This window comes from Melitaea cinxia, chromosome 10 (genome assembly GCF_905220565.1).
Source record: "Melitaea cinxia chromosome 10, ilMelCinx1.1, whole genome shotgun sequence".
NCBI lineage: Eukaryota > Metazoa > Arthropoda > Insecta > Lepidoptera > Nymphalidae > Melitaea > Melitaea cinxia.
Window position 1 is genome coordinate 5,768,179 of NC_059403.1, and position 72,089 is coordinate 5,840,267.

Here is a 72,089-nt window from a genome sequence, read left to right on the forward strand (position 1 = left end):
TAGATGTATATTTAAAAAGAAACTACGGATGGTGGATAAGCTTCTCTCTACCATAAGTAACGGTTTCTATCAGGTATTTGTGGTAACAACTAGGACTGACAAATCTACTTGATCTCCAACAAGCTTAGGAAGGACTACATCTTAGTTTTTACATATACCACTGACTATTACTATATTTTAAAATAATAAGAATGTAAGCAAAACATACATACCAAGAAATCTAAATAAAACACCAACAATTGTTCCTCGACTCATTATTTTTAGATAATTAATAATCGGACCTTCATATGATTAATTGTATATAATCCCTAGTCATCTAAGTCTGTGTATTACATTAAATGTTTTTAACCCTTGAATAAATGCTGGAGTCCAGCACAAATGTTGTCGGGGACACCTGTCGTTGATTTATCAGAAACATAGAATTTGCTTCCAAAGGGAAAAAGAGGGTCAATCGAGCATCCACATATAAAAGGACTTGGAATGCGATTACGTATAATGCCAACACATGTTATATTGTGTTGGAACATTCATGTAATATGTAATATAAATAAAATGTTGTCTTACTTTTTTGTATTTTTTTTAGATTGTTGAATTTTTTTACTTGGTATATAAAAATACGTTATATCCTAAACAATATTCTTTATTATTATGTTATAATTTACAAAATAAATGGGTTGGTCCAGTGGTCAAATCTTTGTTTAGTAATAGCGATCTTAAGTTTAATACCCGCTAAATATGGATGTTCGCCTAGTATCAGATCTACGAGTCCGTATTTTGTGTATTTTTTAACCGACTTCCCAAAAAGGAGGAGGTTCTCAATTCGACTGTATTTTTTTAACCGACTTCCAAAAAAGGAGGAGGTTCTCAATTCGACTGTATTTTTTTTTTTTTTTTTTTTTTTTTTATGTATGTTACATCAGAACTTTTGACCAGGTAGACCGATTTCGACAAATTTTGTTTTAATCGAAAGGTGGTGTGTGCCGATTGGTCCCATTTAAATTTATTTGAGATCTAACAACTACTTTTCGAATTATATCTAATAATGCGTTTTTACTTGACGCTTTTTTCGTCGACCTACGTTGTATTATACCACATAACTTTCTACTGGGTGTACCGATTTTGATAATTCTTTTTTTGTTGGAAAGGGGATATCCCTAGTTTGGTACCATGATAAGAAAACCAGGATCTGATGATGGGATCCCACAGAAATCGAGGGAAACTCTTGAAAATCCGCAATAACTTTTAACTGGGTGTATCGATTTTGATAATTTTTACTTTAATCGAAAGCTGATGTTTATCATGTGGTCACATATAAATTTTATCGAGATCTGATAACTACTTTTTGATTAATCTTTGATAACGCGTATTTACTTGCCATTATTTTCGTCACCTTACGTTGTATTATACCTCATAACTTTTTACTGGGTGCACCGATTTTGACGTTTCTTATATAAATTAAAAGCTACTAATCGTCACGTGGTCCCATTCAAATTTAATTGAGATTTGATTAGTAATTTGTGAGTTATATCTAATATTGCGTATTTACTTGACGGTTTTTTCGTCACCCTACGTTGTATTATACGTTATATCTTTTTACTGGGTGCACTGATTTTGATCTTTTTTGTATAAATCAAAAGCTAATACTTGTCATGTCGTCCGTTTTAAATATGATTGAGATATAATGAGCAATTTTTGAGTAATCTTTAATGACACGTATTTACATGACGATGTTAAGACGACTGCGGTTATGTTCAATACTGTGCCACAACGCCATCTATCAAAATTTTATGAAATTACGTCGTTCACTATCGATCAAATTACAATATTCCACTAGAGTAGAGAGTAGCAGTTTATTCGTTATAAATATATTTGAGCTTTTAATGTTTGAGTTATCGCTAATACTGGGTATTTACTTGGCTATTTTACGTCGACCAACGTTATATTAACCTCATTACTATTTTACTGGGTGGACCGATATCGATGATTCTTTTTTTAATCGATAGGTGGTGCTTGTCATGTGGTCCCATTTAAATATAATTGAGATTTGACTCGAACTTTTTGAGCTATATCTGATATGGCGTATTTACTTGACTGTTTTTGGAGTTTTCTCCTTAAGAATCGATTTTCATTTAAGGCCCCGGAATGAAAAAATTGAACAGTAAAATCTACTGAACGAATGACCTTGTTAGAGATGGCGTTCAGACGTTTTCTAATAACGCAATTAGGTTCCGATAGATGGCGTTATAGATTCATTTATTTACAATTTGATATAGTAATAATATATTTCTTAGACTAGTAAGCCTTTTTGTGCCTATTTAGACAGTTGATCTGAAGGGGTAAACTCCAGTCGTGCATCGGAGCTGTGTGAAAACATGAACAGTACATATTTTTAATAAAAAAGACATAAACCGTAATTCAATATAAATCCGCTTCAACTAAAAAACCCGCCGTAATAAGCGATGTCAGCGCTTCTGCCTACAATCGCTAACAAAATGTTAGAAATAACAGTAGAACATTATATAATTGTACAATTTTATAATGTCGCGTTATATGGAATACGAACAAAGTATTACTATTTTTTCGTCGATCTACGTTGTATTACTCTTCGATGTAATTGAAGTCGGTTTTTTTTTCGTTTGCGAGCAAACACAATTATTTAATGTATGTTACATCATAACTTTTGACCGTGTGGACCGATTTCGACAAAAAAATTTTTAATCGAAAGGTGGTGTGTGTCAACTGGTCCCATTTAAATTGATTTGAGATCTAACAACTACTTTTCGATTTATATCTAATAATGCGATTTTACTTGACGCTTTTTTCGTCGACCTACGTTGTATTATACCGCATAACTTTCTACTGGATGTACTGATTTTAATAATTTTTAATTTAATCGAAAGCTGATGTTTGTCATGTGGTCACATATAAATTTTATTGAGATCTAATAACTACTTTTTGAGTAATCTTTGATAACGCGTAGTTACTTTTTTTTTTTTTTTTTTTTTTTTTTATGTCACTAGGTCGGCAAACAAGCGTACGGCTCACCTGATGGTAAGCGATTACCGTAGCTTATAGACGCCTGCAACACCAGAAGCATCGCAAGCGCGTTGCCGACCTAATCCCCAACCCCCCAGGAGCTCTGGTCACCTTACTCACCAACAGGAACACAATACTGCTTGAAAACAGTATTATTTAGCTGTGATCTTCTGTAAGGTCGAGGTACTACCCCAGTCGGGCTGCTCCATATTTTGAGCAGGAAATTCCTGCTGTGCCCTACCTCAGTTTAAACTATTATACTAAGTTACTTGACTATTTTTTCGCGGATCTACGTTGTATTACTCGTCGATGTAATTGAGGACGGTTTTTTTTTTCGTTTGCGAACAAACACAATTATTATTAAGGTAAACGGAGGGTCGGCCCACGTGATGGTAGGCGGTCGCCATAGCCTATGGACGCTTGCGTTACTGCTGCGCCTTACGTCAGGTATATTTAATTTTAATATATCTTTAACTTAAAACTTTCATTTTACTGAGGGATGACTTTCTTCTGTTTACATTTTTGTATAATATATGTATGAAGTAAGAAAAAATAGTATATATATATATACTACTTCCTTTCATATATGTATGTATAATATGTATATATAGTATACTTACTTTTTATGTCATATAGCTTGCAATTTCTATGCCAATTCTTTATCAATTTTTTGTACACTTCCCTACGGCTTCACATTTTCTACGCCCTGTTCTATACTTTAAGGTTGTATAGAACAAATCAGCCTTAGCGATGAGACCGACTTTGTACATCTTTCTTTGTATGTATTATTTTTTGGTAAGTTTCTTTATGGTTAACAATAAAGAGTATTTATTATTAATAAATTATGTTTCGACCCTGAAAGATCTGCTCTCATTTGTGTAAGACTTCTATATTCAAATTCAATATATATTTTTTTATGAATAAATAAATTCATGTTTAAATTAATATGGCACTACACTTATATATCGTGCGATATATCGTACTCATTAAAACAGTAAAATAACCCTTTTGAAAAACATGTTGAGTTGTGTCGTGTCAAAGAGAATAAACATAAGTACAAGCTAAACAAAATGGATATAAAATATGTAGTTACGCATGGTTAAACTTTAAACGGAATATTTAGTACTTTCTGACAACTGATTTAACTGAGGTAGGGCACAGCAGCAATTTCCTGCTCAAAATATGGAGCAGCCCGACTGGGGTAGTACCTCGACCTTACAGAAGACCTCAGTTAAATAATACTGTTTTCAAGCAGTATTGTGTATTGTGTTGGTGAGTAAGGTGACCCGAGCTCCTGGGAGGGGATTGGGGATTGTGTCGGCAACGCGCTTGCGATGCTTCTGGCGTTGCAGGCGTCTATAAGCTACGGTAATCTCTTACCATCAGGTGAGCCGTACGATTGTTTGCCGACCAGGTGATATAAAAAAAAAAAAAAAACGGAATAAACGTAACACAGTAGCATATTTTTTAAGTCATATATTTTTAACCGAGAGCTAAAAAATCGATAAAAACTCGTTTCTTGTTTGATAAATTATTTTTTATACTTATTTATTTTATTTTATCTTAAAGCGGCCACTATACTTTAACATTTTCTGTAAAAAGCTTAAATGTCACCTGTAAAATGCGATCACTTAACTAACATATGCAAACATATATAAACGAATATGTATTTTTGTACCATGCTTAACATGGTATTGAAAATTTAAAAAGAATCATAGGTAGCGATCAAAAGGGGGAACGGTAAACCTCCATAAACACCAGTGGCAATCCTCCCGTTTTTATGTTTAATTTATAACTAATAGGCATCTGTTACATAGGCAGGCAATATGTCTTAGGTAACACCTGTCCTATGTACTCATGTATTAATGTTTTACGCATTTTAATAAAACTCAGATATTAATACTACTACATCCTTAAGCCAAAAACTATGTCAGTGTCAACTGCGTGAACGGCTCGTCAAATCATTAGACTATCACTAGCAAATACAGTCACTATCTTGTTTAGTGCTTAATGTAACACGGCTTAAGAATTTGATCTGAAAGCTAGGCACGATAATCTCATGACTTTGATACGGGCTTAGTGTAGGTTTATACATACAAGCGATGTATAAATCTATAACGCTACGATGATGTTATTCGATGTTGAGAGAATGGTTATTAGCTAACTACAAAAATAGTGTACCAAACTAGACTGCATAGAGAGTCAAGTTGAATCATTCATCACCAAATTTTAGCTTTGAACCCAATCTAAGCATGAAACAATTGTGAAGTTCTGTGTATTTACATCATAAATTCCTCATAAATAATCGCGATTAGTATCTGTATAAACAAAGACATTTAAGTGAATAATACTGAACTAAGTTATCTTTCAAAGATGTCGTTTATAAAAGAAAACAGTATGAGCTACATCTTTTAGGTTCTAACTTACATTTTCCATGTCTGAAAGCAGCAAGCGAATCCCTATTTAAACATAATCCTGAGAGATATTCAAGACGCCCCTTTGAATATTTACTTAAAATCTCTCCTAAGAGATCTAGTGAGGTCAAGTTGAGCTTAAGATGCTATGTAGGACTTTATAAGTCCTTATAACCTACTATGTTAAATTGAGAATATAGTGATTACACGTCTTCATAGACGATGAAATAAAGTAATTTAATCGGATTCCTTTTTTTTAAACAATCCGTAATATTGGAAGGTCAATTATTCTCAATTGCCAAAGAAGTTTCGCTTCTGACATGTGTACTTTGTACGCACGCGATTTTTTTAATTACTTTTCGTAAAAATAAACCTCAGCTTACCCGAAATAACAAATGTAATCATAGACAAAAAATAAATCATGAAATTAGAAATAACTAGAAACATAAGCTAAATAAATTACCAATTATTTCATATTTCACGGAAGCTGATAGTACAAAATTCAGATTTCCATTCTTCATTAGTTCTATTAGTTCCATCAAGCTGTTAATTAGTTACTAAGCTGAGTCATCAACTTGACTTGAGTTTAATATAAAATCGGACACCTGCAACTCATACTAGTTGTGGTGTTTCGGATAACAAGATTATGGAAACTAGGAGCCTTGATTGACATATACGATAGGTCATGAAACTAGAGATTTTCGTTAAGAATACAATGAATTTGTAAACAGAAAAATTTTCAGACGTGAAAGTTTTTGTTATGGTTTTGTTTAATTGTTTTTGTTTGTTTGTTTTTTACGATAATAAAAGTAATTAAAATTTTAATATGTAAAATGACAAAGAAGGTGCTTTGAAGCTTATTTAAAATATATATATATATATATATATATATATATATATATATATATATAACTAGATCGGCAAACAAGCGTACGGCTCACCTTATGATAAATTATTACCGTAGCTTATAGACGCCTGCAACACCTGAAGCATCGCAAGCGCATTGCTGACCCTATCCCCAATCCCTCCGAGGAACTCTGGTCACCTACTTACCAACAAGAATACAACACTACTTGAAAATTGTTATTTAGCTGTGATATTCTGGAAGGTCGAAGAAGGCTGCTCCATATTTTGAGCAAGAAATTTTCTGCTGTGCCCTAACTCAGTTATTCAAGATATTTTCGATTTGTATTACGAATAATGTTTTTATTTTTTATAACAGTATTATTAAAATAGTAGTAGTAGTTGTTTTTGTAATATGTTTATGTTACTTAACTTAGAATAAGAATTGAATTTAATGAATATTAACTTAGCTTCATTACCAATATATGGATATTTCCTGACTATGGTTTACTTACCAGAACCTAGCGTTGCAGAAAGTCCTATATCTACTTTTAATGACACGAGTTTTATTGCCTCTAGAGTTGTAAATGTATAAAAATAAGCATCTACTGCTCTAGTCATCACGATAGGAGATCACGTGAATTAAATGATCAGACTTACTACTGATTTCTTGATTGATTGGTTTATTCATCGTAGAAATTATTGTCATTCAACGTACATTGAACTCAAACCTTTTTCTTTCCTAAAATAAATATCTAAGAAACAAGAAAATAAGAACATTTAATTAAAGGAAGTATGTATGCCTGGCTGTGAGAGACTTACAGATTGTTACAATAAGATGCTAGGGTTTAGTGGCTCCACTTTCGAACTATATCTAGGTATTGATGAAGCCTGATTGCGCATTACAATGTCAAGCACACGCTCACCGCATCCATGACTGATACGCTGATCTTATCTCTGACATACAAAGTGAATTGTTGCCTTATCTGCTTTATATACGTCATATGGTTTATTATTTATTATCAATACGTCTGAATCCTATTTGGATTCTGTTACTATAAATATAGGTTATAGTACTATTTCGATCTTATGTTTTTTATATCCCTTATGGATTCACCACGTCCCGAGGGAGCCGAGGGTTTTATCTGACTCGCATCGACCAAAGCCCCTGGGGTATTGCTACGATACACCTGGGCGGAATCACGGTGACGCTATTGCGTTTCCGCAACCCCGCCAGCGTTTGGCCTTGTAGGCCCATTGCGATTAGCAATACTCTTGAGAAGCTGCCTCAAAAACTAAGTTCACCACCTGCCTCGGGACCAAGCAATGCGGATGATAGATCCACGAACCATCGTCTTCCGGTTCTAGCAAGTTGAAAGAAAATCTTCCCTCCAGTAACACCGCGCCTTCACGCTGCCTTAATGCCTCAAATGTGGACACCCACTGGGTACACTACCCCTGGTTGAAGGCCTGACCGACAGCAGTATCAAAAGTACCTCCGACCATGTAACTACTCAAGGTCGCCACATCCAGCGGCAGCTAAAGAACTGTCGCCCGGGGCACTTATGGCCAACAAACGTCAACCAAAACTGGCGTGGCTATAGCCTTTACACCACGGTCGATGGCCTCAGCGCCCCGATGCGCTTTTGCGACCCCCTAACACATTTCTCTACGGTATACGCTCGAGCGGTCCACTCTGCTATAAGCCAGAGAAGTACCCGGAGCGCATTCTCCCCAGTTGGTCGTTAGCCAGTTCATTCCTTACAGTCTTTTATACAATTTTTATTCTACTTCTTTTATTATGCTCTTTCCAAGACAGATATAGTAATAATGTAAATATATTGCTATTAGGTATGTCAAACAAACAATAATAATTAACATAACACATACAATACTAACATCCGCTCTAATAACAACTGCTCTGGTGTAGTGGTGCGTGTAGTCGCCTAAAACACCGACAGTTTTTTTTTTTTTTTTTTTATGTCACTAGTTTGGCAAACAAGCGTACGGCTCACCTGATGGTAAGAGATTACCGTAGCTTATAGACGCCTGCAACACCAGAAGCATCGCAAGCGCGTTGCCGACCCTATACCCAATCCCCCCCCAGGAGCTCTGGTCACCTTACTCACCAACAGGAACACAATACTGCTTGAAAACAGTATTATTTCGGTGTGGTCTTCTGTAAGGTCGAGGTACTACCCCAGTCGGGCTGCTCCATATTTTGAGCAGGAAATTCCTGCTGTGCCCTACCTCAGTTGAATTTCAGTTGAGTTTGCGGATTCGATTCACGATCGGAATGAATATTTGTATTTGTACCAATATTTCTTTCCAGTTTGGATGTCTGTCCTTGTGGGTCTCCCCACCGTGCCTCGGAGAGCACTTTAAGCCGTCGGTCCCGGTTGTTATAATAAATAACTGATAGCGATCGTTACTAATAGTAGAGAACATATCCGCCAATCCGAAGTGAAGCAGCTGGATTAAGCTCCAATCCTTCTCTTACATGGAGATAGAGATCGATAGATAGCAGCGGAATGTTAAAGGCTGAATCGTATACAACAGTAAATTTCTATAATAAAACATTTATGTAAAAACAAGTCGAATACAAAGGAGTCCATAACACAAAGATAAAATTGATTTATATTATATCACCCAGCCAATAATTAAATTTTTTTTTGTAGATAATCCAAATTAATTGAAAAAAATCGTTGGCAACAAAACGGGTGGACTTGGGCGGCTCCAACGACTCGCCGCGTCCGCGCCTTTGCTACCGTATCGCCGCAGCGCTGCGGCCTATAAATAGCATCTTAACCTTTCAATTATTATATAAAATGATTACAATTTCTTACAAAATTGACTATTTCAATATAAATAAAGAAATGAAAAGAAGCTTAAACATTTAAACCTACTCGTTATATCTTTTGTAATATTCGATTTGGACGTGAATTAAAACTTTTTTAAACAGAAATATGACACGATTATGGGTAACATATTTTTATGTTACCCATAAATTAAGGAATTCTAAACCTTTTTTAATTTCGTATCAAAAATCGACTTCGGATATGATGATTTTATGTTCGGTTCTAAGTAAATATAAAATCAACATATCAAAAATTTCGATCTAACGGGTACATCTTTCCATAGCTTAATTGGCTAAACCACCGACACAGTCAGTCGGAACCCCGCTGGAACGGTCGATTTTTGATATGAAATTAAAAAATGTTTTGAAATATGACAGTATCCATGTATGCAATTTACTTTAAAAAGTTATAATATTAATTAATTTACTACAAATATTTTAATAAAATAGAACTTAGTATTATATCAACTTATAATAAATATAAGTTTGGGGCATTTGACGTTGACAATGTTTTCTGTTCCAGGCTTAAGGTTCGGAGTCTAATTATTATTGAAAATTTGAAAATTTTATTATCCTTTTTTTCAGAATAGGTCGAGCTTGTATGCTAAGCTATTTATTTATAATAACACATTTTGATTACATATGTATGTATTTACTTTTCATATGTTGTATTATTTCATTTTCTTTTTTGTTTCTGGATTACTTGCGTGTACATAACATATATAACAGATCCAAATATGGTAGAGCATATTAGCAATAAACAGTATAAGCAACGCAATATATAAACAACTTTTATTGAAATAAATTATTCTTTATTATTATTATCAACTGAAATAAATATATAATAATATTCCTGAAAGCAATATTCGAGCTGATCAAATATTTGTTTTTCCCGCATATAGAACCGAATATATTCTACATTTGGTTCTATATGGTCTAACGTTTTGCGGTCGATTGCCAAAATTTCATATTGGCCATTTATTTTTAACCGACTTCAAAATAAGCGTGTTTGCTCCCAAACGAAAAAAAAATAACTTCAATCACATGATAAGGTTTTATAAATTAATTAATTTACTCGCCAAAGAAAAAAACCAACTTCAATTTATATCAAAGAGAAATACAACATACGTAAAACAATCAGTTAAATACGTATTATTAGAGTAACTATGAGTGGTTGCTGGCAAAAGAAATAAAACAGACCAACATTGAAATATTTTCCTTCAAATAAACGGTTAATCCTACAGGTACTTAATATTTAATAGAGAAAATAATAACATTATTTTATATTTTGTGTTTAATTTTTAAATAAACAATAAGCAATATACACCGCTATGATATTAGAATAAAGATTTTAATTAACTTTGAGACAATGTAAGACAGCGTTATGCTTATTATTAAATTTTAACAAATATTCATAACATTTATCCGGGCACCTGTCTTTACGCTTTTGCGGTTTTAATTTCCGTTAGAATAAATTGTGTTATTTAACATTAAATTTTGTAGATACGGTATTATGTACATTTATATTAATATAATTCTTGATAGAAATTATGTAATACTAGCTGTGCCCGCGACTTCATCCGCGTGGAAGTTAACAAAAAAAAGTTCAGGTCGCAGTTATAAAATAAATAAATTTCTAATAAAAATAGCCTAAGGTACTCCTTACTACATCAACTATCTGCGAAAGTTCCGTAAAATCGGTTCAGCTGTTTCAGAGATTAGCCGAAACAAACAGACAGACAGAGAGACAGACAACATTTAAAAAATGTTATTTTGGTATATGTACTGTGTATACATTCATATGCATTTAGTAAAAAGTGGTTATTTCAATATCACAAGCAGACAATCCAATTTTATTTATTTGTATATATATAGACTTGTTACTTAGTTTCGTGATAGAATATATTAAAATTTTAATTTGAATTTCTTCTACGAGCGGAATATATAAATAGGAAATCATAAAGTAATACTTCAAAGTGAAAAATTAATTACTAGTTTTATTAATTATAGAAATGGAATTGAACTGAATAAAAACTTTCCACGGATGAGATAGATACGGATGATATGGATGAGATGAGATAAGGCCTTTTTTTCACCGACTTCCAAAAAAGGAGGAGGTTCTCAATTCGACTGTATTTTTTTTTTTGTTTTTTATGTATGTTACATCAGAACTTTTGACCGGGTAGACCGATTTCGACAAATTTTGTTTTAATCGAAAGGTGGTGTGTGTCAATTGGTCCCATTTAAATTTATTTAAGATCTAACAACTACTTTTCGAGTTATATCTAATAATGCGTTTTTACTTGACGCTTTTTTCGTCGACCTACGTTGTAGGTACTATACCGCATAACTTTCTACTGAATGTACTGATTTTGATAATTCTTTTTTTGATGGAAAGAAGATATTCCTAGTTTGGTACCATGGTAAGGAAACCAGGATCTGATGATAGGATCCTAGAGAAATCGAGGGAAACTCTCGAAAATCTGCAATAACTTTTTACTAGGTGTACCGATTTTGATAAATTTTAATTTTATCGAAAGCTGATGTTTATCATGTGGTCACATTGAAATTTTATCGAGATCTGATAACTACTTTTTGTGTAATCTTTGATAACGCGTAGTTACTTAACTATTATTTCGTCGATCTACGCTGTATTACTCGTCGATGTAATTGAAGTCGGTTTTTTTTTCGTTTGCAAGCAAACACAATTATTCTATAAACTAGTAAAGTTGGAGCTTTATCCATTTCGCTACTCCACTAAAGTTGGTGCATGCCTCTATACTAAAAATAAACGCCCAATCAAGTATTTATGATAAACAACGCAGTAATTTTGTTATCCGAGGTATCGCAGATAGTTCCACAAGTAAAACACCAGCAAAAGAAACAAAAAAAATTACAACCACAAATATCCTCCCCGAGCAAGGATTGCACTCATGACTCTCTATGTTAACTTTCTGTATACCATGTATAATTTCTTTATAAAACGTTGTGGTTTCTGCGAGTAGTCACAGGCCATAAAATATCACTATCTGACTGATAGAAGCAGAACAAAAGTTTCAAGAATTAATGCGAACAAAGCCACATGATAGACGTATACTTACCCTACTAACTTAGAGATAAAGAGTTCAATTCAAACTATTGACTTTACCCCAGCTGAACATTCAAGGTTTACTTCAACTGTTTTACAATACAAAAACAACAATCCCAAATAAACTAAACAAAATAAACTGTCCTTCCCTTGTTAATGTTGATTAGGTACATGACTATCGTACAAAGGGGTGGTTATAAATTAAACTGAATCAGACTGATCCTATTTACTTTGCTGAAATTGTTGTCTGTTTCGAATATTTAATGGTATGACCAACTTTATACAATTGAAAATTTAAAAGCTTTCCCAATTCAACCGGATGTTTTTACTATCACTAGGTATATATTTTGTTATTTTCACATTCTAATTATTACATTTATTTTTACAATTAATTAATTGAAATAAAAGTATACCTTGATGATTCTCTCATTTAATAATTATAATATTGTCTAAAACAGTTAATGTTTGTTAACTGTTGTTTGACACATAAATATTTTATTATTTTTTTTCGGAACTATAATAATGTTTGTATCAAATGATGTGTTATTATGAACCTAACATATATTCAAATAATAAAATCTTCCGTCTTCTATCTAGCGTTTTCGGTGCGACAAAGCCTGCCTTGCAGTCACCAACCCGCCTGCCCAGTGTGCTGACTACATGCAACGGGCAACACACATGAGTTCACGACATTTTTGGCGCGAACTTGTGGAAGCCTATCTCCAGCAGTGGACTGCGATAGGCTGAAGTGATGAAGTCGTACGTTTTTTTTTTGACCTAGTTGTATAAAAAAATAATAAAGCCTAATTCCATATACTTATAGTCTATTTCGTAAGTAAATTAAAAACATTTGCGTTTGCAGTTTTGTATTTGTTGATGTTAAACATAGGCACATGTAAAAGGGAATCAAACTAATAACGCTGCAGTAATGTAAATAAAGACGCGTATTGAAAGCCATTTGAAGCCAATATATTATCAACAGCAAGGAATCGCTACTAAAACATTCGATTAATTTTGCATATATTGAAAATTTAATTCGAATTCAAAACACAAAAAAATGTATTAAACAAATATATACATACATATGTTGTTTTGATAAAAACCTATAAATAATGCCCTATATATAAATAAAAACATACATATATAACATCCAGACTCGAGAAGGAAGCTGAACTCACAATCCTAGGGCAGTAAGCACTACACATAACGCCAATGGGCAGGTAAAAAATTTAATTTAAAAACATACATTTTATGATATATTTAAAAAAATTAATACTTGTTAACAAATTCTAGAGACCACAACCGTACTATATTTTTACAGCTATTTAATTATTTATCTTCTCTCTTTTTTTCTATCTCTTTGCTCTACCGATCTCAGCATTATCGGTTGAGGAAAGACCGTAGGATTGATTTGACCAAGAAATTATTCTTGCTAGTAATTGAATAAAGTGAATTTGCAGCCTTGGTACAAAAAATTTAGCAGTAGTAGGGATAATTTAGCATTAATTATTCTTTCGTGGCATATATATATGATTTAAATAGTGTTAGACAAACATACCTTTGAGTAAAAGTCCTAGTCCTAAAGTCCTAGAATTAGTTTTAGAATGAATGTTTTTAGCATAGAAATATTTATTAAGACTAAAAAAACGGATATTTGTCTTATAGCTTTAAAAAATTAAATTAAAAATAAAATAAAAAACTCCGACGCAACAACCCGAGTTGCCTTTAATAAGTAAAAAATAATTAAAGAAACTCAATTTTAAAGTACCTAAATATGTACGAGTATTAATAATTAAAAAAAATATATATCGCCTTGGGGACCTCTTTTTGCTTCGGGGGTTAATAAGAAAAAAGATACTCTGTTTTGTGTCATTTATAAATAAATTTTATATTTTAAAAAAATTGATATATATATATCAAAACATATTTACCATTATATGTATAATTATATAAAAGTTAAGGATTATTTATTTAAAAAAAAAAAAAAAAAACAAAGCTTATCCAGGAATTAATTTTTGTGAACTCAATTAAATTTGAATTAGGAACGAACAATTATATACCTATCATAAAGGTGTCTAGACAAGTTAAACAATATACAAAACAATTTTTTAAGGTCATTTTTAAATTTTATATAATATTTTATTCAGATATCACAAATGTCACTTACAATTCTAATAAATATAATATTATAAATTATAAAAATAAATAGTTAAGCTATATTTAACAGATAAATTACATTAAACTAAAAAAAAAAAAAAAAAAACGTTAACTATATATATACACATAATATAATAACTAAAAAATATTATTAAAAGGAGTCCCTTTAGGCAAGGTTCCGAAGATACTGGCAGCGTTCCCCCTTTGAATAGCTAGACTAATTCTTTGTCCGAACGAAAACAATTAACGAATAAAAACATATAGCAGAGTCTTATTTCACACGTACTTTGAAAATATCATTTTATAGTCAAAATATTTATATAAACTTATTACGCAGTAATGAATAAATTGAAATCCAAATATGTTTAATCATTCGTAGACTTTCAATTATGGCTTCGATCCTAATCATACAATAATCTGGGGTACCAAACACATATTTAGATTAAAATTTGACGGATGGTAAAAATAATATTGAACATCGTTTTTCATATGTTTAAATATTGTTCATATTTTTGCTTAGTAAATTTAATAATTGTGAACGAGCTTAAATAAAAAAAAGTATATATATAGAAAGCCAGTCACCATGATATTATGTAGTTTCTTCTAGTATTTATATTGTTATAATTATTACCTTAAACCAAAAGTCCTGCTTCAAATTTATTCTGTACATTATTCTTATTTCGTGTTGCTTGAGTCTAGTTAGGGCTACGTGCTCTTTTTGTATCGCTTTCACAGCGTATCACAAATAATCCTATCATTAAATATTTGTAAGTCCCTCGTTAGTTATACTACTAGGCTATTTTCCCTGAGCATCTTTGATCATTATTATATTTTATTTACATTTAAACCTGTAAACCCCAAAGATATAATAATAGCCTTCAGAAGCCTGGACGTCAAGAAAACAGCTGATCTATGGGGTTTATCTGTAAAAGTCGTTAGTTCGATAATTGATGTTGTCGCACCTCATCTAGCTACTATATTTAATGGCTGTATAGAACATGGTGTGTTTCCTGATCTAATGAAACACAGTAAAGTAATTCCTATTTTTAAATCAGGCAGTACCCTAGATCCTAATAATTTCAGACCAATTTCAGTACTCCCAACATTTAGTAAAATTTTTGAAAAAATCATCCTCGGGCAAATGTTATCGCATTTTAATGCACACAATCTACTACATAAGAAACAGTTTGGTTTTACAAAAGGTCGCTCCACAACAGATGCTAGTGTTGAGCTAATTAAAAATATTTTTGAGGCATGGGAGAGGTCGCAGGATGCTCTTGGGATATTCTGTGACTTATCCAAGGCCTTTGATTGTGTGCACCATGAGACGTTGATCAGGAAACTGCATCATTATGGGATTAGAGATAAGGCACTCGACCTCCTGAATTCCTATTTGAATAATAGAATACAGAGGGTTGATATAAATGGTAAGAGATCTCCTGGGGCTCCTCTGGATATGGGGGTTCCACAGGGCTCTATCCTTGGCCCATTTCTCTTCCTTATTTACATAAATGATTTGCCATTTTTTGTACAGGACAAGCATGAGATAGTATTGTTCGCTGATGACACTTCACTTATTTTTAAGGTGAAACGTAATTTACTTATATACGACGATGTAAACGATGCTCTCTCAAAGGTTGTCTACTGGTTTGATTCAAATAATTTATTATTAAATAAAAAAAAAACAAAATTAATAAAATTCACGACACCTAATGTTAAACTTGTTGATAATGGTGTAGAATTGGGAGGAGAGATGTTAAAACCGGTGGAGTCCACTAAATTCCTAGGCATCACTATAGATTCGAAATTGCGGTGGGATCTTCATATTGAGGGGATAGCGAATAGGCTCAGCTCTGCAGCGTTCGCGGTTAAAAAAATTAGACTTATTACTGACGTAGATACAGCTCGCGTAGTATATTTTAGTTATTTCCATAGCATTATGTCATATGGAATCTTATTATGGGGAAATGCAGCTACTGTCAATACTATTTTTGTCCTGCAGAAAAGAGCTATTCGTGCAATTTATAGTTTAGGCCCTAGAGTATCATTAAGAGATAAGTTTAAAGAAATAAAAATATTGACTGTTGCTTCTCAATATGTGTACGAAAATGTTATGTATGTTCATAAAAATATACACGAATTTCCCAGGAATTGCGACATGCATAGCATTAATACTAGGAACAAACATAAACTTGCAGTGCCTGTAACTCGCTTACGCCGAGTCAGTAATTCCTTTTATGGACAATGTATACGCTTATACAACAGGCTCCCAGAAAACGTTCAAAAAGCTTCTATTGCTAAATTTAAAAAAATTGTGAAAAAACGATTGTGTAGTAAAGGATATTATTCGATTAATGATTTTCTAGAAGACAGTACGCCTTGGGAATGATGTGATCGCTTCCAGGCTATTTCAACTTATAAAATTATTGTTCAATTCGATTTGCTTTGGGAAAAAAAAAAAAAAACATTACTGTAAAAAAAAAAAAATATGATATTAGTCCCGCTGAGTTTCTTCCGCCAGTTCTTCTCAGGTCAGAGGCTTCTTCTTTCCGAACTGGTAGTAGACTCATGACGTTCAGTAAGAAATTGTAATAATTTTATGCTGAATAAAATATTTTGAATTTGAATTTGAATTTGAGTAAATCTCTGTACTTCCATATAACTTTTAATTGATAATACAAATTAGGCGCTTTGGTTATTATTAATTGTCGTGCTTCTGATAAATTAATATTATTTTGTGAGAAATAAAAACCAAAATATCAAATAGAAGAAGAATATAGCAAAGTATCGTAGGGTACAAAAGGCAGCGTTATTGATGAAAAACACAGAACAAAACAGAGCACTGTGTTAAGTAACTGATATTTGTGTAAAGTTTTATTAGTTACAACTCTTTCTTTCTAAAGAGCTAAAGCCTTTCCTCGACATTATGACAATTAAAAGCGGTTATTATGTCAGATAATAATTATTCTTTTCTTATCTAGAACGTGCCATATTTTCTCATTAGATTATTTTCATTTTCTTAAAAATAAAATTGGTGTCATCCAAATTATTTATTTTAAGTAAATGTAAAACTGGCTGCCACATTAACATAATTTACCTCGTAAAATATCGGAATATTCTGAGTATAAAATAGATAGCTATCATCAGGAAGGTGAAATTTCCAACATAATCCGGTAGCCGGCCGTCATTCAATCGCACGATGAACGCGTTACAAGGAAACGCTCTCAGTCTCGATCAGTATTTATGAAGGTCATTTGTATATCAGACGGATTGCTCGGTTGTTGAGAGTGAATTATGTTAAGGTTAGCTTTAAAAAGATATTTACTAAATTTAAATCTATCGACTTCGAGTTTGTTCCCGCTAATTACACTTGGTTTATATTTTGCATTAAATTTGAATCAGGATTTTTACAATTCTTAATATTTTATTTAAAAAAAAATTGTAATAGTTTATTTATCCAATTTTTATTTTTGTTTTGAAACTTTTCACGGAGTAATAGCGCTTTATTTTTAGTAATAAATATTTTTCGTAACGATTTTTCAAAAAATTAACAACTAAATATAGAATGGATATTTGTAATATATACCTATAGTTTTGTATATTTAACTTTTTTGGGGAAAAGAATTATAATTATAAAGCGTTCTCGAAATTAGACACTTTTCTTGACTTAATTATAAAGTGTACAAAAACTTGCTTTGAATATGTCGGCTGATATTTAAACCAGACATTGCCTGTCTTCGTAAGTGACGGCAATGTGTGTATGTTGAATATAATTATTTAGTATTAATTACACTATCAATGTGTAATATACGCTGAATACACATAACTGTAAACTAATTGCTTCAATAAATTGTGTTTCAAGATAAATATTTCATATGATGCAATAACGGTCATCATAAATAAGCCCAAAGCCAAGCTGGCCAACGGGTAGGAACGGGTACAGCCGAAGATGTCACAATGGATAGAACTTAGTCTTGAGAATGTCACTTTTAATATTGTCACAAGTATAAATCCCCGCTAGATTTGCAAAATTTTAAGGTCAAAATTGTCAAAATTACGCTTTTAAACTTATGTAAATTAATTGTCAGTAAGAAAAAAAAAAATTAACCTAGACACTAACAATATTGTTAGGTATACCTTTTTTGGCAGTGTGCTAAAATTTCGATACATTTCACTAAAATCTGCCGCGCGGATGGATGCATGGCTAGGGGCAAGCCTAGTCGTAAGCGTGCCATATTGCCCTGGGACCGGGCGACCCAGAATAAGGCCAGCCTTACCCTGGCATGCGGGGCTCTGCCAGGGTGGACAAACTTTTCCCTAGCTACTCGTGGGAACGCAATGGATAACCGAAAAAATTTTATTCACAAAAATGGCGGCGGTGTGGTTCGCCACCCATCAAGTCTCGTTTCTCGCGGGGGCGAAAAGCGGCCCATGGAGAGCCGCTTCGCTACGTTGAATGTAAGAGGAGGAATGGACGGTAAGGTAGATGAAGTATGTCAGATGATGGATGAAAGATTCATAGATATTTTGTGCGTGAATGAAACCGAGAGGAAAGGGTGTGACACCACGGTACATGGACCCTACACGGCATACTGGTCGGGAGTCCCCCAAACCAGCCGAGCCTGTCAGGGAGTCGGTGTGATCCTTTCCTCTCGAATGGTTGAATGTGTGATGGAGCATGAATGTGTAAGCCCAAGACTCCTCTGGATTAGGTTGAAAGTCGGACTCACTCGCTTGTTTATCCTTGGGGTCTATGCACCGACGGATCTGCGCGGAGGTGGGTCATTAAAAGACCAACAAGAGAGAGAGGAATTTTGGGATAGCATGAGAGAGGTCTTGAATAAATGCGGAGAAAATGAACGGATCGTAATGTTAGGGGACTTTAATGGGTGGGTTGGAGTAAAGCGTGATGGGTATGAAAGAGTTCTGGGTACGTTTGGGGACGAAAGAGTAAATGACAATGGGAGAAGTCTGCTTGAAGTATGCTTGGAATGGAATCTTTGCGTGGTCAACACAATGTTTGAACACAAAAAGATCCATTTGTATACAAGAGATGAGGGTGAGTCTAGAAGCATGATTGATTTTGTAATTGTGGATGAAAGACTGAGAAAGAAAGTGCTTGACACTCGGGCATACCGCGGTGTTGGTCTCGACACAGACCACTTCCTGGTCATAGCCCGAATACGTGGCCTCTTTAAACGATGGCGCCACCGAGGGGCCGAGCCTACGAGTGTTTTAGCCAGAATAAAAGTGGAAAATCTACAAGGAAAAGAAAAGATAGATGAGTATGTAGAGAAACTGAAAGAAAGTTTTAAAGGCATAGAAGAGATAGGTGTGATTGAGAATTTGTGGGAGACTTTTAAGAAAGGGGTCGTGAATAGTGCTATTGAGGTGTGCGGGGTAGCTAAAAGAAGGAAAGGAAGAAAGAACTATAATGTGTGGATGGATAAAGATGTACAAAAGGCTGTGCAAGAAAAGAAGAAAGCGTGGTTGGATTGGCTAGCAACAAAAGCTAACCAAAAGGTTCAAAAGGCAACGGATGACGAGGTAAAGGAAGCAAGAACGAAGTATAAAAGATTGAAATCAGTAGCGAAAGAAGTTGTGTCTAGAAAGAAAGAAGAACGAAAGGATGATTTTGATAGGAGGCTCACTGAAGATTTCCAGTCAAACATTAAGTTTTTCTGGAAATCCATCAAAACAGCCAGAGGAAAAATTTCTCCCTCGGAGCTGAGCACAATCAGGAGTCAAGATGGGAGTGTTATAAATGGAGAAGAATGTGTGTTAAAGAGATGGAAAGAGTATTTTGAAAGTGTGTTTGAAAGAGAGGAAGTGCAGGTACAACATCCGGCACCTTCCATTGAGAGTAGTATAAATGTCGATGAAAGTGAGATAAGCATGGATGAAATAGTGAAAGCGCTGAAAAGTATGAGATTAGGTAAGGCTGCAGGGTATGACAGGATCACCGTCGAGATGCTGGGGGCTGGACAGGGTATAGTGGCTAGCCAGCTGTACTGCCTTTTCAATTTGTGCTGGCGAAATGGGCAAGTACCGGAAGACTGGTGCAAAGCCGTAATCGTGCCGTTGTATAAGGGAAAAGGGTCACGGCAGGACTGCATAAATTACCGCGGTATAAGCCTTCTCAGCGTCGTCGGTAAATTGTATGCGAAAGTGTTGATTGAAAGGGTTGTGAATGAAACAGATGAAAAAGTATGGGATGCACAAACGGGATTTAGAAAGGGATGGATGTTATTATGGATGATTAGATGGGATGTACGGATCAGGTCTTTTCCTTGCGGTGCATAGCCGAAAAGTTTTTAGCAAAAAACAAAAAGGTCTATTGCGCGTTCGTGGATCTGGAAAAGGCCTATGATAGAGTGGTGAGGAATGAATTGTGGTCAGCATTGTCCATGTACGGTGTGAGCGGCGCACTCATGCGAGCACTACAATCTCTTTATAGGGATTCTAGTGCTTGTGTGAGGATAAACGGGGCATACACTGAATGGTTTAATATCAAAAAAGGTGTTAGACAGGGATGTGTAGCGTCACCGTGGCTGTTTAACTTGTTCATGGACAATTGCTTGACAGAGTTAAAAGAGAATGAAAGTGGGTTGAGAATGGGTGAGTTACTCGTCAAATGTCTTCTCTATGCTGATGACCAAGTATTACTTGCGTCCTCGGCCGAGGAGTTGCAGGAGATGGTAACTGCTATGAGTGGAGCTTTTGTTAGAAAGGGAATGAAGATGAATGTAAAGAAGACGAAAGTGATGGTGTTTGAAAGAGATGAGGTAGTGACAGACTGTAATATCGTGATTGGAGATGAACAAATTGAACAGGTGCATGAGTTTGTGTATCTGGGTTCGAAGTTTACAAGAGATGGAAAGTGTGAGAGTGATATTGAAAGAAGAGTGAATGCAGGAAACATGGTGAACGGAGCTTTGAACTCCTTTATGAGCAGTCGGAAGGTGTCTAAAAAGGCTCGTTTGGCTGTGCATGAGGGGGTGTTGCTTCCGACACTCATGTACGGAAGTGAAAGTTGGGTATGGCAGAAGAGACATGAAAGCAGAATAAATGCAGTTGAGATGAGAGCGTTAAGAAGTATGATAGGAGTTAAACTGAGTGACAGGATGAGAAATAGTGAGATAAAGAAACGGTGTGGTCTGAAAGAAGATGTAGTGACAAAAATTGAGAAAGGTATGCTGAGATGGTTTGGTCATGTCGAGAGAATGAATGAAGAACGACTGACGAAAAAAGTGTATAAGGCGAGTGTGAGTGGAAGTGTTGGAAGGGGTAGACCTAGGCGGACATTTCAAGACCAAATCGGGGACGTCTTGAAAAAAGGCCAGGTCAAGAGTACCCTAAACCGACGAGCATGTATGAAGGGAATAATGAAAGTGGATGAAGCGAAACAAGTATGTAAGGATCGTAGCAAGTGGAAAGAAGTGGTCTCTGCCTACCCCTACGGGAAAGAGGCGTGATTATATGTATGTATGTATGTATGAAAGCGTACTAATAATAAAAAAAAGAATATTAAATACATAGGGGTTGTTTTTAAGAAATTACTATTAGTGATAAAATTGAATTTGCACTTTTTTTTACTTAGAATCTTGTTTTCTTCCTTATCTAATTTCAAATATGCAATAAAGTTTTAACTATTAATCAAAATCGATTTAACAATAATCAGAAATAGTCATTAAAGGATACTATATCATAAGGATGACGTATGTTACAAATTCTAATAAAAATACACATAATATCAGTGGAACGATATGTATAGAGCTGGATACAACGTATCGATATCAAAGCAACAGTTATAGAAGAATACACAAATGCCTCTGATGAAGACAATCATATTTTAAATCATAACAAAGATGTCGGCGCTGACATGAGCGTTAGATATTGTAACTATATACACTCACACTATGGAGAGAATACATAAATAAAAAATATTATTATTTGTTTGACTCGTCATATTGTCTCGTTAGATAGGACCCATTTACGTTGTATTAGTTATAACCACGTTTTTTTAGAACGTCAGTGATTATATATGATTATAAAAATATGAAAATAAACGACGTAGCTACCACTTTACCTACACTTGCCTTACTGCAATAAATATTTGTTACTAACATGATTTCTATTTGTAAGAAATAGAAATATCAGAATATTGAAAATTTATATAATGAGAACCCGATCTCATTTCTATTAACGACATGGAATAGTTGTTGATAGAAGCAGATTTTCACACATCGAAATTCATTTTTATAAAATAACGTTATAATAATTATTTAATATTTTAAAGTACCCATTTTGCTTTTTTTTTAACTATTATACATCTGTGTGTACTGTCACAAGATGTTAATAAATTTATCTGTTTAATGTAATGAGAAATCGAGGCAAGAACACTTTATGATTGAACGTTCTAGAGAATATGTAGATAATATTTTTTATTGTGCTCATAAAAATATTTTTAAGGTACTGCGAAAAATCACTAAGATTTGTGTTTTCGATTTTTTATAATTAACTCATAACATAATATATTAAAGCTAACTATACACCTGAGTAAAAATAATATATTCTTTACTGCACTTTAAAATCATAACTATACATCATGTTTATAAAAAATGTTGGCAAGGGCGAAATATGTACATATTAACTACAATATAAGTTTGTATGTACTTAAATAATATGTAATTTTCTGATCTTATATCCTTTATTTTCGTAAAACAAAATAACAACCATATAATATGTAATACGCCATTATATTCATTATTTATACACGTTGTTAAGTGAGTCTAAATTGTTCTAGTTTTATTTTTTTATAAAAGCTATTAGTTTATTATACCAATGGTGTCATAAATAATCACCACAAGATTGGCTCTAAGAAAAACAAATACGAAAATAGGTTTAAGCGTAACCGTTATAACTATTTCAATATTAAATTATTTTTAATTTTTCATAAACGCAAAAGGAAGAGTCATCAAAATAAAAATGTTTAAATTTTAGCAACGTAAAGTTTTGGAAATACGCTTTATAGAAAACGAGAATCATAAAGAGGATAGAATTTCCAATATATGATTTACCAATTTTCTGAAACGTAAATAAATATCGCCGAACTCATAAAAAAACGATAACATAAATGAAATTCAATCTACGTATAGCTTTTTAATGGCTTCCTCAAGGATCAGTGTATGTTGATAATGGATATTCAAAGATCTGTTGTATTGCTCTTAGGTTTGCTAGTTTTGTTTATTTTGATATTTTTACACTAACATTTAGTATTTTTAGATGACTATAATATATTTTTTTCTGTCAATAAACCTTGTAAAAATTTGGCATAAAATTACAATTAAAAGTTTTTGAAGTTTTTGCTTCGCGTAATCGATTCTTAACAGTATCAAATTTACAAAAACCATCGTTAAAAGTAAGTAAATTAAAGAGTAAAATGTGATATTTCAGTTGTAGTAACTTTATTTGCTGAAGGGAAGGAACCACGAGTAGAAATTTACGAAATACGTAAAAGAAAACATGAATTACACAATGGTGATCAAAATGATGTTAGAAAAATTATATCACACATACGTGATACCGATGATAATAAACTTTTAAATGATCTACTACAAAGATTTTTACGGATCAGATCAGATCGCAGTTATGAAGACGACGATTCAGAACAAGACGAGTTCGAGGATAAGACTAGAAGCTTACCAATCGTTTTATTAACTGATGACAAAGTTGATCAAAGGTAAAAGTTTTCTCATTAACGCTATTTAACTATAAGCCGAAATCATCAAAGCGACGATGAAAGTTTTATAGGGTTCACTCTGAAATAATTTCGCGTGCAACAATCAAGAAACACATGTCTAATTACCTCCCTACAATGCGTAGTAGATTAAGCTCCAAAGTTGGTTTACCCTTCTTGTTTCCTCATATTAACAGTATCTTTAAGTTTACAACGTACAAGAAGTATAGGTATACAATTTAATTAATACATTTTTTAATATTTACAGGATTTAATAAAAACTGTTAATATTCTTTTAGGATACCTCAACTGGAAAACACTGTTCAAAAGTTATTGCAAGCAGCTGCACAAAAACGTTTAAATGATTAAGATCCGAAATTTAATTTATAATTTTATCCCCTTGTTTATATTTGACACAAGTCAAATATAATTAAATTTATACTATCTCAGAGTTATAGACAGAAGACCTTTGACTACATTCTGATAAACAAATAATAAATAAATGGCTTACTAACTGACCTTACATATTTTCTCTTTCTATAATGTACAAAGAAATATATTTTTCTTTGTAAGAAAATAACATCCTTTCCGTACAAATAATCCAAAACCCATATAAAAACTTCTAGACTCTACAAGCTTAAGGATCTAAATCCGTAGAATACGCCACACGTTATATTCAGAGAATTCTATATGAAAGCAATAGTCGCCAATACGTGAGCTCCACAAAGCCAGGTAACAAATAGGTCGGCCACTATCCGCGCTATCCCGTACAATCTTGCGACGCCGGGATCACAGCGGCGCTTATTCAATTAGCGACTACGGTCGACGAATTTGCTGCTCTTTGTTCTGTATTTGATTTGTTATTTTATGCGTGACGTAAAGAAAGTTTATAATTGGTTTCTAAAATACTTTTATTTTTCACATGTTAATTTTTTTGTTTACATGTAAAGTAACAAATATTGCCTGTTTTTATGTGTGGTTTTATTTAGGCAAAGGACAGAATGTATCTTTAAAACATACAACACATACTCTTTTTTTTTGTTAATCACATTTAAGGGCTTTATCGCAAGAGCGATTATGTCGCCCTGGTAACTTGGATTATTACATATATATACCTATATAACTTATATATATATATATATATATATAGATATATAGATTACAGAAGTTGCGAATGATTGATGTGAATAATATGATATATACAAGTAATTGTAAGTGAATAAGCGTTACGAAAATACTTTTATGATTGTTATATTCTAACACAAATATTAAAATGAATATTATATAATAAATGGTTTACAAAGTACAAAGTGGATCCGTCACTATTACGCTAATGTTACGGCAACGGGTTTATTTGCTCGGCCTTTGAGACGGGTCTGACGTTGTAATTTGGACAACTGGCCTATTTCTATTTTAAGGCAAATTTACGTTATATATAGGATTTGAAAATATTTTTTCGGTTTCATCAAAGGAATTTTATGTACTTCTGTTTTTAGAAATATTTTTGTATTTTGGCTTGAATGCAAATGTAATTTTATCATTATCTCAACGAGGAAAAATTTTTTCTTTCTAGTAGAAATCTTATTTTTATATACAAGTTCATAAAATAATTTGTCATATAAAATATTATCATTTAAGAATGGTGGGACATTTAGGTCACTGGTAATATTTGTATGAAAGATAGGTTTTTTTTTATGTAAACGAAATATTCGATTCTTAAGTTTCATCGAACATCGAAATGTGTTTTTTATAGAATTGTGACGTTGTAGAATTTTCTGACTTAAAGTTTTCTGATCTGAGTATTTTGATTCTATAACATGATACAAGTTACTCGAGTACTTACGCTGTGTCAGTAACATACTAAGTATTTTGTTAATATTTTAAAATCATTATAAATAGTAATCACCAAATTAGCAATACCAGTAAATCGTGCAAAGTGCTCGGAGTAACGGTTGGCTAATTCTCCTGAACAGGCCAGTCATGAATCATCTTAGGAGACAAAAAGAATCGAAAATAGATAGTGATCAAATAAAGTGAAATAAATATAAAATACTTATACGACGAGAAATAATATGCACTTCACAAATAGAAAATATAATTATGTATTGTATATTTTAGAATACTGCATTTAAATTTAGACAAATTAGATGAGGTAAATGGACAAAGTATAAAGTGTGATATTAATATACCTAAGAAATAAAATATATATGCAAAATTGTAATAAAAAAATAATATCTAAAAGAAATGATATTGAAGAAGATTTTTATACAAATAATATCACACAATGGCCTGAATAGACGTGAGGAAACGTTGAGAGAGTGATTAAAGATATCTTAGTCATTAGCTAAGGAGAACTGCAAGATATAATTAACCTTCAAAAATTAAAATATGACCAAACTACATAGTATGAAAAATAAATACAAAGAAAAACTCTGATATTGTCGAAGCAAAGACATAAAAAATTTGAATATGAATTGGAAATTTAAAGTAAAGCATTAAATTGTCCTACTGTTCGTATATGAAAAAATTGATGCATAGAAATTTTAATCAATTTCGGCTTCCCGTGTTTCAATATAATAATTTGTAAAAATAAAAAACCAAACATATTAAGTACCAGTATTTAAAAATATTATCCTTAGAAAATTAAAAAGTTCTGATGCAATTGGGAAATAACAAAAAAGTGGAAATATAGCACAATTCCTGCATAAAAAAGTGTTTCCATCCCGCATACTTATAGGTGAAGTGTTAACGTGCTTTGGTTAATGAATAGAAGGGCGTGTTAATTATCGCCCTCATTAATCTGAACTGCAATCCGTTCCGCTGCTGTGAATCATAAAGTTTTATTACCGCTGACAGTTACATTTCCGATTCCTGCTACAACTTTGTATTGGAGTTTATTCCTTCAGAAAAGAAAGCCCAGGTTTATGAAATAATGTGGGGAGTGCAATCGTGCTAAACAACTAACACTGAACCTCAATATCATTGACACTCAGTTACGCAGACGCTCAGCAAATCTGAGGCTAAAAATGAAGTTTTACAGTTCTTTTACTGTCTAACCTTAGAAAGATAAAGATATAATAGGTACAGCATTTAATATAAAATATCAATTTTTGTGGTATTTCGTTGAAGCGTGTGTTGTAATTAATTAATTAACAGTTCGCTACATATAAGGTTTCACAATAGAGGGTGTTCCGATGAAAATTTAAATAAACATAGTAAAAAATACACACTAAAAACCTGGGTATGAATGATGTAATATAAATTCATTAAGTGCCTTCGGTTATGAAAATTCAATTGAAATACGGAATCATATCGTTAATATTATATTTACGTATGTTACCGCTGTTGTTGTGTAACTCAGGCATAATAAAGAATACCTAGTTTTTTATAAGATTGACTGCATAGATACATAAATGGCCTAGGAATTTAAAAAAAATGTCAAATTTTCAGCCGGCGACTTATGTAAAACGTTTTAAGCGTCATACCTACAGGGTCGAGAGTACGGTGATAATGTTTCAGTAATTGCCGTCGTTCACTTTCACTTTTTTATTTGTGTTTACTCAGTGTTAAAAAAATGAAAACCGAGCTTAACCAAGCTTAAAAACTCGTTAGTAGGAAGGGAATTAACAACTCTAAAGCTAAACGCAGAGTCACTGCCACAGGTCACCAACTGTACTAACGGACTAGTCAATTGTTGAGTCTTTTTTGGACTGACAATCTGAATCTTGCTGCTCCACTTCCGTCGACTTTACTGTTTGGCTTTTATATGAGTCGTGATTTGTATTCAATGTAAATAACTTATCACGAATAAAGTAAAGCTACAATTACATATTACAGGCAAAATAAGATCCGCTTTTTCAGAGACAAGTGCATTCGTACAAAAAAAAAAATCGAATAAATCATTTATTTTATACTTAACTGCCGGCTACGCTATACAATACCGTATAGTATAATTTGTCGGTAACATATAGTCCTAATAATATCTAGTTATATTGTTAATAGAAAATGCAGAGTAGCATTAAGGCTGGCCTTTTGTTAACATTGAAAATTAAGTAAGTGTATTGTACATTTTTTTTTAAATCATACATAAACTTTTAATTTAATATCAGTATCTCAGTCTTAAATCCAAAAAGCAGTAAAATCAATCACAGTTCATCATGCCAGATTCGTTGGACGCATAATGAAATTCGATTCAGTACGTGATCGACGATCAATCGATTTAAATTGCTTTTATTACTGCTCTCGCAGAACATCAATGACTAAATTCGTACGCGTAATGCTATTCTGTACCGAAAATTACAATGTATTTTGTAGATAATTTGAAATTTATCACGTTGAAGAATTTACATCGACATAAACAAAAATGTTATGTAATTGTTTTGTGTAATAATTTTAAAATTTAGCCCCATAACATATTTAACTTACTGTGTTCTTTTTTTATCGCTAGGAAATGCTTCTACGCAGCCGGCCGACAAGGCTGTAGAGTGTGGAGCTCCCGGCCTTGATTGAACGAATCAGAAGAACCACTTAAACCCAGTGTTGCCTACATCGTCATAGAGGGGCGCCACGGAATCGATGATGACTATGACGATGAGGGCAGCGCTGGGTTTTAGTAAGTTGCGTTTTGTCCGTGACGGGAGCCCCACACTCCCCAAGCCTTCGGGCGGTGGGCGAGTGCGTTCTTTTCGCATTTCCCAGTGTTGACAAAAAGGTACTTACCGAAGCAGCCGTGCCCGGTAACTACCTGTGTTAGTCTAAAAGATAGCATCTTGTGCCGCTTTTTGACCTAGTGACGAAGCTGAGGATGTATGGTGTCTACCATCGCTAAGTCCACCCCTGGACACCCCAGATCCTCCGTTCGCCAATCGAGCAGAGCTCTCTGAGCCCTGATCTTATGTATCTGATCCGTACTCAGAATTTTTTCTCGAGCGCAGAGGCTCGACCGGTACCGTACACTTCAGCTTGAACCTACAGCTGAAGTTTCCACGACTTGTCGCTTGCAAGACGTGTCGCCACCGTCCATGACACCGTACGGTTCCCACATATGTCTCCAACCGCTACAAACTTACTATGCGCTTTTGTTTCGCTGAGAATTGCATCCCGCTAACGGACAAGGCCGCCGGGAGTGTGGGGCTCCCGGCCCGAAGTGCGACCCATAAAACTCACTAAAACTCAGCGGTGCTCTCATCATCATAGCGGGGCGCTACGGGATCGCTTTCACATACTACCGTGACATCCCGATAAACTTAATAAGCTGTACTACGAGCATAACCCCTTGTAGGGTCCCATTGCTGGGCAAGAGGCTTCATTACCTTTGAATAAGAAGGAGCTACTGCTGTTTGTAAACGTCTCAATATTTATGTCTGTAATTTTAATGGCTCATTTTAATCGACAACATTTTATATATTCTCTTTTACTCTAAAACTTTTAAACTGATGATAATGAAATTCAATATGTACCTGTAGATTATGGCGAATAGCACGTTTTATGACGAAATTCACGCGGCATTATACGAAACGCAACTAAAATAGTATAAAACAATTCGCGTCATTCGTATTAGTAAAGTACTTTTGAGACAATAAAAAAGAGAATAATTTAATTTCAAAGAATTTCAAAGATTACTGAATATCTCCAAAAGACCTAATTTCAGTGTACATTTGATAAAAACAAAACCAAATCAAATAAATTGCATTACCCTTACATTGCTATCAATCCTTCAACTGTGTTCAAGTTTTAATACCGTATGCTAATCAGAGTCGGACTGTAAAATCAATCACAGTTGGGTTCAGTTCGTTAGTCGGATAATGAAATGATACTGAACGTGACCCGTCGGGTATTCTCTTTGTTTCCTTTGATTGCTTTTTGTGTCGAGATACCGGATACTGTATCTATTGATTGTGAAATATAAAAAGGTTTTATTTCTAACTTAATACAACTTTTGTTGAGTAAAATAATGTCAAAATAAAAAAATTGAATTCGATTTTTTAATCATAACGGGTTGGTTAAATGTTGAATATTTAAATACAGAGAGATTTTTCATGCACCGGTAGTTAAAATAATAATAAATTGTCAATGTAAAATAATACGTCTGAATTATTTACCATCACTGAGCTAATCCATTAAAGTTGTATATGTACAAATAATGAAAATGTTCGCTTTATTTAACGGACCGGGAAAGCTTACAAACTTATTAATAAAATTTTGCCTTGAAAATATTTTCATAAGGTACAAAGAAAACATGCAATAATGTAAATTTTGTGAAAATTTCACATTTGAACAGGATAATAGGAAGAAAATTTTCTTCTTTGACAAAGAATTAAGACATACATATAAAAAGTTAAATAAAAAAAGGTAAGAAAAAAATTAATTGCTAAATTGGAATATTTTTAGAGGTTTAAGTTGAATAGTAAGACTTAAAATTTATTTTATCCATAAATATAAATTTTTAAAAATATCTCGATTTACCAAAATGAGGAAAAAATTATTTTGAGAATTTAGCAACGGGCATTGCGAGGATTGCAAAATTCTCGACTGTCTGGAATCCTGGAATTTCATTTAACCTGGTCCGTCGACTATTGGCAAATTGGGATCAATAAATATTACAAGAATGTTTATATTAAAAATATAATACTTTTTTATTGAAAATATCTTCAACATTTTTATTAGCATATTATTATTAAATTTTAATAAAGGTTACATATTATCGTTTTTCACACTATTTTTTTTATATAATACACGTAGCTTAATTTTCATTTGGACTTTATATTAAAAAATTATTTTCTTAGTAATAGTGATAAAGTATACTCTACTCTCCCTCCTATTATCTATTGCTATTAGTAAACAAATTGTTATAATTTCTAAATTCATTTGAATTAAGTAATTGGCAGAAGATAAAGAATCGATGTATGCGTAGACTATTATATTATGGGTAGATATTATATTAAATCTTTTTATACATAAAAAGACAAGTTCTGACTCACTCATCAACACCCAGCCCAAACCCTTGGACCTAAAAAACTGAAATTTTGCACAGAGTTTCCCTTTATGATTTATACAAGGAATAAGGAATGATATTTCGAAATTCAACCCCTAAAGGGATAAAATTTCGAACACAAACTTAAAACTTCGAAACAATATTAAATAGACATTTCGATTCGAAACTTCGTAGGAGTACTCCCAAAAATAAATACGCAAATACTCTTTCGTGATTTTCAGAAAATCAATGGGGTGAATAAACCTAATAATCGACATGGGTGTTGTTATTTATTGTTTTTGGGACGTTGATTGCGAAAATGGCAGTTATTTTGAAGTCTAAGACGGCGGACATGACAAAATAATCAAATTGTTTCCCAATACAAGATCTATGCTCCCGTTTCACCACTATGGGGGACTATTCAATTCGAACCTTCGTAGGTGTACTCCAATAAAAAAAATATTATAAGTTTTCAAACTTCAAATACATCGTTATAACATTAATTTGAATTAGTGTTGTATTTGTTTTGGAGTATACTTACTACAGTTTGTACCATAATTTTTCCCCCAATTCGATAATTCTCTTAACCCTTAGGTACTGCTTTAGGTAGGTTTCCTGCGCGAGCGAAGCCGCGGGCAAAAGCTAGTAATATATATAAACAAGAGTAAACGTTTCAAAGCCTATTTGAATAAAGTTGTTATTTTTTATTTTGATTTCTGTTTTTGCCATATTTTTAATATCAAATTTCAGATACAGCAAAGAAGTTTAATAGTGTAATTGATAAACTAATGCCAAAGTATGTTAAGTGATAATCTCGAAGTAGTATAAAAACTGAACAAGACTAACCCATTAGCGCAATTTGCAGTGACCCTGCTTTCTGCTCCGAGGTTGTAAATTAGATTCCCGTCCCGAGTTTGGGTGTAATATATGTATTTATTTAAGTATGTATTATCTACATGTATTATATTTATCATATCAGTCAACTGTTACCTTTTACACAAGCAGCAGCCATACTTGACGAACAGACGACCAAGTGTATGTTACATATTTTATTTATTTTTATCCTATAACTATCCTTACACTTATTCTTTTACGGTTTAAAAGATAAATTAGTATAGCTGTAAGTCCTTTTCTCAATTTATTTTGTATAGTTGTGCAAATTATAAATAAACAGATTCTAAAAGTCAGTCACTAAATTAATAAATTCATTTCATAAATATATGAATAACAATATGTTGACAAAGTATTCGTGCGTTATAATTATTAGAACCGGTCAGAGCAATATTCAATTATCAGAAATACGCCTAACGTGGTAAGGTGACATGTTATGATGACATTTAACGAACTGTAACATATTGTGTGTCCATTAAATCTGCTATGATAATATTATTATTATATCGAAACTAAAGTGTGTGTTTTGTGTTTTATTTATTTTTGTATTTTAAGAGTATTCAATCAAATAATTATCCTAATAGGCATTTTCTTACTCGTATAGTCCATCTAATGGAAAGCAGATACCGTAGCCTCAATATCAGGAGCATTGCAAGCGCGTTACCCACTCTAACATCTTTCCCTTCTTAGGAGCTCTGGCTATTTTGAGCAAGGTTGAGGTACTTCCCCAGAAGGGCTACTCAAAATTTTGAGCAAGATATCCTATCTCCTATTCGGCGACTACTTAACTGAACAAGCATGTACCTAATTTTATTAAAAAAACGTGCACATTTGGTTATAAGTTAAGACCCTAGCAACGAAGTTTTAAGGGATGTCCGATGATTGTCTGGCCTTTAATATAGTGTCTCGTTTCCTGTCAAGATTGAGTCAATCTTCTTTTTCGTATTCGCTTGCTTGCTACTCCTACATCAATTCCTTACGAAGTAAACGATGCAATAAGTGATAAGAATTTGGAATGCTAGAATAATCAAAATCTACGAGTACGATTGGGTATTCCATATATTAACCCATTAAGAATGTGTGCTATGAGCACTTACTTACCATAAGTTAAGCACTAATCATTATTTAAATCATTATTATTGCATAATTTATGAATTACATCAAGTCGACAAAAATATTAAGAGTAGTGACTAACAAGCTCTTCTAAATATATTTGACGGGTAGGCCAATATCCATTGGCTATTGGAAGGCAGAGATTGGTTTAAATGAAAATTAGATCTTATATCCGCAGCATTTGTACACAAATTATGTAGAAGACCCTGAGAGATCTATAATATACGAAACCATAAAGTAATCAAAGATCACTATTGAGTTTATACGGGTAATGAGAAACATATCAAGAAGTAGCATGCATCTTTATATCGAGAAAGAAAGGGCAATGAAATATTTATACATAAGCCTGTGGCAAAAGTGCGTACGAGGAGCTTGAATAAATATAATAATATTAAATAATAAATAAATATTCTACACGATACACACACGGTCGTCTGTTCCTAAATTAAGTATATATATAAAACATATAAATAAAACATATATAAATATATAAATAAATATACATTACACCCAGACTTGGGGAGGGAATCAAACCCACAACCCTCGGAGCAGAAAGCAGGGTCACTACAAACAAGAATATGAACTCAATAAAAAATATTATAAAAATAAAATCATTTGTAAGTTAAATTAAACAGTAAATAAAACATCAAATTTTAAGTAATTGAAAAGTCTTTGTCATTCTAACAAGAATCGTCTGTTTTATGGCTCAACATTTGTCCAAATTGATACCGGCATCAATTAGGAAAAGCCGAGTAAATAATGTTTTCCATTGTTTTTTTCTCTCTGTTTTCGCTGACTTTGACATTTCCTTTTATTACAGAACCAAAGAGCTCGTTCTTGATCAAGTATAGATACAGTAGGCAAAAACAAAATTGGTATCCAAAACATAAAGATAAAAATTTATTGTTTTTTTTTTTGTAAATTAAACAGTAAGCCATTTTTTATTATTACTATTGTTCAATAAAAATAAATTTAGTTTTATATAGGTACTGAGTTGAAATGATCCCGTAACAATAATTTTTGGACTGTAACGTGGTCGTTACATTTAAAATAATGGGAATGCTCAGTTTCTATGAGCAAAGTTAGCATAACGTGACCTCAAGACAAGAATTCAGTACAAATTTCAAAATCATAATCATTTACAGTGTGTAAAGAAAACTTGTGACATATATCCAATATCGTTAAGATTATTATAAATGCGACAGTGTATTTGGAATTTACTATTTGGGGCATAAACTACTTTACTAATTACAACAAAAACTTACGTACGTAGATTGCTGAGATCGAAAATAAGACAATTTTACAAATCAGTTAAGTCAGTAAGTTTTTGTGCTTTCTGAGTTCTCAGTCCTGTGAAGAACATTTCTGAATTTTCAAAATCAAAAATCTTGGAATATCTATGCTAATATTATAAGGCTGAAGAGTTTGCTTGTTTATTTGTTTGAACGCTAAATCTCAGGAACTACTGTTTTTTATTGGAATTATTTTTTTGTCAGATATTCCATTTATCGAGGAAGGCTGTATAATATCTAAGTACACTTTTTTTTTTCAAATTAGCCCGAGTCAAACCGCGTGGTACAACTAGTTGATGATATATTCTTATCGATATTTCGAGTATGTAATTTTCCATACCTTATGTCCTCAAAATCTAACAATGTATTAAAAAGTTACAACAACGTGCACATTTTTACAGTACCTACAACCTCATCTCCTCTCCCAACGAACATTTAATTTTGTGACCAAAAAGTGTGTATGGTTAAGATATTTATATAAATAATTAATTTAAATCTTTACAAAAAATTATAAAATATTTCAGTTTATTAATAATATTAAATTATTTTACTTCTTCATATTAATAGAGTTTCGCTTATAGCCGCTTTAGACGGAGTGCTAGTACAATTTTAGTTCAGCAATGTGACGGCAGATCGAATCAGCTCTGCATTGTTATCAGTCGTGGCTCACTAACCTCGCCTGTTAATAGAGCTATGTGTTAAGTGATAAGAGGGTAGAAGTTTTTCAAAAATGTTTACGCACTTGACTGAAAAAGTTTTCCTTTGCTAAGAAGCCAAAGAAGCGCGAAGAAAAAAATAAGGTTATATTTATTTAATAATATATGATCTAAGAGTTACAGAAACAATTCACGTTGAAATATTTTTTAATAAAATAGAAAATAAAATTTTGAAGCACTTATACTGTTATAATAAAATGAAACAACCGAATGATACAAAAATATTCATTGATTGTTTCACCCACGTTACGGTAAAAAACGCCTCTAACGAAGGAATAACATTTACATTTACACCGTCTTCGCCAGTGGAGACGAGGCCCCATGTATCGATGGTTCGCGCACTCATAGGCGTTCAGGCCGCCCGTAGTCCAACTCAGCATTCAGCATAGCGCTTCCTCCCTTCCGACTTCGTCCTATGCCATTGTGCGATCTCACTAGGAAATAAATACCATACCATCTCTACTTTTGTGAGTACTCTTAAGGAGCTCACTTTTCTTGGTTGGTCTCAGTACCCGCCTTTCTAATACAGTAACGCGTGAAGCCAAGCCAGTAGAGCCAACAGCATATTGATTTTGTAAAACGTCTATATTAATTAATCTTTGTACACATGAAAAACACAACATCTGAACACATACACATGAAAAAGATTCATACAGTGTAAGTATAATATAAAATAAATAATAATAATAATAATAATGCGCTATTACAAGATACGCTCTTATCACGAAGTAATATTTTTTCCAGACACTCAACGGATTAATATAATTCAGTAACAATAAACAAAACTAATTTTAATTTACTGATTTAATGTTTTTGAAATACGATTGAATTGAAATTATTGCTAAATTTTAGTAATTGCTTGGTACGTAATATGATTATCTAACATTCAACGGCGTGGTAATTGCACGAAATTCGTAAATTGCTGCATTTGAGGTAAAAGGTGTGATTGTATTATTTTTCTCATTAACCATTGAAATAATTGTTTTTTTTTTTTTGTTTTTGTGACAAAAAATATATTATAACAAAATAAGGTTAGATAGTTAGTTATGTTGACGAATTTAAAGGTTTTGGTTATAAAACAATATAAACATAATTCATTAAAAAATTAGTTATATCAAGACATTATAAAATAAACAATAATAAAATTTTAGATAGGTACGTTCGATTCGGTCAGTTTATAAATTAGACCAAAACAGAGATAACGCCAAGACATCTCCAAGCGCTCGACTATCACATTACTGTGATAGCAGCAAACAATTAAAGTATATACGACAGTGCAAATAATCGATTATCTTATACAATATAATGTAAGAATGAACATTAAAATGATAATCACTAAAAGAGCTTAAAACCCGTTTCACTTTCGAGAACATACTCATACTAGAACAGTTCGGGACTTGAAAACTACATTCTGAACTTAGATTTGAAAAGACATATTATCTATAATCTAAGCAAGTAACATAAACTGTATGTATACCTGTATACAAGCAGCAAGACTTCAAAGTCATATTCAAGATAACCTCCATCTGCGCACATATTCTTAGACATCGTTAACTCTGTTGTTACGAGTTTAAAAATATTTTCTTTTTCTTTCACTCTGTTTAACTTTATAAATATTTCTGTTTTAGTTTTAATTATTATCGATAGCTGTTGCCTCCGACTTCGCTTGCGTTAAATTGATTTACAAATAATTGCTAAAGTAGTACCTCGTAGTATTATTATATGACGGTAAATTAAACAACAAAAAAGTTCTTTGTAAATCACAATTATCGACTTTAGTCCGCTAGAAATACCAGACTGCTCGGAGCGCAGAACTGTTGTGCAAACAATACAGACGAACAACTGTTATCCGAAATACAGTCTATCTTTAGATCTACTTCAGCAAGTTTTGGTAATTTTAGCATCCAGAATTTACATAAACTGGGATAGTAATTTATTTAATATCCGATCAAAGGCCTAAAAATACTTGCTATGAGGCGTAACATTTCGATTAAGACCGAAATGCTTATTTACTTATTTATTTTAAATTAGTTTATAACCAGGTCTTAGAACGCGATAGCGGATTTTCCGTAAAACCTTTCAACGACCTCTTTACCAAATTTCAAGTTTGTTCCACAAAAATCAAGATTTTTTATAAAATCTTTCGAGAGTCCTTATACGTCCCTTTTTTTCTTACGTGGGGAAAATCCATCATGGATACCCTCCGGCGCGGGGGCGCCAGAGGTTTATGACTAAAAAACCTACTACTGACTAAAAAACCACCACGTGTGAGCAGTCGTCCGCCTGGGTGGGGCGAGAAGGGGCGCTAGCATTTGCCACCTCACCCCGGCGGTAGGCCCGGACGAAACCTCCGGGCCCCGGCACAATGGTAGGGGTTGTCTCGCTCACAACAAGGCCACCAATGCAGCCCTGTCACAAAATTAGTTCTTAATGGACATTTACTAACGATTAACTATCTCCATGCCAAATTTAAAGTTTGTTGTATGTAAAATGTAGGTCATTTATAAAAACGTGAGAGTCCTTAGACCCCTTTAATCGGGTCCTATTGAAAAATCCATTCTTAGCGGACGTCCACTAACTATAACCTTAGCCAATATTACGACTTATAAATTATACTACAAAAACTCTATTTACGCGTAACAGATTGAGAGAATCTTCTTCTCCATAAAGAAAAAAAGTTGGGATTTGGGATTCACTACGCTGGTACAATAAAAGATATATATGAATAAATCTCTTATTACATACACACAGTCATCTGTTATTATTTTAAGCAACTTAATTCTCTTGTTACAGGTAACAGCAAACTGTTATAGCCAAATATATTTTTGACAAATATTCAGAAATAAAACATCCATATATAAATAAACATATTACACCCGGACTCGGGCGGGAATCGACTCCACAATCTGCGGAACAGAAAACAGGGCCACTACAAACTGCACCAACGGGCTAATCAAAAATATAACAAGAATATATAATATAAAAATATAACTACTGTTGAAATACCAGATGAGACAAAAACTGTCTATTTAACAATCAGTTTTAATAAACTAAACCAACTAAATATGTACAAGTAATTGATATCATTTATTAAGTATTAAACTTAACAGTGTGTTGATATTACCTGACTTGTTCGCATATACAGCTATTTATGTTATGTTGTATTTCGTTCCAGTTCTAATCTAATCTACGTATAAAACAGCAATTACTACTTAACAGGTAAGCGAGACATTCGTGAATAATGTGGCATAGTTCAGTAAAATGTCCCATCATTCTCTTGAAATGGCCCCAATTTTCTGTGTACTGCCTACGATCACGCATGACCATTGAATGGCAAGCGATTGTCGACCTAATTCTTCAAGCGAGAGAGTTTAAAACCGTTTTGAACGCTGAAGGAATTAGAAAAAAAATTGGAGAGTAGTGTTCGCAAATCGCACCCAGCGGGTGTCAGGGAGAGTTATCAATCTTGAACGGGATGAAACCCGTTTCAACGTTTATTTATGTCTGGTCGATGGTTTTTGGAAAATGAAAAAGATAAGGGAGAGACCACTGTATTATCAATTCCATTGTCACATGGCTTCCAACATTGGAAAGGATTGGTCAATTTGATTCTATGCTCCATAAATTAACTCTGAACCCTTTGGGTTTAATTAAAGTAATGTTAACCATTTCAGTGATGCTTGTATTATTGGCTTATTCTAAAGCTAAATAAATATTTTTGTAAAAACTTACAACATGTTCACATATTATTAGAATTTTTATACTATTAAACACATTCGATACTAAATTATTATTACATTCATGAGCTCACTCCCATACACACCACACACGCATACACACGCATACACACACATACATCAGCATTAATATATATATAATTCATTCTTCAATAATCGAGCAATATTTGTGATATTATAATTTCTAAAGACTCTCTTTGATGACGTCATAAAAATTACTAACCGTTCATAAAAAGAAAAGTACTTAAGTAAATCGATCACGTTATCAGAAATCAGATTTAAGTTCCAATGAAACGGTTTTTGCTTTTCACGTTCATCTCAGAAAATGGGACCAATTTAAAGGGACTCGATTTTTTATATGTACTTAAAGGAGGGAGTTTCAATCTTGGATAATGGTGTTATTATTTTTTAAGTTATGATTTTTTTTATACTGATAATCGTTCTAACGATATTGCCGCAGCAGTTTTTATCTTTTATTATAATCTTAGTAATAACGAGTGAACTAGTATTTATTGTTAAATAGCGTTTTGGTTGTGACATCAAGTGTATGTAACAGTACAATATTTACAATTTCATTTTTGTATGAAATTTTTAGCTACAATATATTACACAAGACCGTTATGTTTAGCAGGCACTGCGGGTTGGCGGATATGTTAATATGTATGTATGGTATGTTAATATCCGCCAATCTGCAGTGGAGAAGCGTGATGGATTAAGCTCCAATCCTTCTCCTACATGGAGAAAAAGACCTACTCCCAACATTGGGATGTTACAGACTGAATGTTTTGCTTAAATTAAATTATTCGGAAATATAAAAACAGTTAAAAGTACAGACACAAAGATAAAAGAACTCAAGACATGAAACATGTTTTTTTTTTTAATGTATTTCGTACTTGTCTTCCATAAATAAAACAACGTTTAAACTTTCATTGCGCAGGCATACTACAACATTAGATTCCATACAAACATGATCGAAAAGTCTTCAAAGCGAAATGTGAAAGAAATCGTCCAAAAAATCCGCTAATCTCCAAACAATTCCATTTCTCGCTCACCATTTCAATCAAACACTCAAAGTGAAGCTGTGTGAACACCGAAGCCAAATGGCTCGGAATCTGATTCTTTTATACGTTAGACTGTGGTTCGTTCAATCAGTTGGAAAACAACGTGGTAGTTGCACGGACCAGATAAATATGCACAGTGCCTGCCGCATTCGGTTAGAGGCCCTGGAAATACCGATTTTAGTTTTACGAAAGTATACAAAAGAAGAAGAAAGTACGCTTTTCATTTTAAGTTTTGGGATGTTTTATACGATATGACTAAAATGTTCCCTAAAAAGTGTTCGACACCTAAAGTCTAGTAAAATAATACTGACTGTGGCTTTAGTGACTTAGATAGTATATAATATAAGATAGAAGAATATTTTATTATATGTGTCTACTCATTCGTCTTCGGTGCGACAAAGCCAGCCCTGCGGTTACCAACCCGCCTGCCCAGCGTGGTGACTATGGGCAACACACATGAGTTCACGCTATTTTCGGGGCGGACTTGTGAAGGCCTATGATCAGCAGTGGACTGCGATAGGCTGACGTGATCTACTTTTTTACAATGAGATGTCCACAGCGCTCACAGCTCTAGCTAGCTGTCCTAGGTTCGTTTTTTGCTTGTAGAAAACTTTTTGCACGGGCCACACAGATATATGCTCTGCTCTAGGCATTTGTGTGTTCTGTGTTCCCGGATCCCTCACACAGGCGAAACCCTTTAAGAAACGTTCACTTTTAATGAAATTACAAGAGAAAAATATGTTATTCACACAAAAAAAAATGTTTTGTAAATGTAATCAATCTAAACATTAATTTAGCGACTTATACTAAGACAGAAAATATTGTTGTTCTAATTAATAATAAAAACACAACAATAATTAATTAGTTTAGATGAAATTTAAATAAACAAGCTTAATCCTCACGAAATAATCCAATATAATCATCTTATAAAGAAGTTGTAGGAATTACGCCCGAACATAAAATTTAGATAAGCATAAAATCTTATTTTTAATTAAACTGTAATAACCGATAAAGAAAACTTAAATCAAGGTCCTCAAGTTGAGATTACCGAATACCAGAGTTTTTAATAAAGAAAAAGTACGTCAAAAAAGTTTTAAATATCCGATATCCACAATTACTGGTTATACATTTAAAAATAATTTCTCGATTTTTAAATTGATTTTACGCTAACGGAAGACTATAGCCATTTCCATTTCTGAACTCTGTTGTACACCATTTACTAAATACGCCACTAATCTCCACAGTCTATTTAGAATCTTAAACCAAAAGCAATAGAGTCTACTTTTCGAATCGATTCATCCGGGTATATAGTTCTGTACAACTTTACAATGCTAATGTTTTAGCTATAAATCTCTCCTCAGCTGAAAATAAATAGAATGCACAAAAATATACACCCTTAAAATGTAGTTTCGGTAGATGGTTAAATAGAAATGTTTATTTTCTCGTGTTGATTTTGTAATATAACGTAATATCTTTACCAAGCGAGGTTGTTTTAGTTAATTTAAAACATTAGCGTTATTTAGTTAATGCATTTTTACGTATTTGATCTACATATGAGTAAAATGTGAAATAAAGACTCCAGAAAAAAATTCAAAAATATAATTTTTACGTGAATTTTACTAGTCCTTATCGTTTAATTTTGACCATAAATTTATAATATTGACTATTATATGTTATTTGTTTTAATATTATTGTATCAAATAATTATTTTAAAATTCAATTGATAGTTGTATAAATTATTAGATCATTTCAATTGCTTATAATTTAATATTAGTAAATAGTATCGTATATTTTTCTCCATTTGTCATCCCATTTGTTCCCCATTGTCAGACAATCTTTGTAACTTCTTTTTTTTTAATTGGTTGTGGTTATTGATGTAAAAGAAAAGTATTAAGCATACTCTTGTTTGCATTTGGTGTTTGCTTTTAAATGATTTTGCATAGTCTCAATGTATGTCAATGTAGTAACAGTCTATAGATTTTTAATTAAATATATAACTACTTTCTGTAAACTTGCTAGCGAACATAAAAAATAAAAATAAAATTAAGTTAAAACTACAAATACGATTCATTACAAAAAAAAAAAGTTCAAATACCTCTAATTTTTTCTTTACAAATTATTGTTTATACTAGCTTAAAAAAGTGTGTATGTCAGCTGATACGCGACTAGAGTTTACTCCTTAAAAACGATTACCGTGATTTAAAAAAGTGTGTGTGTCAGCTCCGACGAACGACTGGAGTTTACTCCTTTACATCGACTGTCTAAATAGGCACAAAAAACTTACTAGACTAAGAAAAAGAATAATACCATATCAAATGGTAAATAAACGAATCAAATAACGCCATCTATCGATGATAGGTTACGACGAGATGGCATTATTAGGAAACGTTGTTACGACATTAGACTTTACGGGATAGATGGCGTTACGAGAAACGTAACGAGGTTGTTCTTTCAGTAGATTTTACTCCTCATCTTTTTTTATGAAAATCGATTCTTAAAGAGTAAACTACAATTAAAATGCCCTACAAATAAATCAAAATAAAATTATTAACTCCTCACCATATTTTTTCACACCACAAGCCTTATATCGTTTCTTACAGAATGATCTCCAAAAAATGTTTGCCTTAGTAAATTACTAACATGACGTTTACCTTACCACTATGAGGAATCAAAATTTTGTATAGTATTTTTTCAATGATACAAAAAAATGGGTAAATAAATAATCTAACTAAAAAACAAATTTTCAATTTTAAATATAATTTTTTCATTGACCGATCTGTCTGCTATCAGTTATCTATACCTACAATCTATAGCTATCAATAAAATCTCTTTTAAGCTCTTGAGAAATTAAAATTTTACCCGATCAGTATAATAAAGTAATATTATTTGAGGAAATAACCGGAGTCTACATGAAACAGAAATTTTAAGCTAAAAATTTAATCAGTGGTCCCATTGGAAGCGGATTGAAAACCCGGTCGTGTCCGGTGGGTATCATAAATCTTAACCAGAATATTTTATCCTCTGTATAACGTTCTTGTAACATTGTTTGTAAAACTATATTTAAAGTTATTAGAAGCTTTGATGTTAGATGTCTCGGAAAAGGTTTAGTTCGGCCAAAACTATATACAAAATTAATAACATTGTTCAACTGAAATAGGCTTTTAAGTTTAAAATAATTTACATCGAGTTCAAAATTGATACAGGTCTTAGGGACGTTAATTTTAATTCCATTAAAATATTGTTCGCAATATTATAAGTTATTAGAACCTGAAATGTTTGACATGTTTCAGAAAATGTGTTATTTGGACATATGTTAAAATCTACGTATATAACAATATGGTCAAAATGTACTTTTCTATTTACAACATTTACATATAACTTGCTACGGGTCTTACAAAATTATATATTAGGCAATAGCGTTGGCGTTTGCACGTTCGATCCCCGCATATGCCATACAGATGTTTACCTTAGTCTGGGTTTTTGTGCTTGTGTATTGTTTGTGTTTCCGAATCCCCAACACAGGTCCCGGACACATCTTATAGGGGCTCGTTGAGAGCGAGGCGTTTATTTTTTTTATTAATATAATCCATTACAAAATACTGTATCCTCTCATAGATAAAAAACTTAAATCTGTATCTTTAATTATTGAAGTAAGAAATATGTTGGTTATATTCAATTATTATTAATATTGTGAATATTTATTTTACCCTTCCAGAGTTGAGTAAGGGTAAAATAACATCTTAGTCAACGAAATTAGGTTAGAATTATAGAATTTTATTTCTGAGATTTTAAATACAAACTTACTTCTTACACAAAAGGCAAAATATTATACAAACTTGTCAAAGAACGATACTTGTACGCTTACAACCCACGTAATACAAGCGGTTACTGTAGCCTAGAGTACTATCGCAACACCAGAAAAATCGCAAGCCAGTGTTATTTAGCTGCGATCTTCAGCAAGGTTGAGGTACTTCCCTTTTAAGCTGCGCCAAATTTTGAGCAGGATATATCCTGCTGTTATTATTTTTATAAAACAATTTTACCTCAATGCAAAAAAAAATATGATTTTCATAATTTAGTCTATTCAAGTTGTAAATACATATGATCTACATCATTAGAGCCTATACAGTCCACTGCTGGACATAGGCCTCCACGAGTTTACGCCAAAAATAACGTGAACTCATGTGTTTTGCCCATAGTCACCACTCTGGGCAGGCGGGTTGGTGACCGCAGGGCTGGCTTTGTCGCACCGAAGACGCTGCTGTCCGTCTTCGGCCTGTGTATTTCAAAGCCAGCAGTTGGATGGTTATCCCGCCATCGGTCGGCTTCTTAAGTTCCAAGATGGTTGTGGAACCTTGTTATCCCTTAGTCGCCTCTTACGACACCCACGGGAAGAGAGGGGGTGGCTAAATTCTTTAGTGCCGTAGCCACACAGCACCCGTAGCCACACAGCACAATAATTAATTAATAACATAAAAATAAATATAAATAATTAATATCTAAAGTAAAAACATAAATAAATAATACATTGGAAAAAATAAACGGAAATAAATATCATGATAATTATGTTAAGTAACATTTATAATATCGTCGTTTTTTTTTTGTTAAACAATTTTTTCAAGAATATACATTCGTGTTTTTTAAAAGGACCGGACCGAACCGGCTGATCAGGATGAGATGAGATTTCCTGATCTGGACCTGATCAGGATGAGATAAGATTTCCTGATCGGGTCCAGACCAATCATCTGCGTTACATGCCTTATCTAATCCTGATCAGGCATGCCTGGTCCGGTCCTTCTCAGGAAGTCGAAAAAATTTCTACTCGGGAAGTTTAAATATTTTTTACAAGAATTTATTTTAAACTTTCTCTCAATCATCATTTCTGAGACCCTTTCCATTATAAACATTTACTAGCAAAGTTCGTTTAAGGATAAAGGTTTCCGTGGTAAGATTGTTAGTAAATTTAGTACTATTTTCAGAAATATTTTTATAGGATTAATAAAATAACAGCATCGTTATTATGCTCTTCATTGTTAACTGGCTTCACTACTGTTTGTACTTTCTTTCACAACGTAAATGTCTTACTGTTTTTCAAAAGGCGCGCCTCATATCATATAGCGCAGAATAGATCATCTAAAACTAAAAGTCTACAATAGACAACGTCTTCACATATGCAAACGAGAGAAGCACACTCAGGGCTCATTAAAATGTCGCTGCACGACGTGAAGTGCCGTCCAGGACTTGCGGGTTTTCAAGTGGTCATCGTCAGATAGTAGAATTTTATGTGCATGGTCACAATCATTTAATGACATGATGGTTAGTTTTTGTTAAATATGTAAACATGTTTATGATAGAGTTAATTGAGTTAATATAAATCTAAACTTTTTCTCAAAAATATCGCTAATCGCTAAATCGCTTTTTACTTTCAAGAAACTACTTTTATAAACTAAGACTAACTATTTCAATTTCATAAAAATATCTAATTAAACTAGATGAATTTCACTAAATTAAAACTCAACTACGGGTTATGGAATTTGGCAAGGAAAAAAAGGATAATAATAAAAACATAAAAAATTTATAAAATTAATAATAAAAAAATTACTAAAATTATATAAATATAATAGCGCCAAACAGTATTAATTTTTGTTATGACATTTCCAGTTGCGCATATTATTTCTGTTATTTTAATACTACCCTACATATTGTTAATTTCTTGTCTCGACTATGATTTTTTTATATATTCTATTGCGATGTACCTAACATATAAATTTTTGTTTAATTTTAGTGTTTGTAATTTCTCATGTAAGTGGAAATTACATTCTGTTGAGAAATAAATGATCTTTAACCTTAATATGAGATTTTTATTACAACTATTTTATTGTCCTTTTTATATATTTTTAATGGTTTTATTAACACTTTTAACACTTTTTTTTTAGCGCAGTAATAGTATACGAGAATATTATAAGAGATATGTAGTGCACAAAAAACAGACTTAAAGATAAAAATATTGTTTTGAACGACCTTAAAATTATAAGAGAACCTTTGTAGAAAGAGAACCTTTTCAGAAAATATAAATAGAAACAACAGATATATGCAATTATGCATCTTATAGAGAAAGCTAAATAAACTTTAGAAAATTTGTTGAGATAGAGAATATTTATAAGGCAACGAACTTAAAAAGAGGAAATATGGTGAAAAGAACTGCAGGTCGAAAAAAAAAAACACACTATAACTAAACATTTTTGAATATCATATCAAAAATCGACCGCTCCAGCGGGGTTCGAACCCGCGCCTCCGACTGACCGTGTCACTATAACTATTGCGATTTTTTGATATAGTCTTCCTCCATCAGATAGAACTTGTTGTTGAGATAAGAACATTATAATAATATTATTGTAGGTAAAAATGTCAACGCAAATAAAATCACAAGATAAGTCTAGAATTTTATACGTGTAGAGGCAAAATATTCTATATTTATAGGCTCAACTTCCATATGGTCCTTCAATTTATACCGAGCTGAAGGGCGCTCAGGGTTCATTAAAATGTCGCTGCACGTGTGAAGTGCGGTCCAGGACTGAGGCATCGAGTGGAAGCCATTTTGTTCCAGTTTTACATGATGATAAAAGTGAAGTTTGAAACAGGTTTTAATAGGTCATAGATAATTTGTTAAACGTAATGGTATTTTTGAAAAATCTCCGTATTTTATTGACTCCAAAAACTGTCATTTTTTTATGCTAGTTCATTGAACTGTAGTAGCATATACATAGCTCACTGAAAGACAAAATCCAATTGATGAGAACGGTTTTAGATGAATCTTCAACCTTTTTTTTTATTATGAATTAAGGTATGGTAAGGTATGTACTTGTTTTGAAAATTCTCATAAAAAGTGATCAAAAAAAATTCTGTTCATTAAATTTCATTATTTATTTCTGTTTTAGTCATCACCATTGACCTTAGTCCGTCTATTGCAGACGATTTAGAAAGTGTCTGACTGACACTGTGTCGCCTAGGACACTCTTCAGGGAAAAGCAGAGTTGCCTAAGCTCTGCGCCACCCTCTCGACCTCACTGGCTAGGCCCACAGGAACGACGAGTCGATACGTGTACGGCTGCAGGAGTCTTTCGCAGTTTAGAGCTAACCTAGTTTAGAGCTATGTTTGACGGAGACCCCATTCCGGGTTTCAAATAAAGTTTTACTTCTCCAGGATCTGTATTAGTACATAATCGTTAAACCGCTTATTTGAATCTTAGTAACACACAATTTATTTAAATACATTAGAGTAAAAAGAGATACAAAAACTGATTATTAATTAAATAATCATATGACGCAGCAAATTCTTTCCCACCATTTTCAAAATAACAAGATTTCACATAAAATAACCAAAATACAAAATCATTGTTATTGCCTTAGAAATTATCCAAACACGATATCAAAGACACCAGAAACAAACTGAATTAGGATGCCGCAAAATAGCTGTAGATCAAATAAAACTCAAACAAGTCTGCCTTCAACTTAATATATAAATAATAATATAATTTATTCACTGGTCGACGTAGAAAGTACTGTCTTTATTTAATATAATAAAGCTGTTACTCATTAATTCTTCTATTAGTCCTTGGATTTCGGAGCTGTATTCTTAAAATTATATTTGTATTTCAATAACTTTATTCAGATATCACAAATGTCACTTACAATTCTAATAAATATAATATTATAAATTATAAAAATAAATAGTTAAGCTAAATTTAACAGATAAATTACATTAAACTAAAAAAAAAAAAAAAAAAACCTTAAGTATATATATACACATAATATAATAACTAAAAAATATTATTAAAAGGAGTCCCTTTAGGCAAGGTTCCGAAGATACTGGCAGCGTTCCCCCTTTGAATAGCTAGACTAATTCTTTGTCCGAAGTAGCTGCCAGCTCTTCGGTCTCCTGTGACGTCGACTAACCTTTTTGCTATTTCCTTAAATAGTGTTATAGCACTAGGACCCCACGGACCAAGGGTCTCGACACCGAATGGGACAAAATCATATTCGGAGCTTAGACCCCTGTATTTGTCTACTTTTGTTTTTTCAGCCGCTTCACAAGCCGCACCAGCTCTGTTGTTTGTTCCATGTAGATGGGAAGGGGCTAGCGTGTCTGAACAGGTTGCATCCCATACCAGCACCCGACCCATCATCTATGGAATCAAACTCATACCGTCCGGTCTCTTGCCATCGTCTCTTGCAATACCAGTCGGCTCAAGTAGACTTGGCACGTTTACGGTGGCAAGGGACCGGCGTATGATATCGTTAAGTGCGGCATGTCTCGAGAAGCGGCCTGCACTTTTTAGGCATGACAGACCGTGATGTCCTAGCTTATCGACATCACTGCCACAGGGACATTTATGAGGAGCGCAGACCGGAACCCCAAGCCGTAGACAGGTTGCGATTCGGAGCGTGTCAGGCTCAAGAAATGTTCCTGTATTTGTTGAAGGGTACGCGTGAAGCCAGTAGCCGGCCTCTTGCGTACCCACGGCCAAAAGCCTAGCACGCGCCGAGCCTTTACTACAGCTTAAAAGATTGTCATAAGTCAATTTGCAGTTTATGTCGTCCCAGCTCCTCTGTGAATTTGGAGAAACTGGAAAATTTTGACCTGGGCATGCAATTAAGAAAGCGTTTCTAGCTTCTTCCAAACCAGCAATCTCAAAGTTTGAAGGGGATGCCCTTAAAATTTTACTTATGAGATTTGCTGAACTATGGACAGAAGATAGAAAAGCTGGTAAAGCGACACTGGAAATTTTGCGAATCCCTAAACCACCATAACGGATAGGTAGGGATGCTTGGGTCCAAGATTGCTCGTTCATTTGCATATTAAGAATCGATTCTAAGCTAATTTTGATTAAGTCGTCTACTTGTGTTAAAAGATCTGGGTGATTCCAAAACGAGCAGCAACGGAGCGCATACGTAAATTTAGGGACGAAAAGACCATATTTTAAGATGCAAAGTACATAATGTGGACTAATTTCAAGGAGACTGTCAACTGAATTTTGAAATTTAGTGATTGAATTATTAATATATTCAGGAATAGATTCATCAAAAATTGGAGAACCTAAAAGGTAAAGGGAATTACTGTTAACTATTTTAATATTTGGAGCCAAAATATTAAATTTTTGTTTTACGTCATTTAAATTTAAGTCGCAGTTATTTATAAAAAGTTCGCATTTGCTAAAATTAAGTTCCAAACCAATGGCTTCAAATTTATTTTTGATTAAAAAAAGGTCCGAAAACACAGTATCCACATCACCTCCTAGGGTTCCGTCGTCCAAATACCAGACGTTGAATTTAGAATTTAGATTTTTAATTATCGGATTTATAGCTAAACTAAAAATTGCAGGCCCAAGGGGATCACCCTGTTGACAACCTACTTCCGAGGACAGTTCATTAGAACGATATAATAATTTTGTTGGGTCAGCGTAACTGAGAAGAAGATAATTGTATACTTCCGGTATATGTTGTTTTATTTCTGTCAGCAGGGTATCCCTATTTACCGAATTGAAAGCATTTTTGACGTCAATTTTGAGCAACACGTCAGGCTGGCCGTAAGTTAGGAAAGAGCGTAGGGCATGGACGGCTGCCTCACAGCCTCCTTTTACACCGAAGCCTAACTGTACGGGTTCAAATTCCGAATTTAATTTTGGTAAAATATGTCGAACAGCAATTTTGGAGGCCAGACGTCGAAGTGTTGATCCAACAGCAATTGGTCTCACCCCTCCGTCCTTTTTGGTGAGGGCGATGAGGTTCGCGCCGAAAAAAATGGGAACAATTTCTGGATTGACATTACCGGAATACATAAAATTGATTAATTTGGTGATCGAATTTACAAGTTGCTCACCTGCATCACCCACAGAATGCGATGTTAAGTCTTTCAAATGTTGGGGTGAGATTCCATCCAAACCTGCAGCCGAACCTGGTTTAAAAGATAAAATAGCATCCGTAACATCTTTCTTTTGAATTTGAAGGCATTCTTGCCCTGCTGTTGGTGGGTCGAGAAAAAATGGGTTTACTGGAGCTGGAGGGTGTTTTGTCCGTAAGGCCTGAAGAGTGTCAGGGGTATCTGGTGATAGCACGTCATTGGAGAACAAAAGGCGAGCGGCACCTTTGAGATCTCCGTCACAGATTTTTTTTTCGATGATTTTGTTGCCATTACGATCATGCTTGATTGGAGGTGCGGGAGAAGGCGAGGAGCTTACAGCACAGTTATTCTTGATCTTTTGTGTCAACGATAAATTCGGTTCATCAGTTTTTATTATATTTAGTGTGCTGTATGAAAATAAAAATAGGTTCTGCCAGTCTTGAGTACAATTGCTAATGTAACATTTCTGGATTAATTGTGATAAATGTGTAGCAACTGTTATTCGGGCTCCTCGAGGGATTCTTTTAATTATGGGTATACTATTTTTCAAATGGCTGAGATATGTGTGGAAAGGAGTTGCATCGTTGGCTACATAAGTAGGCGCACGCGGAATAGTTGGATGGATGTCTAATGGTGAACTATTTTGGCTACATTCCCTGTGTGTTTTTGTAGTATGTATTTTGAGGCCTTTCAACGATTTGAATATCTTGTTGCACTGTGTACATGTATGGGTCGTCTTCGACGTGCCATCACAAGATTGGGTCACGGACTGCATTTAAAACATTTAAATACATTCATAAAAAAAAGGAATAACTTAAAAACAAATTAAAAAACACAATAAAGTAACTTAAAATAAACACCGATTAAAAATAAAAATAAAAAGTCTAAGTTAAAATATGACGGCTGCTTGTTTAAATAATGAGTAGCGTCACAGAAAGGTCTTGCATTGGACGCAGTGGAAGAGATCGATGACGGCCTTAGCAACCGCATTTGAGCCTCCTGGTCACTTATATATGTATACATTTTATTTTCCTCTGTAAATACGTAATTCACGTTTTTTCCACCCACTTTCACAACACATTAGCTTACAGACATTAATTTATAAAAATCCATTCACTATTTATTTCAATTCGTTTTTCTTTTTCTTTTTTTTTACATTTGGAGTTGATTTCTTCTATAAATATTGTGTTAGTTTTTAATTATTCAAGTTGATTTTCGGTTATGTCAAGAAATATAATTTGTTCGTGTTTTTCTGATTAAATTCGACATTCCAAATCACTTTTTTTACACAGACAAATATATAATCTAAAACTTAGGTCTTTTTATAACACTTTACCAAGGTTTTTAAACAATTTATATCGTAATTTTTAATTAAATCGTATAAAATATGCAAAAATAAATTTATGCGATTTTGACAGTTTTGACATGTTATGTATTTTTTTCAAATTATATTTTATGCTAAAATTTATTTATTTAGGACGATAGAATACGTATTACATATTATTGAATATTCAAGAAAACATTCTGGTGTAGTAATGAAGAAAATTCCTAATATATTAGAAACTAGCTAACTCGGCAAACGTTGTATTGCCGCTAAACGCTATTAAAAAATAGGGGTTGATCGTAGAGTCGTAGAGGGTTAAAAATTTTGGATTGTATGTATTTTTTAATGTTGTATCATAAAAAAATAAAAAAAATAACAATTTATCTAAAAATTAAAAAAAAATTGGGGTGGACTACCCTTAACATTTAGGGGGATGAAAAATAGACGTTGTTCGATTCTCAGACCTACCCAATATGCACACAAAATTTCGTGAGAATCGGTCAAGCCGTTTCGGGGGAGTTTAACTACAAACACCGCGACACGAGAATTTTATATATTAGATTATAATAGAAATTGACGGCGACACTATTCGGTTCGATTAGATAACAATAGAAAACAAGCCTTTTTAGAGAGTAGTACACTTCACAAATTGTATTTATTAGATAATTGATAATTGAGTTTATCACTCATAAAATACAATTTATTACTAAGTTTTCGAATTGAGAGAGACAATTGAGTTACTAGCTCAAAGATAATAAAAATAATTGAAATGTTTACTGCTAATATTAGCTTTCATATTCAATAGTCTTCTAAGTTGATAGTTTCCTGACATAATAAAAAAAAAAACAGGTTTTATTGTCAAGTGGTCTTCGCATTATTTTGCAGCCATCAGTAAATTCAAAAAGTTGACGTTCAACAAAATATTTATTTAATCGATAATTTTTGCTATAAGAATGATATTTTAATTTTAGTATATTTTCAGTATACGCTTCTGTAAAAGTGTGTATTTTATAGCACATTAATGCATTGTTATAAAAATATAAAGTCTTAATACGTTTCCCGTACTTTTTATTTTGTGAGAATAAAGCACAGCCTCCTTGGAGGCGTGCAATTTACAAAAATTAAAAATAATTATTTTCATGTGTTTACTGCGTGTTCGTACTTTACACACACACACACACACACACACACACACACACACACACACACACATATACATATACATACACACACACCCACACACATGTGTCTGTGTGTGTAAAGTACGAACATGCATTAGTTAATAAATAATTTACAAACTTCATGTGTGCTAAACTTAAGCGTCTCTACCAATCTTTTGCATTATTTTCAAATTTTAAATTTGTATCCGTAATACTAAAAGTAGCAATCATCAGTTATTAGATCTATTAACTCTGATTTTCAGAAATATTCAGAAATGTTCGAATGAATTCAAACGAAACTTGAAGTCATCTCGTCGGTCTATAAAATAAAAATTAAATTTTTTCTTGAAGAAGAATTATGGTTCTTAGAAGCTTCTAAGTAAGGTTGCAATATATTGTCATGATATGGAATAAAACAGTAAACGATCATGGGGTCGGGTTATTTGATGTATGTCGAGTGATTTTTCCGCCCGTGAACGCCCCGCCCGTGTACTAATGCACAACAAAAGCAACAAGTATGTTGCTTGCTTAAGGAATAAAAGAGATAATTAACAGAGATAAGAATAAAATAAAGTAGAAGCTTTCTCTTTTTTATTCATTTACAAACGAAACGAAGAAAAAAAACAAAAAATAGTAAAGTAATTTTTTTCTCGACTATGGCAGTTAAAAAAGTTATTAGCGGGTAACAGTCAGTTTCTATAACCAAGGAATAAATCATTGTATATTATTAAAACAATTTCAGAATTTTCAATTTAGTCAAACGAAAAAAGAATTCAGGCTGTTCGGTGTTTAGTCAACTACACGTCACGTGCAACGCTAAGCCAGAAATGTCATTATATTTATTTGTATTTTTTTAATTTATTCGTTATTTATAGTATTAACATATCATATTTTAATTAGAAAACATATTCCTTATGAAGCATTATCACATCAACGCGAATTTACTTGTTAAATTGACACTAATATTGAACTTAAATCCCTTGTGTACGATTCTTATCATTTATAGTGTTGATTCAAATACCAGCTCGACCTGTGACATCAATAATCATATTTTTTTAAATTGTGGAGTAAAAATCCATAATTAAATTATGTAAATTTATATACAATGACTGGATGTACCCGTGACTTCGTTTGCGTTTTCCATATCTTTCAAGAGCTTATAAGATAAAGTACGTTTTTGAGGTAAACAATAAATGGTAAATATGTCACTCACATAATCTTAAAACAGAATTTAATTAATTCTAAAATAACTTTCTTGTTTCGCATTACCGCTGTATTAAATCCTTAAACCTTTCCACGTCTAATTACAAAGTAATCTTTATCGCATACCATCATTAATATAACTGAGCATTATGTTTCAAACCGTTCAAATAATGGACGAACACGTTTAGGTACCTACTAATTAATATTAATTTGACGTTGAAATTAATTTCTGATTCGCAGCGTAGCACAAGGCATTGTGTATGATTCCTTTGATTTTGATATTCTCTATTGTACGAAATCATGGTTTCTTTGATAAAAATACTTTTGATGTAAGGATTTCAGAATTTAATATGAAATTATATAGTACATTCGTTACACATATATACTGTTTTTGCGCTCGAGTACCTATTTCTTTGTGGCTGACTAAACGCTGAAAGGGCATACCTATATTATAAAACCTTTTTTTCATTTTAGCACCTAATCTTCACAATTCAATAGGTCTCCACGACTCTCGAGTAAATACACATTAAACATTATCGATCAGATCAGGAGGATTTAAGAGAATAAAAGAAAGTTATATTTGGGAATTATAATTAAACATTTAATTAAGAAAATGAATAGAATGAAATAATCTTCGAAACGTCCACTCGCTACGACCGTCCAGACGAAAGGGGGCGATACTAGTTCGCAGTTCCCTGGCTGTCGCCCCCGCCTGTCAACCCCGCACGGAGTCGTGGTGTGATTCCTCGCCACATCTGTAAGTCATCCGGTTACGTTTGATATAGTATATAACTAACTTTGTGGTATACTTTTCGCTACTATTTATATAATAAATAAACGCTTCACACTCAACGGCCACCAATAGGATTTTCTCCAGTGTTGGGGGCATATTCTATGTGTGTGTGTGTTTGTGTGTGTGTGTATGTGTGTGTGCGTGCGTGCGTGCGTGAGTGCGTGCATGCGTGCGTGAGTGCGTGCATGCGTGCGTGCGTGAAAATGTCAAAATTTTATAGACCATACTATTAGTTACTATTACTACTGTGTGCTAGCAAAGTAGTAACAAATAACAACGTAGCAAATTTCTTTTTTTAATAAAATGAAAATGTAGATGGGTTTATGGTTGTAAAACAATTAAGATGCCGGCCTCTTTGAGCTAGGGGCATTTCGCACGTAACCCTAGCTTAAACACAAACATGTGTGGCCACTAAAATATGAAAGCAATGTGGAAGAACTGCAAAAAAAATCAATATTTTAAAGTTCATTTTAGTTATTCTATTTTATAAAGGTGGCAAAATAAATTATAACAGAATTTTTAGTACATTTTTTTAATTGTATTTTAGCCATAGTTTATATTCAAAATTAGTCCAGTTAGTTAGGCATCTATCAATGTAGGTGAATTAAGAATAAATTTATATATACTAGTGGTCACTCAGTGGCGAAATTCGATCGTAATTAATTAATCTATAATCTATTCTCAATTTAACAATAAACAAAACAGAATGTATGCGTGTGTGTGTCAAATACGCGGTAGTGTGTGTAATGTTTTTTTTTAATTGATTGAATGTATTTTTATGCATAATTAAAAAAAATATTAGCAGCCTGCACTCCTCTATAATGTGTACATATATAATAATTGCATACGCGAAATCTCATACTCCCCGTCACCGTAATTTTTGTAAAAAGGGATACAAAGTTTTTGCTTCACGTAATAATGTATAGATTCACGTTGTCTTTCAACTTTTCGGGCTTTCAAAGTTTAAAGGGTACATTGTCCGTGATGAATATAGACTCTTTTTCGTTAGTAGGATGAGACTGTCGATTTGGCTGTATTTTTTGTTGTGTGTTACGTCATTTTTTTTACTAGGTATACCAATTTTAATGATTCTTTTCTTAATAAAAATCCAATGGAACACATTATTACGCTGAGGTACTTCTCCAGTAGCGCTGCAACATGTTTGATCAAGATCTTTGCTGCACATAGACTACAGTAAAAAAAGGTTGCTGTAGTACACTACCTATCTCCCTAACTCTCTAACTATAAACTACAAAAATTAATATATTCTTTCCTGTCAAATGACTTCAAATTAGGTTAGTATATAAATTTTTCTTATATACAAGTGATAAATATTTAAGTATTTATAAATACTAAAAATATCTGAGCCAACGAAAATACTCGTTACTAGTTAACGTTTAATGCGGAACTGAATTAAACATAATAATTTAATACAATCATATTTTGTAGTACCCGCACTAGTCGGTACTTACATAATATATTTATATCAATAAGAAAATACCAAGATTTTTATAAAAAAAAATGAAAAATCGTAGCGGCGCAGCTAAACAATTTCGCCAAAAATACTTGATTAAGATCGATTTATTTTTATGATTGTTTCTGACATTTGTCACTAAAATATTCAATTTATTTCTCCTTGTAATTTAAACTTAAAAACGTCAATATATTTATAATTTACTACTAGAAAAATTTTAAAGGGACGCCTTTTTAATGGCCACACAATACACATATTAACTCCGACGGGCGATGATGGCAGTTTGTTACTTGCAAACCTGCAACGAGCGGTAGAATTAATGATCTTTATTTACAAAACAAGTTTTAGTCGATCTTTTGTTGCTTGTAAGTTAAACACTTCTAAAATGTAATTACCAGTTTTTATTAGCAAATGAATACGAAAATAATATTTTGCTGTTTACTCGTCGTTTGTTCCAATTCTAATAACTTTAAGTAAAAACAAAAGTACTTACATACATTAATGGACTGAACAAATATTTTTCCATTATTTAGCAATTGGTGAATAGAAGAGAATAAAAAGGATTTTATGACACTATAATTCATGTAAGGAATTACCAATTTTATATCAAAACCTTTTTTTTAAAGGAGTAAATGCGGAGGTTGTTGCCGATTCTTCTCTGCAAAATCTTCATTCTGAATCGGTGTTTTTATAAAAAGTGAAACCAGTTTTAATTTAATTAATTAAAATAAATATAAATTTTATGTGTAGAATAAGGATTTAAGAATATTTTGGAAGCCTATTTGAATAAAGAAATTTTCGGTTTTGAATTTGATTTTACTGAACAAGTTTATAAAATTGTAAATAAATATCTTGTTTTACGTTGTTACAGCATAGTAATTCAGAACAGTATTATTTTAAAATGAATTTATAGAAGAAGTAAAGGAAGCTGTTGTTAAAATTGTAAGTCTTTTCATAATAACTGAATAAAAGAGATCGATAAGTTGGGTTGTTATTAGACGTGATGTTCGACTCAAGGGAGCGCAGAATTTTATTAAATGCTAGCTGTGACCACGACTTCTTCCGCGTGGAATAGTGACTTTGGGCAGAATTTTTTGGATATATCTTTTGGTTTATTTTATATTATAAACACCGTCGTTTGGGTATTTACATGTTCGACATGATTTATTAAAAGTTCAATGTGTTCAATTGGCATTTTTATTTATGACCCGATTGACATGAAACAAATACTAGATGTTAAGTGAAGCTTACCACAATATAATTAGTCAAACCAAATCTAAATCAAATAAGCCGTTTCTGAGATTAGCGTGTACAAACGCACAGACAAACGGGCGAACAGACAAAAATTCTAACAATAATTGTTTTGGGTGCTATTTGCGTTGATAAGGGTCCCGACAATATATACCTAACTCTCACCTTATTCCTTATCTCACCCCCCCTCGCTCATACCTATCTCATCTCATTGCCCTTTAACGATACATTTTCTATTCTTCTCATGTAAAAAGTATTAATGGAAGGTTGTTCGTACTTAACATCATGTGAAGCAATCACGGTTATTTCCATAAATTAAACAAATACCGCTGAAAATAAATCCAACAAACGACATTTTTGAACAAATATAATTTACATAGGGCAAAGAATTTTATTAAAAGCCCAGTAGTGTCGTAAAAACAAGTCAAATTTATTCATCCAAAGGCTCAATTCTGGTATATTTTAATAAAAAAAGTCACTCGAGACCGATTTTGTATTCTTTTTTCTCAGTTGTATATCACTACGTCCATTCGTGTTTGAGTATTTACTTCCTTTAAAATGATTTTTCTTTTTAATCTTGTTTAAGAAAATAATATCTATCCGTTTATAATTTTGCTTAACGTCACATAAGTTCACGCCATTTTTGGCGCGAACTTGTGGAGGCCTATGTCCAGCAGTGGACTTAGGTATAAGGCTGAAGAAAGCGACAATCTCAAGAAGTAATGGTTCGAATGGATTTTTTTTAGTAATGGATAACTCGTTTATTGAGTAAGGCTATAGGCTATATAATATCAGACAGTCAGCAATATGAGAGGAGTATCAATAGAAATGTTACGAAAACGGCGACAATTTGTTGCATAAGGAATAGTATGAATTTTTTTTATACGAATGCACTTGTAAGCAAGTAGGGAATAATATTCCAAATGGACTCTTTGCCGAAAGTCAATACCAGAGTACACTATAATGATCAGCTGTAACTTTACCAAAAATAAAGTACATTGCCGGTAGATTACCCTAATAGTAAGAATTTAAATAAATTTTATTCGCTTTTTTAATTTATATAACTATTTAAAATAAATTGAAGAAAAGGCAATATTAATAGCCAATAAAGATAAAATTCGAACGTATTAAGATTATAACTAAACAATATTAGTGAAACCACGGGTCCACTGTATCGTATTTAGCCGTTATAGGTTAACACTTCGATTGATAACAGTTGATCTTTCGTCCTAATTGACTACATCCGTACCCAAAAAAATACGTGTATCTTACTTTTATGCTACTAAATCGTCATGTTAAAATGTATCAGATAATATGACCTTTTTTGTACTTCTGTTTGATTGAGTATTGTACGTTTTACGTGTTATATCAAGTCATATTAGCGTTTTTAGTTAACAAGGTTTCTATAGAAAATGTCTAAGACCAGATAAGAAAATATTGTGCAAAATGTTATATGATTTGAAATTATACTTCGTTAACACGACAGAAATGGACTAATCTTCATTACATCTCTTGGTTTTATGTAATTCATAGTAATGTCGGGAATAAAAGGTGTTTTATGAAGTTTTTTTTTTTTCATTACAACTCATTTATATGTCAGTACTAATCCGAATAACAGATATTTTTGTTTCTTCATCTCTAAAGTATGAACTACCACGATACAAAAATTAATTTTAGTATCAAGAAGGGTTTTTAATTTAAAGTGAGTTACGAAAAATTTAAATTAGTAAACAAAAAAATAAAAATAAAAAAATAAATACAAATTACTGAACGTAGCTTTGGACAAACTTTGTTGTATTTTTTTATAAATTACCAAAAATTTAATAAATTTTAATTATTCAATGTCTCACGGGTGAAATTACTTATAATATTTATTACTCGTGGCTCATTTTTAAAATAAAGCGCTATAATATTCTATATATTTTATTTTCCAACATATCTTTGTCTTCACGGTCAATAATACATTTTAAGTGGTAACAGTTTCAATTACAATAGTAATAAACAAAATTAATATGTATAAAGCTTAATTATACCAGTGCGTTAAAACGACTTTATCCAACCAATATACAAAATACAAGAGCAGACACAAAAATCTATTGACAGAACTACGAAAAACAAACAGTCGGTAATAAAATAAATTATTTAACGCATCGCTATTAACATTTATTTATTACTAACCACATTATATGTTTTAAAGAGTTAATTTAACGGTTATGGCCATGTGCAGTTTATTGTAATGCTTTGTAAAAAATCGGTTATGAAATTAATATTCACAAAGTAATTGTAATGTCTCGAAAATTTTGTGAATCGTCTGTAATGTTATTTTTATATAAACTAGCTGTGCCCGCGACTTCGTCGGCTTGGAGTTTAACAAAAAAGTTATTGTTCAGTTTGCAGAGTCATAAAATAAATGAATTTCTAAAATAAAAGTAGCATAAGTTACTTTTTATTACATCAGCTATCTGCCAGTGAAAGTCTCGTCAAAATCGGTCGTTTCAAAGATTATCCGCAACAAACAAGTAGATAGACAGACAGACAAAAATTTTAAAAAATGTTTAATTGGTATATTTCCCGTGTTTATATCCATATGCATTTAATAAAAATCGGTTATTTTAATATTACAAAGAGACTCCAATTTTATTTATTTGTATAGATTGAAATTTAGAAAAAAAAAAACAATTATTTTACGCTTTGTACTTTATTTGTAAGACCTATTCTTAAAAAAAAATCGATGAAAGAAATCAAATTAGAAATGACTCAAGTGTGCACGCTATAATTTGCTAACCAAAATTTACATAATGAAATTAGTTTACGGTTTTCTTCCTTTCAATATTCATTAATATTACATTGCTCATTTATATAAAATTTAAATATCTATCTTAATATAATAATGATATTACATTGTTACAATTATCTGAGAATCTGTTTCTTTTAATGTAAAAATTTCGAGATCTGAAGCAATATTAAAATTAAATCAAGAATATGAAACTTCATATAATTCTTTCTGATCTTCTATAAGGTTGTATAGTACTCCCCAAGTCGGGCTGCTCCAAGATGTTTCTTACGGTGCGTTACCATAACAATTTGACGTCACACACGTACTAATGTGACGGATTTCGAAATATGACATTTTAGAAATAGACTGTACGTAATAAACATGAACGTAAATTATATTTGTAGAAATTAAAAATAAATATTAACGTAACAAATACAATATAAAAAAAAATAATTAAAAATATTAATTGTTATCAGATATTGTAATTTAAAAATTCAAAGACGGCGAATTCTCCAAAACCTTATTATTACAAAAATTTAATAATAAGGTCAACGTTGAACCGAGATAAAAATTCCGCTTATTACTGCAAAGAAAAAAAAAATTAAGAAAATAAAGCGTACTTAACGGGGTTATTTTGCCTATAAGGGAGGCTTCTAAACTTTCGTAATAAACTCGGACTTAATTAGTTTCGTAGAGGAATTTCCAGTTTATTCCTGGTTTAATTGTTTTGCTTAAATAATAACTTATTTGTACTTACTGAATATTATATCCTAAATGTAATAAATCACTAACTGACTGACTAACTGACTAACTACTGACTGATTGACAACTGTCTGGTTCATTCATCATCGCTGAATCTAAATTTCTAAACTAGTCCCAAGAAGTTTGCTAAAGCGGCCTCTTTTATAAAACAGCTAATGAGAAGAATTTTTGAAAATTCTATCCTTAAAAGTTAATAAAGGAAAATACTTTTTAAGTTCATGTTATTTTTAGGTAGAAATATAGTAACAACATTTTTTTTTTTATTGAATAGATATTGAAACATGTTTCAAAAATTCCCATATCTTTAATGTAAGCTTAAATATATAATAATTTTTATTTTTCTATATTATTACTTTTTTTTTTAAGCTTTTTTTTCCAAATTAAATATGCTATTAAATCAAAAGCAACAAATGGGTATTCTTCAATTTACGTTAATTTAAAAGAACGTAAGAAAAGATAAAACAGAAATAGAAGGAGATGATAATATATATAAATTATTTCTAATAATGATTGGAAATTAAAAAGCGATATATTTTAATTTAGATACATTTCGTTTACGCAGACGGATCCGAGAATAAAAGTTAGTTGAAGATAAATAACAGCGTATTTCGTATTTAGAATAACATTGTTTATTAAAATGTAAAAGTATATTCGTTTCTGCTCTTTATGAAGAAAATGTATTTTTAATAAAAGTATTACAATTACATTTTCTTTGTGGTTCTTGGAAATGGAATTTTAATAAAATAAAAATACTGTTGAACTTGTTAGTTGATATTAATTATTACCTATTTTGTTTGTATTTTTTAAAGTTATACATTAAAATTAAATTATTAAGATACTAATCTTTCGTGGTTTCACGCTATTTATCATATATATTAATACGCTAAGGTTAAGATGTTTGCCTTCCTTTTTAGAAAAAAACCTTACAATTACTCCACATAAATTATAGATCATTTTATACATAACTGCTTGCTCTACCAGCATTGACAACAAAAATATGCTTTTATTTTTGTAAATTAATTAAGTTTTAAAATTATAGGGCTTTATTTTTTAAATAATGTCAACATGATTGACGGTCGGTAAATTATTTTTTCAAATTCAAATGAACTCACTTATAAATACTTTTTTGTAATTTTTAAAGTGATAATTATTATACTTATTTAGTGCGAATTATTCGCATGGATATAGCTAGTAATTACTTTAATTCCGTAGCATTATGATTAGTAATCTAACTGCTAAAAGGCAAAAAATGACACCAAATATTTAATTAAATTGAACTAGTAAAAAACAAACAAATATACTTTTTTATTTTATAGTAGTAGCTAAAGATAAATCATGAGTTACGGCTAACAAATGTGTAGATACTGGACTTAATTTATTTATCATTATTTATTTTTCCTCACTCATTTAATGTACTCATACATATATGTATGTTTGTATTCTTACTGTGGTTGTACTTATTAGAAAATACATGGGATATTCATCACATCAGCCTTTCGCAGTCCACTACTGGACATAGGCCTTCACAAGTTCACGCCAAAAACTACCACACCACGAGTAACGATTGCTATTGGGTGTCTATGATAACAACCGATACCGACACATTTACGTATTACGTAATCGACGACACATTACGTATTACGTAACGAGGTAAATAATCTTTTGTCTTTACTTAGTCTTTGATTACACATAGAGTTGATGTCGTTTATAGAACCGTTAAAAGATAAGTGAGAAAAAAATAAAATAAAAATAAAAATAAAATTTCATCACTTCGTATCTTTGAATCGCCTCGTAAATATATTAAGTTCCACAAAAGAAGATAATTATAATTGAAAACCAGATCAAAAAGGACACAGAGCATTCCCACAAAAGAAAAAAAACGCTTAATATAAAAATATAGGTACTGGAAGACGATAAAAACAGCAACAATTTATCTTAAAATAATTGTTTACAAATAGGTATGCTAACAATAAAATTTATCTTTTTAACATTCGACCCGATAACAAATAGCTGGTGAAAATAATTGGATTCGAAACGGTTGAAGTTAATTGAGGTAATCATTCTCTGTTATTCTCACTTGAATCAGTCAAAATCATCAGATAATTGAGTGTTCAAATTTGAGTGACTTTATAAATCACTGTCAATTCCTGATGAAGCAATTAACTGGCGTCGAAAAATAAAGTAATATTTATTTATAAAGGGAAATATTTATACTATAGAGATTTCTGATAAAAATATTTATGTATTTTTTATCAACAAGTGAAAATCGACTGGACCGGCATTGCACCTGATTTTCGCTTTCGCTCCTGCTTTCCGCTCCAGGGTTTTGAGTTCGTTTATCACCTCGAGGATAGATATGGCATAAATATTATCATTTAAATATATACTATATATATTAACACATCCATCAGACGGCTATTATCTAAAACCTAAGCTTTGATTTTACATGTTTCTGAAACAGATGACTGTGCATTTATTCAGAATAAAATACTTGATACGTATACCAATATACATAAATGTCGAAAACAAAATCGCTTAACTTATCGAATATAAATCTCATTTTTTAATGTATAATAGACCCTGAATCGTTTAGTAATACTCCACAGAGCAAATGTGTACGTCGCTAAACGACTCAAATAAATTCAAAATGTCACAAACACTGGCCATTATCCGGATATATTTGTGAAATATGCTCAAAATATCAGCTAAAACTCACACACTATTATAGAAAACCAAACGACCAGGGTATTATGGCCTTATTGAATATTATGTTTACTATTCTGTAAATAATCTTTTGAGAGCTAAAAATAAATAAAGTTTGATAGATTGATTACATTAGCAGAAACAAACTCATCGGCTCTGTTAATATGAGCGTTTAAATAAAATTGAATCAGGCAGACGTTTAGCTACATTTTTTAAGTGATTATAATCTAATAAAAGAAATATTTTATCATCTAGTGAAACAGTCTTTAAAATACAATATTACGTCAAGTTATACGTTTGTCAATAAATTGGATGATTATTTTGTACCATCAAATTAATTACTCTTTGAGATGGTTACTTGTTTAGAGTTAGACCCAAACAAATAACGGTGGGTACTTCCTAATTTAAGATAAGAAAATAAATTTAATACATTAAATCCAAACTTAAATTGGTTTTACTTTAAAACATAAACAGATTATTAGATTATTAATTACTATTTGAATTGCTAAGACGAAACAACGTTAAAAAATCTATAATATCTGAGATCCTAACGAAATTGTCATTAACAGTAATAATTACTCCTATGATTAGATTTTTTTTTTTACAATTTATAACACAAAATAGAAAAACCCGTCGGTCTTAAACTATTTAATAGCCGTTATAGAATCTTTAGAGACTGCTGTACTTAAGTTTCATAATAATTTAAAAAAAAAAAAACGGACGAATACATGTATTAGCAATAAATTGCAAGATTTAAAAGAAAGCACCGGCAACTACGAGTATGTGGATATTCTGTAGTCAAAAAAAAAACAAATTAAAAAAAACAATTTAGGACCGAGATGGCACAGTAGATAGGATACGTGAAAATTAACTTTAAGGCGACAACTTGAAGGCGAAAATAAAATGAAATCCTAAGAGGTAAGACATGTATGTGCGTTTATTTGCTATAATCCTTAGTGGAGCAACATTACGTTTTAAAATACAGTCCCTCTCCTTAGCAAAGGAAACGATCCCTTATCTCGGCATGGAGTCAATAACGGGTTATTAGGTTATAATAAAACCTTAACAAAACCACGAATCAGTAAGTCTAATATTCACAACGAACTGTTATCAACAGGAAGGATCAATGGGAAAAATGGATCTCAAACATTAATGAAACCATTCACTGTACTGCAAAGATGCTGAGCCACCTCAGATAGTCGATAGAAAGCCACTAAGGGGCTCTAATGCGAATATTATACAGTTCGTACATTTCTTTACACCCCAACCTCCTCTTTTTCGGTGTCTGTATTATAAATAAGCAAGGTCGTTTATTATTTTGCAAAACAATGGGTATATCTATCTTAACTTGGTCCATTAATGTCACGACGGCTTTTTTACTACGCTTTGTTAATGGTGTTAGAATTATAATTTAACATTGTTATAAATTTTATTTTAAAACTCCTATTTCGATTATTACATTTAACTGAGAACAGTTCAAATTCTTTGTGTTGTTTGAGTTACATTTGTATTTTATGAGCTGCAAGGATTTTCTTTGAGTGGCTTACACTTGTATTAGTATCCTGTCAACAATACCTACCCCCAATCTATATTACCAAATTATGCTGTTCATAACTACACCTCTTATTTACTACTACCAGTAATATTAGTATTTAGTACTTCTACTATAATATTAAACTATTCTTTTTGTTCTATTTTTGTTTCATATTTTATTTTTATGTGGAAGGTTGAGGGTTTTAAAAGACCAACTTACATTGTATTAGCTTGACTATGTTTTGATTTGTAATTGTTATTTTTGATTTGTTAAGTTCCTTGTTGCAAAATGATTAGACGAGATTATTTTACAGTTAAATATAATTAAGAAACAAGGAATGGAATCAGTCAGTGAACATGTCCATCTAGCACTAGATCATCATATATATGTCTTAGATATCAAAATATGACGTACATAGTCATTAAACAAAACCTAAACATAATAATTTGAACGAACCGTTATGGCAGTCGTAATGTTCCATCTACAGTAAGGAATTAGGAAATGAAAAGAAAAAAAAACAAATTAGGTCTTGAGGAATAACTTCACCTCTACTCATTATTATTTATTTTTTAGTTACATCATTAAAAAAAAAATATTCTTTAACAAAATCTGTTAATAAAACTGCTGTTGATTATAATGCTGTCTTGGCAAATTAAAAGCATTTTATCTAAGAAATCTTTATCGGTGTATACAAACTCTACCAAATAAATACCAGTTGTTTATAAATCTAAAGTTTTAAATGAGAAGTTATAAAACGGCATTTAAAAAAAAAAAACAAATATGTTTGTAACATACAGACGCATTCGTGTTTTTTTTTAAATGTCACTAGGTCGGCAAACAAGCGTACGGCTCACCTGATGGTAAGCGATTACGTAGCTTATAGCTGCAACATCAGAAGCATCGCAAGCGCGTTGCCGACCCAATCCCCAATCCCCCCAGGGGCTCTGGTCACCTTACTCACCAACAGGAACACAATACTGCTTGAAAACAGTATTATTTTGCTGTGATCTTCTGTAAGGTCGAGGTACTACCCCAGTCGGGCTGCTCCATATTTTGAGCAGGAAATTCCTGCTGTGCCCTACCTCAGTTAGCTGTGCACTACCTTAGTTGTTCGTGTGTTCCTCAGGTAAGCAAATATATGATTTGTTTTTTTTTTGGGTAGCAGCTGATTGATATTGATACATTTTTTTTTAAATATATACCTTTAAATAAAACATAAGTATATGTTGAAGCAAGCATTATTTGAATGACGATAACATGTTTGTCTACCTATATTTTTCTTTACTACCTACCTACAAGTTATTCTTATTACTATCTCTTTTTTAACGCCAACGAACAATAAATCTATGTTCAAAATTTAAATCTTTGATTTCCACAACTTCAATATCAAACAATATATATAAATGAATATCGGGGCGGGAGTCGAATTACAATGTCAATAAAAAATTACATTTTCAGTATTATGAAATTTAATTTATTATGTAACAGAAGAGCTTAAAATATATCACTGTCTAATAAAATAGCCAATAAAGTTTGAAAAAGTGCACGACACATGGCAGTAAGTCGGTATTAGGGGTCGACCACACCGACGATTGAAATGCTATTATAAAGTTGCGGTCACAAGTCAGCAAAAAATTTATTAGGTTGGAAGGGGTTATTATACATATAAAAGTTACAAAAGAAGTCGCAATTTTTTTTTAAATTATTAGTTTTTAATCGGCACACCTGTTAATAGTTGAGGCAAGACAAATAAAAAGTACAATCGAATTCAGAACCTCTTCCTTTTGTTGAAATGGCTTTTTTATATAACTAGGTCGGAAAACACGCGTATGGCTCACCTGATGGTAAGCGATTACCGTAGCTTATTGACATCTGCAACAGCAGAAGCATCACAAGCGCTTTGCCGAAACTATCCCCAATTCTCCCAGGAGCTCTGGTCACCTTACTCACCAACAGGAACACAACACTGCTCGAAAACCGTATTATTTAGCTGTGATCTTCTCTAAGGTCGAGGTTCTACCCCAGTCGGGCTGCTCCATATTTTGATCAGGAAATTTCCTGCTGTGCCCTACCTCAGTAGTATTCGGCTTAAAAAATAGTAGTAGACTTAAAAAACTTGTCTTGTTTCTACAGATATAGCTGTAGCATAATACTGTTTCGTGTTCAATTTGTATGTAAGTGTGTCCCCTCCTTTACTCTTAGTATGAAATGGACATTTGCCAATAGGGTCCGGCATTTATCTTTAAAGGACATTTAGTTAAAAGTTTTTAAATTTTCAAGTGATTTATTAAGCCGTCCGTTTATGGTTATTATGACTAGTATTTCTTAAGGTATTTGTTTCAAGTCAATTTTCAACGTGGTTTTACGTGCTATACTTATGTATATTATCGAATAAATAAATATTAAAAATATTTGTTATAAACAAAGATTAAAACCTGCAAAAGTTATGTTGTTTGTGCCATTGGTAATTACTATAAGTTATAAGCTGAGTCGATATACGTTGAATGTGCCGTGCAAACTTTAACGTTTTTAACTGTGATGTTTAAATAATCGTACGTTTTCTGAAAAATTTTGCACAATTTTCCTAACTTTTGCAATGTCTTTGTATGTCTTAATAAAGTTTAGCCAAATCGGTCTAGTCGATCGGAGTTTTTCGCTTAACGACACATTTAGTGATTCGTTTTTTATTATGTAGATTATTAATAATTAACTTAATCTTATTGAACATAAAAACGGTCACCAACCCGCCTGCCCAGCGTGGTGACTATGGGCAAAACACATGAGTTCACGTTATTTTTGGCGTAAACTTGTGGAGGCCTATGTCCAGCAGTGGACTGTATAGGCTGTAATGATTGAACATAAATAATTTTATTTATTAATTTATTTATTAATACTATCTTGCCCAATACATTAAATAATTGTACAAAAGGCGGGCTTAATGCTAAAAGCATTCTCTACCAGCCAACCTTAGGACGTACAAGAGCAGACGTTTGTAGGTGTGCAAATTGAGTATTAGTAAATTTTACAGCTTTATTACATAAATATTCGAAAAGCTTTAGTTAGCAAGAGCTACAGTCAGCGTAAAGCGTTATGAATATTAAAGGCCGTTTCCGTAATGGACAATATAGCTTTATTAGTGTCATTTATTATGCTCAAATCAATATAACTGCGCTGACTTATTGAAGAACAGTTAAAGCCAAGCAAGTTCCAAAGATTTAATTTAGGTAATTGTATATTTTTAAGTAAATATAAAAAATATTGCCATTATGTTATTTTTTTTATTTATGGAAAAGTAATTGCGAAAGAAATTAAGTAAATAATACGTAAATTATGTACAGTTTAAGAATATGTTTAGTCTGTACTCATTCAACTAAAGAAATCTATACATATAATAAAATGGTAGGAAAGTCAAAACTGTACATTGAATATTTTTTTTAAAGAATACTTGGGGTGTGATCTACAATCGATACCGAAGCCAAAAATATAGTTTTTAGAATTTGAATAGTTATTAAAATTATACATATAATAAAGTTTTAAACACATATCCTGTTGAAAGAAGCCAAAAAATCTGTAATTCCCTAAAAAATATAGCCTAATATCTTTCAATTTTCATTTACGGTACAAATATGCTTTATCTTCAAGTTCTCAATGATGCATTTAAACTAATATTAATATAAAAATGGTTCGTGTAGTGCTGCTAGAGTTCCATTAACGTCGACGGTCGAAGGATGCTCATGACACGGGGCATACCTCCATATGAGAGTAGGGTTGGAACTTAATCTGCATGCTCTTTCGCTCAGAATAGCAAATTATTTACTATAAAAAAGTTAACAATAATTGTTGTGCTTATAATAAAAAATTGGACAGAGGACTTTCATACTCTCCGAGTCTCGATTATAAGGGAAAATCGTAAAGATAAGAATCTTACATTGGCGTATTAGATATTATATTCATTGAAATGTGAAAATAAATGTTAACGATACAGAAGTAATTGTATAGTAACATCTACTTCGAATGAGAATGAAACCGCGAGTATTTACATCATTAAAATTTCTACTAGCACATAAAGGTAACGACTAGAATATACCGTAAGTGAGAATTGACGTTTTTCGAGTTTTCTCCTTAAGGAACGATGTAATCCCGTGGTACGAAAAATGAGCATGTGGTGTTTCTGACGCTCAATGACGCTGTTTCACATGAATTTTAGCTGTTTATGTAAGGTACATGTATAATAGTATACAAGCATTTACTGTACGAATAGTAATTAATCGTTAATGTTTGTGTTGACTTTTTTTTAGAAACAAACGGTATCACATTAATATACAGAAATACAAAACACTTACCCAAAAATAGTTTCCGATATTAAAAAAGAACATATAACAAAAGTTCAGAAGAGATGGTTCACATTAATAGTTCTATATAAAAACTTAATAATAATACTAAAAACATTACTATAAATTGATTAACAGCCATTGAGAGAAAAAAAAGTAATCAATAAAGAAATTCAAAAATCAATACGGGCATTACGAAACAAATTAAGAAAAACTAAGTTTAAAAAATCACAATAAAAAAAAGGATCAAATTACACTTAAAATCAAAATCAAAAAATAAAATAAAATTAAGAAAAACATTACGAATATCATAACATCAATCAAAGATATAATATTAAATCAATGCAATCATCACATGCAATTTAATTAATTGAGAGAGAGATGAAAAATGTCAATATTTACAAACAAATTATTGTACAACTTCTGTTAATAAACGTGTTTTTATAAAATTTTAATGTTGTAGCTGAGTATTTTTAAAGTTTTTTGATAATTTTAAAGTTTTACTATTATGATTAATTATAATTTAATTCATTTAATAGACCATTTTCATTTTTAAACTTCTTGAAAATTAATCTAAAGAAATAAACTCCAGTCGCTGACATGTACACTTTTTTTGCTAAAATGTAGGTGAGAACATACTCATTAGGTAATTATAATGTAATTAATAATATCAAAGTGAAAACTACTAACCTTAAAATATTATTTAAGTAATAAAATTACACAAACACATACCGTAATGTTTACGGAAATGCATGGTAGGAAATTACTTTATGTCACTATATGTGAATAGAACAAAAACCAACGTTAGCTAAAATCTCATCCAAGTACGAAACAGTTATCGTATAACCTTTTGTAAAATAAATTTTATTCAATTTACCCCATTCCGAGTGGCTTCTTTGTAAACATTTACTTTCTTAATTGAAAAGTTATCTTTCGGGCTTTGTTTTTGTATACCCTGGATCTTTGTTCATTTAAATTAAGTGTACTGTTAATTATACATTTTTTTTTTCGTATTTGAAGGTAGGGTTAACCAATTGTAAATATTAACGAATTTGCAGAGGCAGAGCGACCCCTTAGTGCCTCAGACTTATTTTACTACCAAAAATAAAGAAATAATCTGATAGACTAAGAAACTTGTAAGCATGTATTTATAATGACATAACTGTTTTTTTTTTTTTAATGTATGTAAAGTGACTTTTTCATAATTGTATTTTTAAAAATGACCATATGCCACGCTATTTGGTACCTTTTATTTTTATACTTTTATAGTTAAGCCAGGTTACGTGAATAGTCGAATTTTAATTTTTTCGTTTCGCTTTTAATATTTTTGACTTCGATTTAAATATATTTAACTCTATTATATCCTCAATCACGAGTAATATAATTCGTTTCGTTAAAAAAAAGAAATTTACTCAATTAAACTTACAATCTAAAATGAGCAAGTTAAGCTTTTTTCAACGTTAGTTTGTCAAGTTTTGTACCCTAATAATTGTGTTTGCTCAAAAACGAAAAAAAACATAGACAAGTAATACAACGTAAGTTGATGAAAAAAAAAAAAATAACAAACGCCCTAGTCTTCAATACGATTTTCGAGGGTTCCCTTCGATTTCTCTAGAATTCCATCATCAGATTCTGGTTTCCTTATTATGATGCCACTCTTGGCATATCTACTTTCCCACAAAAAAAGAATTATCAAAACCGGCTCATAAACGATGAAGTTATCCCCGAACATACATAAAAAAATATGTATATATGGTTGAATTGAGGAACCTCCTCCTTTTTTTAAAGTCGGTTAAAAACCAAACTGCAGGTTGGATAAGGATTGGGTTGGTGCCAATAAAAATGTATAATATATGATTATATGAAGTCAACATGTAACCCTAAAACCCAAATATATATAAAAACAAAAATCATGGCAAGGAAGCAATATGGAAATTTATTCAGACCCCATGGAACTAAGTATCAGGGAATCCGTATAAAATTACCTTATATTAAGTAGATTATCCAGACCCACTAATGTATATTACAAAGTGTTTTGTGGTGAGAGCTTTGTTTGTAATTATTCAAAACATTAGGCACACGTGTCTTAATGACCTTACGAGTGTACATATTTATATGTATAAGTAAGGAAGTCGACTAAATCGCCTGTAGTTTTGCTCGTTTAATGTAGCACAAGTTTATGAAAAAAGGTATATTTATACCACACGACTAATATCGTAGACTTTAATAACGTTATATTTTTGACATTTAGTTATGGAGCTTTAATATAAATTTTCACCCATATCACCCAGTAATACATGAACTCATCCAAAACACTATCATTAGCATATTTCCATGCATTAGAGATATGCTATGGATTGAATTTTGTAACAAACAGTGTTGTCGTTTGATCACGTCCGTAATTCAAATATTTGACGACAAATGGTCTATCGGATTGTTACAGTATTAAAATCGTATCGTGTGGTTAAATTAAGAGCTGCAAGCCTCCTTTAAATTAAGTCTGTGTAATGAGGTGTAAAACAGTGTTGTTTAGTGAATTAGTTACCGAGTTCATATTCAACGGTAAATGAGAGTACATCAAGCGACTTTGGTGTTTTGTTTATTTTTCTCTAAATCTTCGTATGTTTTCTTTTTTTAATTTAATAGAACATAATTTTAAATACGTCGGCTTTAATTAATATATATGAAAAGCAATATATTTGCACTCGATACGAAACAAATAGGGATTGTTGTTTACATAACAAAAATATTTATTTTAACGATGTATAGTGGAAAAATTGTTATTTTCATACTGAGTAGGTATGTTTACACATCTGACAATATTTTCTTTATACCACTAGGTCGACAAACAAGCGTACGGCTCACCTGATAGTAAGCGTTTACCGTAGCTTATTGACGTCTGCAACACCAGAAGCATCGCAAGCGCGTTGCCGATCCTATCCCCAATTCCCCCCAGGAGC